Raw genomic sequence first — 72,089 nt, 5'->3', positions numbered from 1 at the left:
ACCTTGTAGATATCGTTGAGACCGTTCTTTCGTTGTCGATCGTTTCGAAGATTCAACGAATCGATGATTCGGAAGCTACCGGTTGAGAGCCCTTGGTAATAGGTAATGGGATTGTTCGGGTAAGAAGAGCGTTGTCGGATGGAGGGAAGGTCAATAGGGCATGAGTAGATGGCAATCTTCGATGTGGTAAGGTAACCGAGATCTGAAACGAACTCTAAAGAGGGCGAACTTTCCACGACGTCGATCGTCAGCGGTCTCCTCTTTTTTTATGGTCCTTGTTTTTTCTATTGCCCTTTTTTGGTAATGTTATAAGACGTGGCCAATAGATGAATTTCGGTTGTAAGTTTCTGGTGTCACTTTTTATAGGAAGTGAATCCGGTGAACGATACAATGAAATCCTTCCATCTTTTTATTAACTATTGGAAAAAAGTATAGAATTTTCTGTGTGTTTTTACTGTCTACGCATCTAGTTGTGACAGTAAAAACAAACAGATAAAATAAGACACGGTTTCAAAATATGCAAGAATTTTCTTTTCATATGATATAAAAATCTAAGCATTATTTTTTATATGAAATGTGTAAGAGTTTTATAGTTAACTTAAATTCCACTTAATCAAAATATATTAAAATATTCGATAAAGTCAGTGAGATCCGAATAGCCCCCGTTTTATTTTAAATAATTTAATAATAATGTCAAAATTTAGTCATAAAATATTCTTTCATGGAAAAATATGGAAAAATAACGTTTTCTAGTGTGAGAATACGGACGAGGGTCCAGGCCCTCTAATCGTCAGATCTGTTAGACCTGCTCACCTTGTCACCGGATGGCTTAATTTTTAATCAGAACCCGAGTGGTAAGATTCTGTGTGGGTTGTGCATAAGTAACAAATACCAGACTACGAAGGTTATATAATATAAAATCAACAATTTAATTATAGCAGAACAAAATAACAAATACTAATAATATAACAACAAAACATAAAACATAAGTCTAACCTAAGTCTAATATTAGTAATACCGATGAACATAGAGGATTGAGATATTTCCTATCTCTATTCTCTGGTCTATCTTAATCTAACATGAGAGAGAGAGTTTTACGATAATCATATTACCTCGTTGTTCATGTTGGAGGTCTTTCTCTCGTTGGTTTCTTCCTGGACAGTGGAGCAGGGAGGACAGGATAAGCTGGTGGATGAGGAGCACTCACTCTAGCAATAATCTGAACGAACTCCCATCATATGGATCCCTATGGCGAGTCCCTAAGTTATCAATGAAGTACCTTCACAAAAATAAGAAGACGACACTGCCAAGTAAACAGGTCGTATGTTTAAGACTAAATTGTGAGCTCTCTCTCTCGTAAATGTATAGATTGAGAATACTACTCTCTCGACTCGGTTATAGACTAAGAATAGATTTCCTCCTGTCGCGATTGATTGATTATTCGTTCTTTGATTGACCGTTTTGAATTAATTGATTATTTCTTATTTTGTATTAATATTGTTTATTTGTTTATTAAATTCTATATACTTGTTAAGAGATGTCTCTGTATTATTGTTTCCTGAATCAAATCTATGATATAAATTTCACGCGTGTTTATCCGCGTTACGCAAGTAGATAAACTGGTGTCGGGACCCTGACATAAGGAAGAAGGTGAATTTGCCATCACCAACTTCCGCTTAAAATATTAACTGAAAGACCCTCCACAGTCGTTTCCCTAAGTTTGGGAAAGGCCGTTCTTGTAGACGACGGAGACTAGTTTCACGAACTAGATCGCCTAATAAGTGATACAGGCGTAACAAATTACCCTGTATCCCAGGAAGAATCTCACATTATTGAAGTTCAGCATTTTTAGATGGATTTATAATTAATAATAATGATTCTAACAGTTATGACAGGCAACGAAAAAAAAAAAATGCACACGATTCATAACGAAACAAAAATATTCAAATTTAATCAGCAAAATATAAAAAAAAGTTGCGAGTTTCTAGAAAAACAATGGATGAAAAATGAAATTACATTAAATCAAGTTTAGGCTTCTATCCTGTACATAAGTTATAATTTCTGTAACTTACAGATACCATTCATTTTTCGTGAAATAAACATAGTAAATGAATGAGTTTATTAAAAGATTATGGCCTGGAATTTACTGCAAAGCAAAATTTTCGCCACGACAGTATTACTGTCGCTCTCTCCCACTTGCTTAGCTCTTGGATTGTATTCGGTAACTATATAAAAATTTTACTTGACTCTAAACCCACAATATTATTTCACATTACATGACTTGTGCCATTTATATTTTTAGTAAATATAAATATATATAATAGGCTATTGCTTGATTTTGATGATAGCTGTACTATGTACTTTTACATAGGCCTATAATAAAAGCATTTACACGCCCAGTGTTCCTTTTTAATTGATAGCAGATATGTTTACTGAGAATTTTTAAAGTAATGCATAGGAACTGAGATGTTATAGAAAATAAACGTTTGTTTGATATAATTTTTTAAAGAAAAATTACTTCGTGAATGATAAATTTTAATGCACGAAAGAAAAGAAATATGTAGAAAAATGAAAAAATAGTGATAGCAACACTCGTTATTTCCAGGTCGTCTTCCTTCAGATGCTGCTAGGCACAGGGAATTGGACAAGAACAAGTATTAAAAAAAAAAAAAAAATTGTGTTGTCGAAGCGGAAACTGGAGTAAGTACCGAACACAACTTAAGAGAAACATCCGATGATGAGAGTTGGAATCAATCTTGTAAAGAGAAAAGGTCTTATAAAAGAATTCGAACGTTCATTCTAGAACAAAATATAGATTTAGGATTTCACCATCCATTCTCGAGGCAGTACGTAAAGGATATCAAGTGTACGGTACTGTACATTTTACAGAGAATAAATATAGTGTTTAACAGGGCTGTGGAGTCGGAGTCGGAATCGTGGAGTTTTGGTGTTTTAGGCGGAGTCGGAGTCGGAGTCGTCAAAAATCCGCCGACTCCGACTCCTTTTTACTTACCAACTTGTTACGTATATAAAACGAAAAAGTACTGGAATCGTGTCAAATTTGACCCTCGAATTTTTTTTTTTTGCAAATCTACACGTTTGGAGACCTCCCCAACCCCTCAAAAAAGTTAGTAAAGGGGAAAAATGTGTGTTGGCATCTAATTTGTTTAATTTCTTTATTTTCTGTTCTGAGATATTAAACAATATCTCAGAATGGGTAAAGTTTAAGAAACGAAATGTGGCACTGTAGCTCGCGTATAAAGGGGCATGAATACTATTAAATTTTGGTTCTTAATTAAAGGTCGACGGGGTGAAGACATAAAAGTGGTCACGTGTCATATCTCTTAATGAATATTTTACTCGTTATTAGCGTTCAAAATTAGAAAAAATAAAATAAAACTCGTCTCTATCCTCAAAGTAAGCTTTTTAACCATTTTATAATAGTACAGTAAAACCCGTTAAGATGTTCTCGCCTAAGATGTTACAATGTATATGGGGACACGATTTAGTTCAACCATTTTAACGCTTAATAACTAAGTCCTGTGTTAAACCATCGGACTCGTATTCTGACCACTCTGACCACAGAAATTATTAGGCTTCAAACAGGGTGAACGAAATCATGCACCCCCCACACAGTCTAACATCCACACATATAGAGAAAACCTCGAATCTTTTGCGTATCTCGAAATTTTACGGTGTCCCGAATCCAAAAATGCAAACATTCAGGAGGGGTCATTTTTTGAGCGAGCGCTACACTTTCTCTCTGTTATATATAACAGCCGGAAAAGTAAATATTATCGAATACACATTTATATATTACTTAGAGAAGTCTTTTAGCTTTGGAATAAAAAGTTTCCACGCTCTATCTTTAATAGAACTCTATTTATTGAATATTTTATTCTGTGGTCACGTGATGACATCAGAATTTCCGGGTCTCTTTCGGTAACAAGTCCGCCACTGGTCGGAGTCGGAGTCGGAGTCAGTAGATTTTTACGCGACTCCACAGCCGTGGTGTTTAATAATAAAAACAATAAAAAAATTATTATAAAAAATAAATGAAAATTCAATATGGAATTTCCCAAGAAGGAGCTAAAAGCGAGGGAAAGCAATGGAGTTGGGTGTATTAAAAACCTCAACATCAATCCAGCGAGATTTTACCGGAAGTGACGCAAGTGCTTCTAGAAAACACAAACGCTGACTCCCAAGAAATTTCGGAAGAGAAAAACAATAAAAATGGCGAATGATGCGAATTTCCACGTTACGTAAAATGATTTTTGAACTTATTTAATTAATGAAAACAGCTTAAAAAATGAATATTTCCAAAAGAGCAATATAGACGAAGATTTTTAAATTTCCGTAGGAGTTTTAAATCATTAAATCAATCCTAAGATTACACTTTAGCAACTAAAAAAAATTATGTGATGTCTTAGGTAAATATACCAGTATATTTAAAATATTCTATTAACGTACTAACCTAATGTTAATTTATTCGGGGTTTATTTATCGACAAATAAATTTAATTCAAAATCGTCAACGCAAAATACAGCTGTTACGAGCCTCACGGTGGTTGCCATCTCGTTTGTTGGTGTATCGAGCACCGAAAAAGACGCTGGCAGCAACTGAAAGTCATCCGAGATTTTGAACAGAGGTGCTAAGAGGTGCTGGCTGTACACTGAGATTTTGAATACGCCCGTTGTTTGGCTAGACAAGCGGGGTAATGTTCACACGACGAAAAACAACGACACACCGAACAAGAAAACGCGTGGTTTCGCAAAATTAGCAACGAGGTCACGTGGACGCGCCGACGGAATTCCAGGCAAATTTTTCAAGAAAAAATCGACGAAAACCGAAGTATCACCGTATACATTATAGTTAAATTTTAATACGAATGGTTTATATCACACTAAAGTTGATTAATAAACACCTAACAGAAACAAATCTTTTTGAATTTGCTTATGTAAATGCTTGATTTTAATATCGGGGGAAAGCTTGACTTCAGCATGGGGTGTCTAAAAATTGATGAGAAAATGTAGCGGAGAGGGGTAGGTAGTCAAAAAGCACTTAAAGCATGCACTTAAAACTAAAAGCACTTAAAACGCAAAGTCTTAAAACATGCGACGTGATATTTGAATGTCCTGTAAGAAAATAAAATTTCTAGTTTACGCCAGTGAATCTGAATACGGTCATTTTTCTGGTAATGTAATTATATGAAATCTTTTAAAATTTAATATTAAATTTCATTCACTGAATATGATACGTGAATACGAAAGAATTTTTTACTTTTTATTAAAGGGTTTAGCGCAGGGCTGTCCAACCCGCCGCCCACTTTATATTTTTATGCGGCCCACTGCACCCTAAATATTTTTAGGTATCTTTTACTTATTCTCGTTTCACTGGATACACTTTGATGTCATAATGACGTAATTAAAGTTAGAAAAACTGTTTATCTACAGCAGTGATCTCCAAACTGTTTTTATGGCGTACCCCTAAGACGAAAATAATTATGAGTTGTGCCCCTATAATATAATATAATATATATGTGTCTGTAGTCAAAAATCAAATTATTTATTATTTATTTATTTTAAACAATATATATACGTTTAAATTAAACTACAAATTTACATTTTGAATTAGAATTATACTATTATGACTGTATAGGACACACATACAGTATTTTGAAGGGAAACTTGACGTACCCACGAGTATCACTTTGTGTACCTCCGAGGTACGCGTACTCCACTTTGGAGACCACCGATCTAGAGAACTGCTATGCATTGGGGTAGTATTAATACATTAGTACATAAACTGTTGTGAACAATTCTTTTCCCGCATGTAAAACATCAAAACCGCTGAAAGAAATATGTCGAGTGATTCCCATTTTTACTATTGAGACTAGTACCATAAAAGCAGATATCGACATTATTATAAAAGAAAGGCAATGTCAAAAATCGCATTGAATTTATTTTTATTTTGTGTGAGTATAATTTCTGTTTTTACTGGCAACAATACGGTATTCTCTGTAATAATATTTATTTGTAATTAAAATTTGACATTCATATTTTGAAACTTTTTAAAATGTATTTAAATTTCTAATTTGGCCCATTACGAAAAAAGGTTGGACAACCCTGGTTTAACCCAATGGAAATGTAAATTATTTTGATTAAGTTATGTAAGAAAGGTATGCGTGACGTGTTTCCGAAATAAAAAACTTATTACAACACGGCATAAGATGCGGAATGCGTGTTTTTATACGGTATGCTCGTAAAACATTTAGAAAATGAGAGAGCTTCCATGCACCCGTCCATCCTATTTACGTCGATAATCAAATATGATTAACTGTTTTATTCAATTACGTAAACGGACTGTAAATTATATTTAATAAGTTTGCGTTCATCCTCGTTGTTGAATCGATTTTTAAGACACGAAATTTAATAAAGAATTTTATAATTAGTTATTCTCCGCATAACTGAGAATGGCATCAGTTTGAAGAAATTTAATCGAGCTGATAGAAAATTACTAAAATTCCTACTCGATTTCCAAGTCTTTCGTCTCTTGTTTAGTCAATCGATATCAATTTATATACAAGTAAATTGCCATTGCTTTATTGAAACAAGTTATTTTATAGTTTAATTTAAAATGGACATATATTTACTTTTAAATAATTAAATTGATTTAAATCTAAATTTAGAAGCGATTAAGCAAAATCATTTCTGAATTCAGATTTAATTAATCCGTGTCGAGTAACGTAGAAAAACTTACATTCTTTGTATACTACCGGGTGTCTGAATCCAGACAGAATTCTCACGTAATTGGGCCGCAACTTCCAAAACTGTAGACCTCTAAATTCCCACTATCGTCCGTCCGTCCGTTTGTCCGTCCTTAATCTCGAGAACGAAGTTAGAAACAGAAAAGTCGAGAGGAGAAGTAGAAACTATGGGGACAGGACGTCCGAGTAACTATACCCTATAAGAACTAGTGATGTGCCGGATCGTTAAAAATGTATATCCGCGGATACGGATACGGATACGGATCTCTACTTTCGTACTCAGTCGGCGCCGGTGCGTGTGACCTTGGACCGATTGTTGACGCTTTGCGTTAATAACGCGACGTGTTTTGACTTGCACTGCGCGTGTTTTTGTTTATAGTGTGAAAGTCAGACAGGATAAAGTAACAAAAGTTGATATAATTTTCCAATTAAGCTATTTCGCGTCTTTATACAGATTCTATTTCGGGGGATTCCAACTTCACGGTGCAAACAGTAGCACGCGAAATTACAGCGATAATAATAATTCGCTGTATTCATAGCATGTGTACAATACAGATCGCGACAACATAACTGGCCAATTCTCTTTTACAATAATTAGGATTTTTTCCTTCCACAGTCGTCATTACGACCTTAAAACATGATCTTTTTTCTGAACTTATTTCTGAACTATCCGGTCATTGAGAATACGACTCCCAGTATTTTCACCTCGTCCGTACACTCTGCCGTCCGGTTTACGAATGACCCGCTACGTCACTTCTCTTTTTTCTCCGGCTCCTGCTTACACCTTTGCTCCTCAAATTTCTAGGAACTGCTCATCCCACCCAAGGGACAGGGAATAGATAAGAAAATTCTAGAAGAAAATAGAATAGAACATAGGGTAGAAAGAAGAAACGAAACTAAACTAAAATTAATATTTACAAAAATATAGCGTATCGCCACAATAATTTAGTGTAGTGTTTCCCAACCTTTTTTGTGCTATGCCCCACCTAAGCCTTTCTAAAATTCTTATGTTTCCCTAACATATACAGCGGCTATACGATTAACTTAAACTCTGGACAAGTCCATTTTCGAATTGCCCTCCTTAGCAATCCAATTGCCCCCTGTGGGGCGTGGGCCCCACGTTGGGAAACACTGGTTTGTGGCTAGTGTGACACGAGATAGCGTAGATTACGTTTGTGTTTTTGGAGAGTGTTGACTTAAATTAAAATAAAAACAATGTCGACAAAAAAGTTTAGTAGTGTAATATGGAAATATTTTATGATAGTAAATGATGATTGTGCTATTGCTACCTATCTTTAAAATTTCATATAAGTAATGAAATTCATTAAGATAAAAGATCCGTTAAAGATCCGCTAAAAAGTAACGGATACGGATACGGATCTCTTTTTCCCTCGGATATCCGCGGATACGGATACGGATACGGATATCCGGCACATCACTAATAAGAACTTCCGATGCAAATTGAGAGTCACAAAGAGAGCGGCTAGTAGATGACTGGATCGACTTATTGTTAAAGGAAAAGCATGATGTACAGTACGGGGCGAGCCACTTCTAATTTGAGGTGGAGAGCGTATAATTTAAATTAAATAAATTAAAAATATTATTAACAACAGTCCGACACTGCGACCGTGTCACAATAAATAATTGCTCGTTCGTATTGGTATTGTTTACTTTTAACATTTTTATTTACAACTATTTATAATCATAATAACTACTCGTCAATTGGTTATCAAATGTTATTTCAAATGAATTTCAAAATCGTAACGTGTATTTATTTGATCTACCGAAATAATTCATATAGAAATGTTATTTATTTACGTTCACAATCCTTACAGATGATTTGATTGTTATATATTTTCCGCTCACTTGCCAAATCGATTAACTCCATAAAACAAAAAGTGGAGAAAATTGACAAAGTAATATAATATACTTTTTTGTTTGTTTTTTAATTCCTTGTAAAATATAAATTCAAATAAACATCGTAGAATGTATTACTGTAGATGTAGCTTTTATTTAGCGACATATAAAATGTACAAGATAGCATAAGTTCCATTATTAAAACTTAATAACCGAAGCCATTTACAAATGAGATAAGGCCGGGGAGACTATTATTGTTTGCTTCGAGTAAAGACTAACGGATCAATTTTAATTGTTAATTGAGTAGCCGCTTGTATTGCCTATACGTCCGGTGGCTTTCTAATAAACATCTCTCACCGTATTTTATTCATACATATTTGCGGTTTCCATGTTTTGGTTAGTTTAAACATTTTTATCTGAAATTAGTTAAATTGTTCTTACGCGAGCCGCTTCGTTTCTTATAAAACTTTCATTTTGACATGTTTACGACAAGCGTGTCGTTTTGTAATAAATATCGCATCCAACTGTGCGATGCTATTAAATATCTTAATGCACGTTCGTTGATTCGATCCCGGTTGTCACGTGGGAAATGACGACGCATTAGCCACGACGTAATTATCATTGATGCCGACGAAAGAACTTAAAATAGCGCAGTAGAGAATAGTTAAAAAACGTCCGAAAAAGGTACGTGTCTCTTTTGTAAGAATGAAAAAGCGCGGTAGTAACCTTGCTTGGCTGGCCGCGACGTCACACCGTCTCTTCACCTAAATAATCTTGTATGGCGCAACACGATTGAGTCTGCACAGGTTATTACCAACCGCGTCTTTTATAACTAACAAATACATTTTTAAGCAACGGCTCGAGTTTCCGATGCTTTGTTTTTCGTTAGGATAAATTTATTCGTCGCGCGCTACTCGCTTTTAAATCCGATTTCACCGTCAAAACAAAAGTAATAATTTGTGCATAATTAATCCGTTTGATGGCGTCTGACATTAAACAATAGATGCACTTTCCAGCTTGGATAAAAGGAGTTGGTGTAAAACGTGTGTCTGTCATACGCGTGCGGATAACGCCATCGAGTGGATTTAATACTTACCTTGTTAGTTGCTTGTGTGAGGGTCGGAACCCGTCAAAAGTTAGATTACGTTAAGTTAGGGTAGGATTCTGTCACCGGGTGTATTTTGTCGGATGCACCGCCGATTTTGACAGAAACAGATAGTTAAGAAGCGAGGGTAACGGTCACTCCGAAGTCCGGGAAAGAGCCTCTCGGGAGGATGAATGCGGAGTCAAATACAAATAACAAGAGTTTATCATCGAAAATTAAGTTCTGGATAACATTTTTATAATCCGATTCAAGAAATCTGCCTATTTCTATTTATAAAACGAGGGTGCTGCCTAACAGGAAGGTATCCGAAGTACAACATACCAGGAAAAAAAGAACCGTCTTCTCTCGTAAGGCTGGTGAGTCTCTTGATCTAGTTCCTTCTTCCCTTTTGCTTGGTCCTTCACCGATTTCCGCCGGTAAATTGCGGAAATTTCCTCGCGATTATAGGCGGGACGGGTACACTTGTGTCTACTGTTGATGCCCGCCGTTGATGCTTTCCTTGTTTGGGATGGTTCGTTGGGAGACTTGCCAGGCCGGTTCTTTCTACCGTTGTCTGCCGAGGAGCTCTCTGATGCCTGGATTTTGGCCTCTTTTATATATCTTTCAGCGCAGGAGAGTGATCGTCTGATTTACAATTATTATTGGTTCGACTTTCGGGCTGAGTCATTGCCGTAGCAAAATCGTTTTAACTCTTCGTTGACTTTAGACTGTGATAACGCCGAATACCGCAAACGTAATCACTAATAGTTCCCATCATTATTCATCGATTCTTTTGTTAACTTTCGTTTGTTCTTTTCTGTCAACAAAACGAACGAAGAATGGCAGCCGAGTAAGATAAACGGGAGAAATATGAACACTTTAACTGTAACGTCGGTTTTCTCCAAAATTAAACGTATGTAACAGAATCTTTTGGCACAGTTAACTTTTTCATAGACTTACCTTCATACTGCAAATACTTGATTATCGTGTTCCACTTCGTTTCCGAACTGCAGCAATTTTTCAAAAGGATATTTATTTTGCATATTACCCCATGAAACTAAGAATTTCATAATAATTTTTTTTTTCAGAAATGGAAACGTGAAAACAACAGGAACACAACTGAACTAAAGGCGTTATCTCGCCTATATCAAGATTATACACTAATCTTATAATATAGGGTAGTTATTATGCACAGTACTTATAAATTGCAAAGTTTGTATGAGTTTTTCGCAAACATAATGTATTTGGGTTGGAGAAATATCAGCGCACTCTTCGTGTGCTTGTTAGCTCATTTTTGTATCTTATCCAGTTTCCTGCTGTTCTTGAAAATAATTCGTTACAGTAGCGTATAAACATTCAGCTTCTTTAGTATCGTTTTTGTCGTCGTAAAATTATTTCTCTTCTTGTGTTACGAAGTTTTCACTTTGAAACTGACTTTTTAGGCTTATTTCTATAAACTACGAATATTTTGCTTCTTCTAGCTGCTTTTTATATGAATAAGCAGCAATTACTTCTGCTTGCTGAAGTGTTCTCTTTTTCACTGGTTTGGTGGGTATTCTAGGACTTGTGTTTTGTTCTATTATTTTAAATTTTTGTTTGGTATTTTCTCATCTTAGTACCAATATCCGCAGTTTAAACCAGTGGTTTCCAAACTTCTTTGATTCTAGGCGCCCTTGTTAAATGCAGATTTTCTTAAGAGGCCATATGTCAAATTCTAACAAGTACAGTAGATCACCCTATAAGACGGGTTCGTATAATTACGATTCCTATAAGACGGCGAAAAAATTCTGGCGGTATCCGTAAACAAGAGTAAAAAACTCCTATAATTACGTAAAACGTCATCAAGCAGCCAAACTACTTTCCGCCGACCGGCGCCACGCTACAGACAGTTTAGGCGGGTAAATTGAGTTTAGTATCGTCTGTACATATAATTATATATAAATTATATATAAATTAGGTACTGTATATATAATTATATATGAACTTAATTTATTGTAACTTTATTATAATTATATATCTACTTTCCGCCGTCTAGCGCCACGCTGCGGAGAGTTTAGGAGAGCTATCGTCTGTACAGTATGTAAATTAGGTAACTTAAGTCTAATACAGTACTGTAATTTTATACATTTCTTGTGAAAGAAACATTTCTTATTCAACGNGAGACACCGTAAGTCTAATACAGCACTAATTTTATACATTTCTTGTGAAAGAAACACTTCTTATTCAACGGCCATAAAAATTATTTATATTAATGATGTCTCCAAAGTTCAACGAAGTTTTCGCAGAAAAATAACATCAAAAATCGCGGCCGCGGTTTGCTGCGCTGTTCCGCGACGAAAACAAGCTTGAGCAACGGCGGTGTCGAATGGTGCACGCTCGGTAAGTAATCCTACAATTTTTTGTTTATAGCGTAGTTTATACGGATTATTTCCAAAAAGTATATGTATTTTGGAAATGTTGAGTCGGATTAGTCTAGAATCGATTAATTTTATGGAAGAAAACCTTTCGAACAGCCTTAGTCCGTAAAGTTCACACCTATCGGGCTGCGATTGGCTCATGTATTTAATCATTCCTACAACGTAAAATTCGATTAGCGTGGAACGTATCTAAGCGTTATAGGGGGTNAAACCTTTCGAACAGCCTTAGTCCGTAAAGTTCACACCTATCGGGCTGCGATTGGCTCATGTATTTAATCATTCCTACAACGTAAAATTCGATTAGCGTGGAACGTATCTAAGCGTTATAGGGGGTCTACTGTATTTTACGTATCTCGACAGATTTCAACATATTATTGTTGCAAAGGTTTTTCTTCTGATAAATGCCATCACGTTGTTAAAAACGACACATTCGAAGAGTATTATTCAACTCTCAGACAAAAAATTAGAATATTCACCTAACTGAAAGTTAAGAGTAGATTTTCTCACGAAGAGCGCAGACTACGAAAGTTTTTTCGACACTATATAGAGAGTGCTTATGTACATCTATTATATCCATTAATCAGACAGATTAACGTAAACTTCTAGTCAAATTCAAAACGAGACGAGACTTTGTTGAATTTCCATAAAACGTTTATAACACGAGTAAACCGTTTATACAGTTACTTAAGTTTACAAACAAAACAATTACAATACTTCAGGTGTAACAAAGTTCAAATACTTTTAAGCCACGACAACAGGTCCGTCGAAAAGGACACCTTGCGACGAACTTCTTCAAACGTTAGTTACCGCGCCGCGAGACAAAACAATATTCTAGGCAAGCTTAGGAGAAGCTAGACGAACGCGAGTTCCCTTGATTTGTCGGAAACTCAATCCTCTTATACGGATTGAGACAAATGGAATTCCACCAATCAGCGCTTAGTAGCGCTATCGAACGTCCGCTGGTCGTATGATGTCTTGCAGCCAATCCACGGTCGAGTTTCCAAAGTCGTTCCAACGGCGACTTTGTGATCCAAAGTGATCGGCGTTCCAACGGTGACAACCGTCGTTCGTTCGAAAATACGGAAAAGCGCGGGAAATCGTATGTCGGACGATTTTATCCCGACACTTCTTTTTGTTACAAACGGAAACGAAATGACAAAAAATAGAATAACAATTTGACCATAACAAAAAATTAAAATATTAGCGAAAACAGCCAGACAAACAGCCATAAAAGAACTAAATTGTAGTGCAAATTTGCGTATTGCTGGGCAGAGCAGTATAACAGTACAACATCGGCCTTAACGCGACATCAGTGACAGAACTAAAGATACTATCATAGCCTTGCACAAAGCAAGAAGAACACAAAAAGAAAGTTGCGAATTACGTAAAGTGCTCGCAGTCAATAGTCTCTAAAGTATCGAAACAATAGAACAGTGTTCGAGTTTTAAGTAACAAACGTCAGACAGGTGGAGGTAAAGGGGCAACGATTGCGAGGGATGAGAGAAACGTGAGAAGGATTGTCGTAATCCGCAACATGCCCGCAGATTGCGAGCAGTAATTATGGCAAACGACGACGACACAAAATATTAAGATTATTTTGTTGTACAGTATTTCTTATATTTAACCCACATTTAGCTAATATACTATTTTTTATTTCATCTCCATTTGTAACTAAAAAAAGGTTTGACTTAATTTGTAAAATTAATGGATATAATAGATATACATAAGCACTGTCTATGTAGTGTCGAAAAAAGTTTCGTACTCTGTGCTGTTCGTGAGAAAATCTACACTAAACTTTCAGTTAGGTGAATATTCTAATTTTTTGTCTGAGAGTTGAATATGGCACTTCTCATTCACACTGTAGTTACAGAGTTACGAACACTTATTCCAAGTACGCTTATATTTTCCCTGTCTACATATTTACTGGACTGCGAAGTTGATATTTCAATATAATTAAAATGCCTCAATGTCCTTTTTTCTTACTAAAATGTAATTTTTCGACTAAAAATTCGTATTTTCTATTATCAGGACTTATTATACTGGCTTTACAGATAATGCTACAATGTTTAACAGAAAACAATTTTTATTTTATTCCATATACCTTTATTCCATATACCTGTATATGGAATAAAATAAAAATTGTTTTCTGTTAAACATTGTAGCATTATCTGTAAAGCCAGTATAATAAGTCCTGATAATAGAAAATACGAATTTTTAGTCGAAAAATTACATTTTAGTAAGAAAAAAGGACATTGAGGCATTTTTAATTATATTGAAATATCAACTTCGCAGTCCAGTAAATATGTAGACAGGGAAAATATAAGCGTATTTGGAATAAGTGTTCGTAACTCTGTAACAACAGTGTGAATGAGAAGTGCCATATTCAACTCTCAGACAAAAAATTAGAATATTCACCTAACTGAAAGTTTAGTGTAGATTTTCTCACGAACAGCACAGAGTACGAAACTTTTTTCGACACTACATAGACAGTGCTTATGTATATCTATTATATCCATTAATTTTACAAATTAAGTCAAACCTTTTTTCTTTTGATCTTTTGATCTTTGATCTTTGTCTTTCAATTGAATAAAGAAATGAACTACCATTAACCACAGAAACGATTCCAAGAAAATCTTATATACTTTATATAATTTAGCTTTACAGCTACTCGCTTTGCCATTTGGCAAACAGTGGCAGAGTGAAATGAAATCTAGTCCAATTACGTAAATCGACGATAATATGGGCCGAAGTAAACAGAGGAAACACAAACTGGAACTTTTTTCCATTTCTATAAAACAAGTAATAAAATATTAATAATATTCGTGGAAACAACGCAAGTATTTCATCGAAAGTATAACAATTCGGAAGGTTAATTTATAAAAGAACTTAACTATTTTCAATGTGTAATTTTGATTTCAGATTATATTTGGTATAAAAGTATTTTAATAATGCATAGACTATGCGGATGTTAATTAAGGTAATATATATTTCATTTTTCTATATGCAGTATATTTATTACTTTAATTAACTATTTTTCCGAGACGAAAATATACACTTATTGCTCTTGTCTACTTTCTAAAAGACCGGTTATTTTAACGAGAAATAGAATTCCAGTCTCCTCAGAAACATAAGAAACAATTGAAATATCATGTAAATTTTCGACTAAAAATTCGTATTTTCTATTATCAGGACTTATTATACTGGCTTTACAGATAATGCTACAATGTTTAACAGAAAACAATTTTTATTTTATTCCATATACCTTTATTCCATATACCTGTATATGGAATAAAATAAAAATTGTTTTCTGTTAAACATTGTAGCATTATCTGTAAAGCCAGTATAATAAGTCCTGATAATAGAAAATACGAATTTTTAGTCGAAAATTTACATGATATTTCAATTGTTTCTTATGTTTCTGAGGAGACTGGAATTCTATTTCTCGTTAAAATAACCGGTCTTTTAGAAAGTAGACAAGAGCAATAAGTGTATATTTTCGTCTCGGAAAAATAGTTAATTAAAATAATAAATATACTGCATATAGAAAAATAAAATACATATTACCTTAATTAACATCCGCATAGTCTATGCATTATTAAAATACTTTTATACCAAATATAATCTGAAATCAAAATTACACATTGAAAATAGTTAAGTTCTTTTATAAATTAACCTTCCGAATTGTTATACTTTCGATGAAATACTTGCGTTGTTTCCACGAATATTATTAATATTTTATTTCTTGTTTTATAGAAATGGAAAAAAGTTCCAGTTTGTGTTTCCTCTGCTTACTTCGGCCCATATTATCGTCGATTTACGTAATTGGACTAGATTTCATTTCCCCCTGCCACTGTTTGCCAAATGGCAAAGCGAGTAGCTTTAAAACTAAATTATATAAAGTATATAAGATTTTCTTGGAATCGTTTCTGTGGTTAATGGTAGTTCATTTCTTTATTCAATTGAAAGACAAAGATCAAATGTGCGTGCGCTGGATAAATCTGTACGGAAACGATGCCAATTCCGTAACCATCGTATACATTACTTTGGCCGGATACTTAGCCTCGCAATACAGCATTCTGAGACGTAAAAAATTTGCATTTCGTCAACGCAGGGTGGTTTACAGGGAAGAAAACAATGTATGTAAACTGATTGATCTGGCTTCGCTGGGAATTATTTCCTTAATTTTCATTCTATTGATGGCTGTATCAATTTCTACGATATTTACCTACGAAGGTCTGAAGAACCAGGGAAGCGCGGACACGGAAGCTTTCATCTGCACCACAATTTTGTCTGTTTGGTTTCTGTTACTGGTTGCGCAGGCATTTTCTGTCTTATTCATTTTCGCTCTTATTGTATTTACCATAACTTTCCGTTTCTTTCGTTTATCGAAAGAGTTAATATATCTGCAGAAAAAGTCTACGATTTGCGAAGAAAATATAAACAGATTTATCGTGGAAAATTTCGGGTTATGGGAAATAATCAAAGATGCGAACGCAACGTGGGAACATACGCTTCCTTTAATATATTCTCATTACTTGTATCTGACGTGTTTCTTTGTGTACGGAGCGCTCTTTGTACAAATGCACGAATCCATCCGAATCGTCGTCGTCTTCGTTACCATTTTCATCGTAAACGCCATTTTAATAGTATCGCTCGTTTTATCTCGAGTATCTTCTACGGTAAGCGATTTTTATTTTCTTTCTGTTTAATTAAAAATCTATACGTATTGTATCGTAGTATTTAAATTTCGAGTGAATAATTAAATGTTTAATAAATGTTTTCTTAGATATACGATAACTTTATTGGCATCGGAGTATTTTCTGCTTCAAATCTTCCTGTGCTGAATAAAATGAAAGTAAGCGATTTATTATTTTTAATTTTAATCACAAATCGTGAAATGAGAAAATCGGATATCGACACATTTCGTAAAATAAAAAAACATGTGAAGAAATTGCGCTAGGTGTAATGATTTCTACAATGTCATGTCCGGAGATTGCGTATTATTCTGTGTGACAATTTCGTTGATGCATTGTAAATATTCAAAAATATAATGGCGGCAATATATTCAACTCCCAAAACTGTCATTTAGTAACTTTATATCATTTGCTTGTTTTAGACCTTAATAAAATCTATCCTGTGTTAGGCGTGACGTCAAGATTACGAGTTAAAGCTTAAATTCATATCAATACCCTTAAATGATAACAGCATTCGTCTTATTATTTTTCCACATTTTTCCACGTTTGGATCGAATGATAAACCGTTTTTATCTTCAGCATTTTTACGAAATCTTCAAGCGCAAATATTTCGGAAATTTTTAATTTAAAATGTATTTAAAATTTGCAATTGTTGAAAATATTCCAATAGTCAAGAAACAGATGCTTTTAATAGAAATAATAATAAATAGAGAAGAGAAAGTGCGCACATGCTGGAGTTTCTTGCTTAAATCGTAATTTAAAGCGATATAAAATTCAATTATTTCTGCCTTATTCTTTCTCTTATTACTGTAAACTTTTTCAAGTATCCCATTCTTCTTAAAGGGATCCTGTTTTTTGAAAATATATCGAAAATATTTTAGCTATTCTGCGAACAGACATGCCTGACTTGATCTGACTGATTGGGATACACTAATACACTAAACATATGGATTTGTCTTTTGCCTTGTACGGTATAATACAAAGCTGGTTTAAGCATTGGGCAAATAGTAAATTGCCATTTTTGTCTATGAACAATATATTTTCGTAATAACTCTATTTAATTTTATCGTAAATATCTTTAATATTTTGGAGGTTGTAAATCGTTCAACTTTTAACATTTTCGTATTTTGTATTGCAGATTTTAAACTTTATGAATAGATACACTGGAATAATTAAAGGTGTTTCGATCGGAGGTTACATTACTATTAAAAAGACATTCGTTATTAGAGTAAGTATGCTGAACTTTTTCTAATACGTTTGATTTTATATTAAATTTTTAATCTTAATCTTTCAAATTAACATATCAAACCAAAAATGATAAACAACTAAATTAATCTTTCTTAAGTTAGTTAAAGTTCTTGCGCAAGAAGGGCAGTAGTTTCTCTCTTTATCAAAAGTTATACCAGAGTCGATTGATTTACTGGTTCTTGAGCAATAGCTCTAATGCTATGATACTGGCGTAATAAATATTTCTGCCACTTCGAGCGCTTCAATCGCTTTCACTGGGTAAGTGAACTTGAGCATTAAGAGAATCAACTGCAAACATTCGAAATTCTTTTAATACATGAAATTTTTTTGATTTTAACAGAGATATTGCTTTTGTCTTTTTTAACGGATTGCTTATAAATACTATTTTATGAACATTGTTTATTCGTAAATGGCGTTAATATTTATATTTCTATTAACTGTTTTCACGATTTTAGACTTTAAATTGATTAAATTGTTTGTTTTTTGCTTACGATTTGTATTCATTTAAAAATATTTCTGGGCGTTTCCGTTAAGGAAAGAAATCGTAGTTTAATAATTTATAGTTAAGCCTGTATATACAGTACAGTGGTATGTCTTCGGGATTCCCGAGAACTCTGAATCAAGAAGAAAAGAGAATGAAGAGAATTATATACATTTAATTATGGAAATGTATAAAAATGTGAAACCATGTGTTAACATAGGCTAGATTTAAAGTGTTACAAAAAAAGGTTTAGGATTTCGGGTGGCTTTGGAGTTTATCACGGTTAAGCCACTATCTCGTTTTATTTATTAATATTGGGTGAATTATTACAGTTTGCAGTGGGAAAGAAACCATGATATATGTTATTCACAGTTTATACTGTGTTTTTACTGTCACAATTACGTGCATAGACAAGCGTTGGGCATTTCTGACATCACACTTTATTCGGGAATATCTTGTTGGCCGAAATGCCTTTCGGGCGTTACAGTGGCGTACCGTAGTGGGGGCGGCAGGGGCGGCACTTTTTAGGAGGCGGCAAAGTTACCTTTTAGGGGGCGGCAAAATTTCACAATAAATAATAATAATATCTTGTAAAAATTCGAAACATCCTAATCTATACTTGCATCGCGCCTACAATAGTGCTATCGTCCGGACAGTCCGGAAATCGGCTCGCCGGGTAAACTAGTAACTTTTTCGACCGAGTTAAACCTGTCGACCTTTGTTTCTTTTTCTTGCTTGTACGATTCATTCGCGTTCATATACACTACTAATATCCTATATAACTATTTTAAACAGGTCGCTGCACTACCACCGAATTTTTCATTGCTTGTTTTGTGACAAAACTGAATTTTGGGCTTTTAAATTGAAATACCTAAATAAGGGGGGGCCGAAATTTTTCTCCTCCCCGGGCGGCTGACACCCACGGTAAGCCACTGGGGCATTAGTCCCTCTTCTGTCGGCATTTCATTTGTGCCTACAGAAGAGCTTATGCACCTAGTTGTGACAGTAAAAACAGGAAAATAGACACGGTTTCAGAATACGCAATTTATATTATGTTTACTAATGAGAGAGAGAGAGATTAAAGTTGAGCCGAAAAACGTTAGAAATAGGTTAGAAAAGGAAATTAAAAGTTAGTAGTTTTAGATCTTGGATTTGAAACATAGGTTGATAGAGGAAAATGAGGAAATTTAAAGTATTTAGACAACGTATTCAATATATTTACAGGTACATAATAACTTACAAAAAATTAGAGGATTGCAAGAGTTCAGATACACTAAGAGTTCAGACAGCATTTATTACATGTTGATAGTGATCAGTGATCTGATCACTATCAATGTTATTCAGATATTGACAGTGATAGTGATCAGATCATTGATCATTGTTACTGTCAATATCTGAATCAATACACAAAATTTGATTTCAAATTGGAAAATTATTATGAATACCGATCATTTAGATAGAATATAAAGATTTCTATCTGAAATAGTTTTTAACCCCAAACATTTGCTCGAATAATGAAGTATAGTTGTCTATTGATAGTGTTTTAATTTACTGTCTACTATACACTTTTTATTAACTTACTTTGTCCAGATAAAGAAATTGAAGTTTTATTACCTTCCAATTTCCCATCTACGTGCATTGTGCATTATGTGTACAAACTGCGCATACATGTGTATTCCCAACAACAACACACCTTTTTAGATTTTGCAAACAAATTTAGCAATTAGGAAAAAATTAGCAAAAAATTAAAATTTGTATTAAAATCTGATAACAGATGACATGGAGTCTAAAAGAAAGACATGCTAGTGATATTTTAGGCCTATACAAACAAAGGACAGGTGTAGTAAGCCATCAATAAATTTTCATTCCTATTCTACTTTTGATAGTACAAAATATTATATAAATTGCCAAAATATGTAGAGCCAATGTGAGAGTTATAAGAAATGTATTTTCCCACGTCAAAAATACAAAACTATTTACCGCTGAGAATAATGAGAATGGCCGAGAATCAAACGAACTATTTTCAATTTGATCAATTTTCTGGAACGTTTACAATGGTTCTATAATTGAACCAATATGCAATAACAAATTCAAATTTAAAACGGTTCGAACATTTTTTAAATCGAAATAGATAAAAATATTTATAACAATGACTGAATAGTTGTCAATTTAATAGACCTAAGTACCAATGAAGACTAAACGTAGTTGTAAACAAAAAATCGCATCTAAAATAGTACAGTAGAAGCCAAACGGCTTCTACTGTACTATTTTAGATGCGATTTTTTGATTCCTGATAAGCTTTAATGCTCTCACTCTTCCCCCGAAGGAGAATTTCGAAAAAATCCCTTCTTAGTGTATATTCCCATGGCATACTCTACTAAAACACAGATAAAAACAAAAAATCGCATCTAAAATAGAACAGTAGAAGCCGTTCTTTCGTTTAAGCCTTAATCCTCTCCCTCTTCCCCTCGCGGGGGAATTTCGAAAAATAACTTCTTAGTGCGCGTTTTCATGACGTACCCTAACTGTGTACCAAATTTCATTTCTTTAGATTCAGCGGTTTGCTCTGGGCGATGATGAATCAGTNAGCCGTTCTTTCGGTTAAGCCTTAATCCTCTCCCTCTTCCCCTCGCGGGGGAATTTCGAAAAATAACTTCTTAGTGCGCGTTTTCATGACGTACCCTAACTGTGTACCAAATTTCATTTCTTTAGATTCAGCGGTTTGCTCTGGGCGATGATGAATCAGTCAGTCATTCAGTAGTCAATCAGTCAGGACAAGTAATTTTATATATTTAGGTAAAAAATAATAAAAAATGAAATTACAAATAAGTTTTTTTTGACAAAACAGTAAAAAAATGTTACAAAAATGCTTGAAAACGGTACTTACCAAATAGATAAACCAAAGTGCAACTCTAACGCCGGATATCGGCACCACGACACATTAACTTGAGAATATAGCGGAAGAATTTCTGTAGTTTTTATAGAGACTTTTGAAATATTAAAAATAATTTTCTTACATTGAAATACGATTTTCAGATGGTGAATGGGTTATATTCCGTGCTTTCGTCCTTAGTGCAATTAAGAACGTCGAAAGTGAAGAAATCGAATTGCGCAGAAAGAAGTTACTCTTTCAACACTACTTCAAACTACGCAAATTATTAACTGCAATATTAACCGTCAGTTTCTGTAATTTATTTCTCATAAACCGATATACGAACGTGTGAATGAGCTTGTTGTAATTAGGTTCTTTCAATTCAGTCAGTTTTAAAATTAAACAGCCGTTCTTCAAAAGACATTTATTTCAAAAATTTGAAAGTACGGCGAGTTGTATATTTAGGAGAAAGAGAATAATTGTTTCAAGAACGTTTAACTGATGGAAAGCATCCAAGAGGTGCCACATATGATCTAGCCGCAATCTTTAAATGTACAGCAAATATGTGGAACCTATGTATGGAAAATATCATAGGTTTATTCTTGTGTGTTCAATATTGATCTCTTCATTGCTAGATTTATTACACCTTTTTTTGACTTAAGATCAGCCTTAAAAGATCAATTTATTTTCCAAAAAGAAAGTTTGCATTTCGGACCTACAGTTCCTCGTCAGCTTCATTACAAGTACATTTTAACAATAAAGCGTGTAAGTTACACTGTATTAACATTAAAAATTTAGGTCGTAATATAACTTATATATTTATGAAATTGATACATCCATGTACAATGAAATCTCAACATTTGACAAACTATCGATTACAGATCCAATCATTATGTATATACTATAATATTAGCAAAATGTTAACAATTTGAGTACACAAATAATATAAAAAGTATAACTGTGAACTTACGTTAAAAGTGATAATACGATGTTTAGAGCAATATAATTATCTACACTTTCGAAATGTAAAGAATTGAGATTTCATTGTACATTTTGTACATATGGATGTGTCAATTTCTATGAAAACAGTTAAAGGAGATTCAAGATCAAAAGATGTGGACATTATGTGAATTGCTTGGTGATAAAAGAGCGATAAAAACTAAATGGGTTTTTAAAAACAAGGAATTAGAAGGGAAAAGTAAATTCAAAGCTAGGTTAGTAGCTAAAGGCTGCACTCGGGTTAGTGAAGTAGATTTCGGGGGAAAATATGCATCGACCGCTAGGAGCGCAATCATTCGGATTAGCCGCAATGAATAACTTATAACTCACGCAGTTTGATTTTGAAACAGCTTTTCTTAATGAAGAGCTGCGTGAGGAAATCTATGTAACTCAGCCAGAGGGTTTCGGTATAGAAGAAAAAGAAAACTGGGTTTATAACAGTGGCGTGCCGTGACATTTAATAATAGGGAAGCTGTGTTTCTGTAAGAAGCCCACTTACAGGGGCAATCAGTTAATTGCGCGTCAGGGTCCATTAGTATTCGTTTGTTCGATAAGCCAGTAAAAACCGTAGACTTCTCTAAATGTATTTTTAATTAATAGATTACCTAACGCACTTAATATATAAGCAAGTTCAATATAATTAACTCTGTTATATTAGATTTAATAGATTCTCTACGCCCTCTAAATGCCAATTCTTGATTTGATAAAAAAACATATAACATCTATTAATTTAAATTTATCTATTAGCCGTAACTATCTCGTTATAATTTTCAATATTTATTTTATATCATTTACTAATGTTAAATTATATTCCGCTTTTTATTTTTAAATTGCTGCAATTTTACGAAAGAATCGACATGACATTTACGATTTTCGTGTCTTTTGCCAGCTTTACCGAAATTATTTAAATGCTCAAAGCCATTATTCTTCCACACATTAATTTTATTTGAAAATAATAGGCGAGGCCGACAAAACAATTCTTGCATTTTTATGCATTCACAAAGCCATTTTACGTCTTCATAAATTTTATCGCGAAAATGCCAACAAATTTTTTAATTGAAGTATTTATATTTGATTTAGGCATTGGTCTTTCTCTTTTAATAATGTTTTCTTTTTCATTATATGGTCTCGAGCCAAAACTTTTTAAAAATATTTTTAATATAACAATTACATTTTGAATCACTAACCACGATATAAGGGCTAAAATTAAAAATAAAATTGTAAAAACTTACATGGTAAAATAAAATGTGTGGTGGATATACATACCTGGTACAAAATATTCTTGAATTGTATTAATATACTTTTAAAGAAAATTATAATTAAATACAGTAGACCTATAGTATACCCCCTATAGCACGGGTTCATATAATTCGGATTCGTATGTAACGGCGAAAAAATTGCGATCGTATTCGTATAAACACGCTAAAAGAGACTCGTATAATACAGTAAAACGTCATCGCCGACTCGTGTCACGACAAGATTGGTCGAACCTAGACCAATAGTGGATATTGCGCAAACTGTCGAGTTTAAACGAGCGGCGGACCTACTAAAAACCCTTTTATTATTTAACGGTCATAAAATTTATATTTATATTAATGATGTCTCCAAAGTTCAGCGAATTTTTCGCAAAAAAAATAATTTATCAGGAAGCACGCTAACGCCATTCGATGACAAGCTTCACGATGAAAACGAGCTTAAGCAACGACGTAGCCGAACGGTGCACACCCGGTAAGTAATCCTACAATTTTTTGTTTATAGCATAGTTTATATGAATTATTCCAAAAAATTATACGTGTTTTGGAAATGCTGAGTCAAATTAGCCTAGAATCGATTAATTTTATGGAAGGAAACCTTTCAAACAGCCTTAGTCCCTAAACTGCACACGTGCCGAGCTGTGATTGGCTTACGTACTTAAGTGACTCGTAAAACACGGAATTCATATAAAACGGAATGTATCTACCGTGTTAATTTGTAACTAATAAAATATTGAATAAATAATGAAACCATAGTAAAACTCCACTTAGGGATTTCCATCGGATTTAGCGGATAAAATTTCCGGTGTGTATGTCATATTTAGGCTACATATAACATACACACCGGATATACTGTATATGAAAATTATCACGTTGTTCACTTTAAAGTGCTTTTTATGTGTAACTAGATTAACAAAGTGTTGTTATCGTTACTATTATTATTATTTCATATTCGAAGATCGCCGATTATATGATGTAATTTTCAAAAAAATTTTTTCTGTGAATTTGAGCTTCTATTACCTAATTTTAATTTCACAAACGTATTTACGTATGTAAAAACAGATAAACTAAATAATTTGTCAATGTTTCAACACGCGCATTGAGTAAATGTACTTTATTATATAACTATTTCGGCTTTAAGTAACGCCGCAACTCCCCAATTAGTCTGTTACATCGAAGTTTTACTGTATTAATTAAAATTTTCACTATAACTTTGGCGCATTATAACTTGTACGTTGGCATTGCTGATTTGTTACATAATCATACACGTATAATCATTTAAGAGAGAGACGGTTAAAAAAGTGATCCGAAAATGATTTTAAAACAAAAAGGTATAATTACACAATATTAAAATAAACAAAAAACACAATTTTAATATATTTATTAATTTTATTTTGTAATTAACAAACACGTAACGTATAAAATTGACATATATTTTGTGAAATTCAATAAATTCACATTATACGAAATACTACGATATAACTAACAGCCACGTAAAATGATAAGTGGCCAAATTATGCAAAGATTACTACCGTCGACTCAATCCTCCCACCGTTTCTATCAAACCTTACAATATTCGTTACATCCAGGTACTAAAATATTATATAAATTTCTTTGAATAGCACTGTAGACTGAAAATTCCTATATATCAATACATTTTTCGCATAACACATGGTATTTCTAATTTAATTAATTTCTAATATAATTAAAAAATAACGTTAAATTATATGTTTTTCTAGAACGAAAGGGACCGAAGTTCTCATTGTACCCGGTTTAAAGATTGCTTAAAGCTTAATATTATGAAGATTTTGTACGAGATAAGAAAGCGACCATTTATGTTACCTTGAGGAAACATTCTCTTTCCCATAGTTTATAACTTCTAACTCACACCTGATAAGTCTTAGCTGTATATAGGCCTATATTTATATATGTGTGATTTATCAATATTTACAAAACTCAAAAATGCGAAAATTTTTAAGTTTCTGTCACCCACTTGACTATCGGCCTTTGTGAATGGACCAGATGATAAAAGACACTTGTTGAAAAAACTGTTCTTAAACGGTCGATGACTGCAACTTCATAAGTTACTCGTCCAACAAATAATATTTTGTTTAAAATTTTTGATCGTTGATGCGAGGAATGCAATGAAAGAGTCGTTTCCCACGCCCTCCGTGTAGGTCTAAATTTGAAATTTTGCTTAAATTATAAAATAACTAATGTAAAAATTTAGAATTCGAAGTGTTTAGTCAGTGTGACACGTCAATTTTATGTTCTTAATTTAATTTCAATCGAATCATATATTTTAATTATCGTCTGTAATAATATTACACAGAATTGTTATATTCGTCATTTGATCGTATAGAGTTTAATTTTTATTTCTTGGCACATTTTAACTTCGAATAGATTACAATATTTTCGAAACTACAAAGCATTTAGTAATTATTTTTTGTGTAAATAATTAAAACATTTTAGTCTAAAGATCGTAGACGTTATTTATATACGTTCTTATATGCTGAAGTGGCATGACGACGAGAAATTTTTTTTCGTCTTCATGCTACTTTGTCATATAAGAAACTTCAAACAATACTAAAAATTACACGAGTTTAAAAGTAGCAAAATGCATTTCGTGTTATATTTTGCTTCGGTTCTCGTTATATTCCCATTCGTCCAGGCCAATCTGGATTACACAACGTGCGGTAAGTGACGCCTACTGGTACTTCACGCATCTAAGTGTTTTTATTATTACGATTTTGTTACTATCTGGTGTTTCCACTTTGTAAAATGTTACGCAAAACAAAAAAAAAAAAAACTTTCGTCTCGGTAATTTTACAAATACAATTATAGAAATTTTTCTGTTTCCGTTTGCAGATTCTCCTAAAGGGAAAGTAGAAAACGTGTATGAAGAGAGCTGTCGCGAGGCGAATTTAAATCGACATTGTCCGAGTGTTTCGGCAGACACCATATATTTTTACGTAAAGTTCACTTCTTGTATGTAAACTTTTATAAATACAGTAGAGCCTCGATTATCCGACTCAATTGGGGACTGGGGTTGGTCGGATAACCGAAAAGTATGAAAAAATCCATTATTAGTGTAGTATATTATTATATCCCATGCAATTAGTATATTAGTATATCGCTATTAACCTATTAACCTACTTCGCGTTGAATTTTCCTCCATGTTAAGCCTATCAATTTTTTTTAAAATAATAATTGTCGCTATTGTATCGTTAAAAATTAGAAAATTAAGCCTCGTTTAAATACTGGCTCCCTTTCATGGTCGATCCAGTGTTGCCAGCTAAAACACGTAAAAATAATATTAAAGTAGCCAAGACATAGCCAAATATTGTAGCCCCACATCACTAGCGGACATTTGAATTTGCCGACTAGAACGCGGTCGGTTAACCGAAGTGACGGTTAATCGGGGGTCGGATAATCGATGCTCTACTGTAGTATGTTTTATTTAATATGGCATACATATAGGCCTAATAATTTTAACGTTTTTGCAGTCGAAGATATTCCATCGCCTTATGTATTGTCTCGAATTACCGATATTTACACAAACAGATCAGAAACGTTCTATCTACCTAAAACAGATCTTTGCACCGGTTTTAATATAAAATGTTCATTAAAAGCTGGGATCTATAATAAATTGCACACATTTTTCGATTTACCGGATTCCAAGGTAAAACTCTTATAATAATTTGCTTTATAATTTGTACTGTAAATTAATATTGCTATTTTCATTTTTGTTTACAGCCCGACATAATAAAAACAGAGATATATCTGGAGATGAAAGACGGGAGAGATGACCAATCCATTGTTTGCCTTTCACTCGAAAAGCACATGAAAAAGTTGAATTTCATTTTCCACTCGGCAATGACACGTCGTATGATCTAAGAATTTCTGTAATTTTTTAATATTAGAAAAGTTTCTCCTACGAGAAAATATAAAGTATTAGTAATTTTATTAGTATTTTACAGAGTAATAATACACTTTATTCGGTTATTACTAGGTATTTAATTTCTACTTTAATCCGTTATTGTATTGTAAGTTTTAAAAATGCTAGAACTAAAGTAGAAACCCGCAGTATGAAGGTGTGTCGAAAACATCATAATAAATTGTTTATTGTTTATTAAGTACTGTCTAAATATCTACTCGTTTTCCTTTCCTTCCTTTCATTTCCCTTATAAATTTATTCTATTGACAAATATAACTAAAAATTAAATGTATAGAATCTTAAAATCGACGATATAATGTACATTTAAACGAATAGAACCGCATTATATTTATTACGTATATCTTCCTGTCCTATAGGAAGTTTACAATGAAAGCAATTCTTGCTTAAACGTACATTATTTCTCAACTTTAAACTTACTTTTTAACGCCGTAGTTTAAAAATGCATTATCTAAACCTCCTTTTCAGTTGCATACATTCATACGATTATATAGAATTTTATATAACGGACTCGAAGCGGTTGTAATAAAGATAAGGTGAAGAATTTTCATCATTTCGAATGTCCGACCCTTAAACTCCTTATTCAAACGACGTAGTGGAATTATTGAAAATTGAAAATATCTGATGAGACGATAGACAAAACCACGAAATATAATAAGAGGTTTAGAGGTAAGTTTACAATAGACCTATTGCCAAAAATAATTAAATTATTTGAAAATGAAATAACTTAAATATTTCGACTGGAAATGGAACACACCGACCGAAACTATGCTTATTAAATACAGTATTTTAAGCCTTTTATTGAGTACGAATGGAATAAACTTTAACGAGTAATTTTAATTGGATTTAGTGAATGTAGGAACAATCTAGCTACACGAACTTCCCAAATTATACTGGCTAACTTTTTCAATGATAATATTAAGTTATAAAATATCGAAGAATTATAATGGAAACATTACGATTTAGTTATTTTTATTAAATTGTCTAACTAGAAATTTGATTTAAAGTCGGCAATACTAAGTTCCTCTGTTGGCAGTAGAGGTGGCTGAGCTTAGCCAATATTTTAATTGAATCTTGATGGATTTAATGTTACAAAACGTTGAGTTATAACGGAAATAAACCGAGTAATATTTATTGTAAAATATTAAAAATTCATATCTTATAATATAATCGAGATGGATTGACAATAATAATAATACGCGCAGAACCCAAACGGTTAGGAGTTGAAAATTGAAATTTAGTACACAGTTTGGGTACGTCACGAGAATATAGACAAAGAAGGAATTTTCCGAAATTCTCCCGCGGGGGAGAGGGAGGGGGTAAAGAATTACCCCGAATTCGGATTTTACTGTACTCTTTTAGATGCGGCACGGACGTTAAATTTAATCTATTTAATTATAAATTTTGTTCCGTATCATTAAGTTTTTAGTTACGTATACGATCAATTGTTAACGGAAGTGAAAGAAAGAGAAATAAACGAATATTTATACGGAAAACAATTAAACAATTAAATACACTTATGATTCTACAGTACGCTACCAATTGGTTGCCGTTAGATGCAAATTTCATCTCTAGAAAACTGGCTGATCTATTTTCTTAGATTCATTTAATTATAAAATGCTTAATGGGTGGATAATAAATTCATATAAATAATATAAAAATTCGCGTTGTAGATATTGGAAATTTTTCTTTAATTCATATTATTCCGTTTCACTTATCTTTAATCAGACGACCAGTTTTTATTTATTTAATGCCTCAACGACAAGATGGTGTGGTTGAGAATGAAAGTAGGGTGTACGAGGTTTCTGTGTTTTGACGTGTATGCTCCAGTTGAGTTTTGTATGATTGAAGAGAAGAATAAATTCTAGTATTTCGCTGGATGTCTTGAATGAATGAAAGGCGAATGAAAGGGTTGTGTTGCTGGATGATATGAATGTGCATGTATTGTATAGTGGGTAATTGGATAACGTTACAACTATTGGAAATTCTTAAACTTTTATTGGTTCTTCTCGTAATTGATCCTTAAGTTTTATTTTTTCGCAGTACAGTGACTTGGGTTGACGTCATATTTTNTATAATACCAGGCAGAAAACAACTAAATAAAATTACGTTGATACTGTCGTGGGGGTCGAGGATGACTCGTTGACAGCTACAGACAGACATTCCACTATCTATTATTAAATACTTGTTACTAAATAAATAATACGAATGTGAGATAAGCAGGGGGTCGAGGGGATGATATGAATGTGCATGTATTGTATAGTGGGTAATTGGATAACGTTACAACTACTGGAAATTCTTAAACTTTTATTGGTTCTTCTTGTAATTGATCCTTAAGTTTTATTTTTTCGCAGTACAGTGACTTGGGTTGACGTCATATTTTAGTTTATACATGACCTACTCTTAAAGATGGTGCTGCAAAATTCAGAAAAAACCAATACAAATTAATTAATTAATCATTCAAGCTATAATTTTTAATTTTAACGGTTCCTTTTAATATTTAACATATCTAGAGCTTATTTAAATCCATAACGATATCTGAAAATTGTTACCATCATGGGGCAAATGTTCAGGCATAACACGACAGCTTGAAGAACCTATTTACCTGAAGATGATAACGATGATAATTATAATTTTATGTTAATACTTTGGCCATTTTGTGCTAAACTCTCTTCCTTAAATTTAATTGAAACAGAAATCGCAAGAATGAAGAAAGTTTACGAAGAAGGCTGAAAGCTGATGCCAATTATTTTCTTAAAGACAGATGTATTTTTTCTATAGGTTTATTAAAAATGACCGAAACCAAACGAACATAAAAAATTTAGCATTCAACACGATAGGAAGGAACTTCAAAGAATTTAATTTTCAACTTTGCACGGGCAATATTTTGATCGTCTCTTCTGTCCTTGATTTCAAAAACTATCTCCTCAGTTTTAAAATACCGAAGCTACAAACAAAATAAAATATTAACAATCAAAATTACATAAAAATCAGTTATAAGAAAATTATTTGTAAACATACCAGGCGAGGAAGTGTGATATTGATATGTAGAAGCAATTCATAAGATTTTCCAGCTTTTAAAGGACATTTTATGTTATAATCTATGCAAAGATCATCCATGGGTACGTAGGCTTTGTGTCTGTATAGATTGAGATAACTGAGTATTCGCGATGACCGGTAAGGAGCTGAAATATCTACATCTGCAGTATATTAATACGCCATTTACACGATTTATTATACTAAAAATTGTAACTATAGAGTTGACACACGTGGAATAAATTTCACATTTAATTTTGTCGGACTTCCGGGAACAATCGAGCAATAAAAGGAAATTGGTTCTCCACCGAAGCAAATGCAGTTGGCTATTTGTATATTACAAGCTCTCCTTTAAGCGAACCCGCAGTTAGTAGAATCGAAAAACCTTTAAAGTCACTTACATACGTGAAGACGAACATGACTAACCACAACTTTTGTAATGAAATGAATGTCACGTGAATTAATTGAAATATAATAAAAGTTGAGGTGAAATATGATAAATTGCATTTTACTGCTTCTAAGACTACGTCATATATGTATGATATTTGCTTCTTATTTATATTGATTACGTGGAATTATAATAAAATGAAAGCAGTAAATTTGTCGGTTCGTATATATTGTTGTTTATTCAAATTTAAGTTGTTTCGTGGAATAAAAATTGCAAATTATAAATTTTTAAATTAAAAACATATGATAGTAATTAAAGTTATTATAGGATGATCATAACTCAGAACTGTCTGTAGAAGTAACTATCGAGTAAATCTCAACGACATTTAGTAATCATATTATTATGAGTATCGGTTTCGATTTTCGGATAAAATTTTACTTCAAACTTCAGCCACTAGGAAAAAGTTTGCGCAGATGTTTCCTTGGTGTGAATACTAAGTACGTTATCTTATAAATTTCGGAATAAAATAAATCGAAAAACCTTCTTTACAATTCATTAACAGATGAACAACCATTGCCTGATCTCGCGTTAATCGTCAATTCCACATTCCACATCTGCAATTAAAATAGAATTATTGCACAAGATACTTTTTTTCTTGACTACCGAGATTCGAGATAATAAATTCATAAACTGCCGTTCGATTAGGCCGGATTATTAATGAAATATATGGAAATACTAACTTAAACATTGATAAGACTTTTGAATATAAATGATTTTTTTGATGTTATACGTATTTAAACATAAAATAAATTTAATATTTTAAGTTTTTTTTAAATGAAAAGCTCTGTGACAACGTGTTAGTTGATTAAGTAAACGATTTCTACACTGCAGATCAGCCACGAGCATCCTTTTCTGGATGAGGGCATGTAAATGAATTTCACAGGCTTTTAGCAAACCGCCTGCATTTTCTCTTACGATATTGCATACTTCCAATACACTAAGTACTAAAGTTACTTACGCTAATTTTATGCAAACTAGCAATATAGAGTTCGTTGATCAAGTTTAGTTCAGTGTTCTTCGTCACGAATATCAGCTTAATTAGGATTGCGTATAATACCAGGCAGAAAACAACTAAATAAAATTACGTTGATACTGTCGTGGGGGTCGAGGATGACTCGTTGACAGCTACAGACAGACATTCCACTATCTATTATTAAATACTTGTTACTAAATAAATAATACGAATGTGAGATAAGCAGGGGTTCGAGGATGAATCCTAACGACCACTTAATCTGCACAAGATCTGTGAGATCCGATCTCTACGTCAAAGGATGGCTAAATCGAGTGAAAGTGAAGATCGAGATCGTGTGTTCTCGATTACATCAAGATGCTGACACTAGTTAATCTCTTTTTAGCGGATTAACGCGCATTTAAATAGGAGGGCTATTCCTATTAGCGGAGCGTTGTGTAGGCAAGCAATAAGATCAAATCAAGAGGTAAACCCATATTAAAATAATATAACAAGATTTAATAAGATAACAAACGAATACAACAATTGATATATCTTAAATATCTAAATCCCTAATCTACACGTGAGAGACAGAGTTTAAAAACGATATTATATTACCTCTGTAATAATTTGACTTTTCCCATTCTATTTGATAGAAGGAAGTTCCGATCCCCGGGAGTATGGCGCACAAATTCATAATAAGAGGATATTGGACGATGTGCAATGTGCACGGATTTTGGCGCGTATCCTGTATTTATACTCTTTTTCTCATCCAATGGATGTTAAAATTTAACATCATCTGACTGGGTGTCATGATGAGTCTTTTTGGTTTAGTCATGAGAGATAAACATCTCTCGGGAACCGACTGTCATAACAGGATACATTTGTTTCTTGTTCTCTTTGATTTTTAGTTTTGATAAAAATTTATCGAAATATAATATTTAATTTTTAAATAATTTTCAGTAAATATCTAGAATATTTCAGCTTAAAATATTTGGATTCTCACACAAATATACATAGCAATAAATATAAAATGGCTTCAGAGTATATTTATTCCATACGTTATTTAGATAGAAGCATGTTTTAAATGTTATAACGAAGTATAAATGGAAAGCGAATAGATGGATTTAAAATAAAAACACGTCATACCGTTAACTTTTTTAATATTTCAAAAATATATTTATTATTGAAGCAAAAAGTTAAATTTGCTGACAGTATTTAACGATAAATAACTCAGAAATTAAATATCAGCTTAAACGATACACAACAATAACAAGCAAGAATTATTGCGACATCGTCACAATATCGGGCTGCAATTTTTAATCATATTTTTCATATTCTTATTTAATTTCTCCATTCTCGAGATTAAGGAAGGACAGACAGTGCAAAGACAGACAAAAACGGAATTTGTAGGTTTACAATTTTTTTCAAACTAGCTATCCTATAAACAGAACAGTAATAAATTTCCTATTAATCATAGGAAATTTATTACTGTTCTGTTTATAGAATCGTTTTATTGCTTATAAGGTGATAAAAATCGATAAAAATGTTACATATTACATCAGAGGTTATATAATTTTCTAAAAGATATTTTTTTTCATTAAAAATAAATTTTCGAAAGAACTAATTTAAGAAAATTCAATTCAATTTCAGTTAAAACTGAACAAGATCTCTGGAACTTTGCTCTCGTAGCTTTATGATCGAGATATTCATCCGTAACATTATCCTCAGAGAAAAGTTATGTTGCCAGTGTCAATAAGGCACTTTTGATTTCGTAATTATGATGGATGCGCCGGTAGTATATGATCATTGTTTTCCCTGTGTAGATCCTGTATATTCTGTATAATCTAGAGGGAGTGTTGATCCACGAAGTCTTTTCTACGAATCAACATTCTCCTTAGTATTGCAGTAGTTCTGTCAAGAATTAAACTTTGATGTCTCCATTTCTCCAAAGGATTGCTTGTAGAACGCATACATTAATTTTTTCGAATGAATCTGCAGATTCAGATTCAATATCTGCGTTTAAGAGAATTCAAATGCTTTTTCAGAGTTGTCAATAGTGCGGTCCACCGAAGCACTGTCCTCATCAGAAGAACTTTTCTACGAGTGGATTTCTGCGCTGTTGTCAGCAGAATGTTACGAAATTAGAAAAAAATAATTTATCAATCTCCTGCATAGTGTCGAGATGCACTATTGTATAGAAGTTATTCAATTTTTCCTGAATTAAACCATAAAACTTTCGCCAGTTTGCATTTTTTAAGCAAAAAGAATTGCTTTTATTGAGGCAACTGCTCAACGCAAAAGATGACTCTGTGGTCAGACAAAATCTTCTGCTCCCTCCACCATGTGATTTTTGTAGTGAGTGAGGAGCCAGTAATGATAGATTCAATCCAACTTTTGCCCAGAGTTGAATCGTAAATTGGTTCACTGAATTTATTTATTATTTTAAAATTATGTTTTCTAAGAACTCTTCAAAAAGAGCATCTCTGTTGTTTTTTATAAATTCCTGTCAAAGTTGGCTTCTTGTATTAAAGTCAACTCTAAACGACTGTCACGCTTTTCAATGTGTTCAATACGTAAATAAGACTCGACTTCGTTCAGGAGTAAACTGGGATAACAGTATTCTATGAAAAAAGCAGCTTCTAAGATTATACAGACATCAAACTACATTTTTTATATTGGATGGTCATCATTTTCCCTTGCAGGCATCAGAGTCACCCTTGCTCCACCTAAGTACCACAAAGGAAACGGTTACTTTATTCATTTTGCTTTGAAATCTTTTCGTCTTTTGGTACATACAACATGTTAAAATAGATACATTAAAACTTTGGCATCTTGCCTTACAAATATTAAAAATATTAAGTTGTAACCCAAGAGTCGATTCATCTGCAAATGATCCACAAATTTACAACTAACTTTAAATAAAGTAATATTTATTAAATTACTTAATATTTTTCTTAAATTGCTTAAAACAAATATAAAAAATTTGCAATAAAATTAAAAAGATTATTTATTGTTTGTTATATATAAATGTGAATAGAAGATATATACTTAATGATTCATTAACACTTATGATGAGTAATGTTAGATATAGGAATTAAATAGAAAAAACAAAGAAAACCTATAAATATAGTTACGTTTGCAAATCTGTTCATATTACTTTTGTTTTCCATCAACAAAATGCATTATACAATTACTTCCATTTTATTTTTATTTTCTGTTCTAGGAATCGTCAATTCAGTCGATTTCACTCGATGTGGTAAGTAATGGCATTTACAATTCCAGCGTAGACTTACCATTTTTCTAAATTAATAAATCAATTATAAACTTTTAGATTCTCCCGGAGGAGAGGTTCTTAGTCTGAGTATTGAAGGATGTGTGAATGACGAGGCGGATAAGTGTAGTATTTTTCCTGGCAGCTTGGTTTCAATTTCTGTCTCAATTAAAGCTCGTTAGTATCTTATATATTCGAACTTTTTAATACTATTTGGTATGGAAAAGTAATATAAAATCTAATTTTAAATTACAGTCATACCGTTTGAAAGTGCATACGCCCAGGCTCTTCTGACTGATACGGTAAAAGGGACAAAAATACCTTTCATTTACCCTGTAGGGAACATCTGCCATCTTGGTATTCGTTGTCCCGTTCAGGCTGGTGACATCATTCAATATTCTGAGCAGTATAAAATAAATAATGGTTATGTTTTTAGCGTAAGTATTACTTGATCTACTTTCATTATTACTTATGTATACAGCAAAACGAATTTATTCTTCAATTTTTTCTTAGATGCTAAATTTAGGAAAGTTTCAAGTTTTGGTTCGAGATTCGAAAGACGATACCGTTATTGCTTGCGTTGAATTACAAATATCTTTTAATAGCTCCAATTAAATATACTTTTAAATATTTCACGTTATTAATGTAAACTCTTATAAAATTTATAAATTACGAAATGTAAGTACAAAAAAACGTTTAATCTGAAAACATTTTTCTTTCTCCAATCCTCATTAAGTCGAAGAGGATTGTCGGTTGGGCCAACACCCTGTACAATATCAAACTGTATTAAAGCCTCTTTACCAGGCAATGCGTCCTCTGTTAGTGACTGGATTTGTCAATTTAGTACAATATTCGCCAATAGTGTGAATATCGAAGTTTGATGTAATGCATTACGCGAAATTAGATTTTCGAATAAATTCAGTGTATCGTAGAAAGATAATTTAATGGTATTTGATTGTATAATATTAATTCGTGATATTTATTAAAATCATTATCATAGCATCGTATTATTCTACGAATGATTCAGATAAATGCCATTAATTGGGTTATTCCACTGCTGTTTACTTTGAATCTGAATAAAAAGTAGATTACTGTATTTTTATTTTTTATGTATAGTACAGTTGTACATATACAGCAAGTATACGCGTGATTTATTGTATGAGAAATTGTTGTGACAAGTAAAATTTTCCATTTTCTGTCGTTTTTATTGAAACTTCACGGAGTAAGAGATTATTCGAGAGTGTATTATGTACTGTACTGTACAGTAAACCCCGGTAACTCGGACCCTGTCAGCTCGGCTTGGCATAACTCATACAAACTATTTTAAAAAGTTGTACAGTAATTTAAAATTTATTCACAATCGAAAGATTGTAATAAACGAGTAACTATAATTATAACAAAATTGTTATTATCCAGTGTTTTTAAATACGGAAATGTGTGATACCGTGAATTATATTACTGTATTTGGTGAATTAGTAACGCATCAGAGAAAACACCTCGCTATCTCGGACAATCTTCACTCTTTATTAGTCCGAGTGAGCGGAAATTTCTTGCTTTTCCGTTTTCAGTCTAGAATTTTATTTATCCGTTTAATTGTCGGTTAATTTTGAATATCGGGTTTCAGCCCCCTCTGCAGACGAACTCGCTATATTACTTAGTACTTAGATATTACATAGATATTAGCTATTATTAGATATTAGATAGCACTTAGATATTACTTAGATATTAGCTATATTATATAGCACTTAGATATTACAGCTCCGTGTGTGAATACACACGGAGCTGTAATATCTAAGTGGAGGAACAGCGCTCTGTTGTTACTAGCAGCACACTCTAAGCCGGAAGGGGCTTCACCGTAGAAGTAACGGCCACATTGTGAGGAAAAGAAAGTTTGTTTTGCTCTTGAATTCGACGTCGGAAAAGAAAAGGCCACGATAAAGAATAACATAAGAACGATAAAGAAAACACTCTGTTAGGTTTATTTATCGTAGGCAGTGCAGCCGCATTTCTTAATAAAATGCTTCCTCCGCGTATCCTTCGCTTTTCATTTTTCTCAATTTCTACTTAGTCAATTTCTATTAAAATTTTTATTTGATGCGGAACACGATTGTAACAAAAAACTAGTCAGCAACGTACTTAGCGAAACAAAACTATGCAAATATTAAATGGCTAGTGAGAAACTTTTATATAAAGTCAAAAATAACGAATTTTTATGTGAATTTTTGTTGTATTTTCAGATATAACCAGTGATGATATTCGAAATATTTAACAAAGGGTTCGCTAATAGAAAATTTTTCTTAACAATTTTTTTTTTTCGCTCAAATGGTGCATTAGCAACATTAGCGCAAAAACTGGCCTTAAGATACCCATATAAATAAAAAAGATGCGTTAGCAAAATTAAGTCAGTTAAAATTTAACATTTTTTATGCCAGAACTATATTTTTTTGATAAATAATAAAAAGAGTGTTCAAAATGGTTTATTTTGTACATATTTTAATTGTTTTTCATTCAAAATATTTTATAAACATAAAAATTCGCATTTTTTAATCAGAAAAAGTCATAGGGAAAGCAGTTAAACAAGAAAAACTTTTCTAAATCATTTATTTTATCGTTAGGTATTATTATAATAATAGACAGATGTCATCGTCTCTCGAAATGCAATATCTTTCTTATTTCGCTGTCGATAGCCCGACCAGTGTTCCGCAGCCATCTTGTATTTTCTCGCGCGCGTGGGATTGTCGGATCTCTCTTATGACTGGATCTAGTTTCGAGAACTCTCTCGAGTCGATCGCGATTGAACCTCGTTTTAGTCGAGATTGAAACGGTCGATGGAGGTTGCACCAGGCGAACGGGGTATAAGGCTCTAGTTTAGTAGTGTTACAGAGTATAATACGTATATTTTAATATATTTTTTAAAAGAAAGAAAACCACTGAGAAATGTTACGTGTGTTTAACAACGGGTTCGGAAAACTTTGAAAATGTTAACAACGGGTTCGGCCGAACCTGTGCGAACCCGCTGAATATCACCACAGGATATAACACTCAGTATACGGTAAAACCCCGCTTAACGCTGCCTCGATTCACACTGATTCGATATAGCGCGGTTTGCTCGAAGCCTAAAAATAATCAAATTATCACGGCATTTCGTTCATTTTTATATAATATGATTATTCCCAAACACCAACCAATCAGCAAAAGCTGGCAATTCGTCGTAGCGCTGTACGTCCCTTAAATCTGTGTGAGATTGTGGGTAATTTTGCGTAAAAAATAACCTTCTAAACCTAATTCTCGATGGGAGACGTGGTAGTAGCCCCGAGTCTCCTATAGTGCACTATGGTAGTTGCGTCTCGATAGCTATAAGGGTGTGAGAGATATGGGAGTTGAAAGTAGTCTACTTCGAAAATGTTTAACAATGAAAGTGTCAATAATGGAAGTGTAAGGGTCAGAAATTTCGTGTTAAAAACTTTAATCTTTTATAATTTTTAATTAAACTTTAAATGCAACTTTATAAAGATGGAACGAGTTATAAAAGAATTAAAAGAGAGGAGGAAACATAAAATCAATAAAATTTGGTTAACCCTCGATTCCCACGAGTTGGGTTCTTTGTTGACATGAGTACATCTCTGTGTCACGATTGTGTCACCCGTCACCTCATTGGTCCAGGGATATCGTCATCCCTGACGAAATCGGGGAAAGACCCGAAAAGAGGACTTCGTATAAAAAGGACAGGCACGATGAGTAAGGGTGTGGAAATTATGAATTCATTGTGTGTGTACGCCTGGCCGAGATTTTCTTCGAGAGACTGTTCCTGTTCGTCAACCAACACCTCCTCCTCACCTACTAAACTCGAAGATATCAACAATTCACCTATTTAACTTCGAAGAGAACTGTGGGACTTTATTGCTATTACTCGAACAACAGAATAATATAAGGTATTTATCTTGCCCGCGCACTATTGTACGCTCTCTCTCTCTCCGCGTAAACCAATCGCGAACTTGATAGGAACTAGACATTGAACTAGAATAAACACGATTAACGTAACTGATATGTAGTCAATAATAACGTTGTAACCTTAAATTCTGATGTATAACTAACGTAGGTTTGATATAAATAAACGGTTGTTTATGTTTAAACATCTTTGAGTGCAGTTTCTTCCGTTCTTCTCTCTTTTCACTGCATTCCGGGTCTAAACCTCGTACGTCACCGCTCGCGCGAACGTGTGGTCTCTGTATCGACCTAAGATACAGTGGTGTCATCCTCACGTGGTATCGAAGAGATACCGACCCAACGGTTACAGAAGTGTTAACAATGGAATTGTTCAGTAACAAAGGAAGTGTTAAGATAAAGCGGCATGCAAGATTTACAGGCGCAGGTTTTTTGCGTTTTTGCAGGAATTCGAACATATTTTTAGACCCATGTAAAAATTCTCTAATTAATTAATTAATCTGGAAACGGGAACGTAATTCTTTCATTCTGTGAAAACGGGTAAGTTTGACTATAATTTAATCTTAAATGTTTTCGAATAGTCGAAGATGTTTTAGAATAGTCGAGGACCGTTATGTGTGAATAGTGGAGATGGCTTTTGGAGACGTGTGACGCACACACTTCAGTTGATTTTTCATAAGTAAAAGTTTACGAATAACAAAAAAAAAAAGTAGAAAGCGAAAAGTGAATAGTGAAGTGTGGAAAGTAAACATATAAAAAACAATGCCAAAGCGTAAGAAAGAATTTTTGCGGTCTCGAATCATATCGAAACAGAAATGATCAGACAGAAGAGCAACTTGAAAATTATAGGGAAACGCATCGAATCAGAGAGAGATTATGTAGAGAGAAAAAAACAGTCTTTTATATATAAAAAGTCTATATTACATATAAATGTACGAACAAATAAAAACCCAGCGAAGCGGGTACAAATAAATACCCAGCTAGTCTAAATATATAAAATTACTTGTCCTGACTGACTAACTGACTGAATGACTGATTCATCATCGCCCAGAGCAAAACGCTGAACTTAAAAAGAGGTGAAATTTGGTACGCAGTTAGGGTACGTCATGAAAGCGTGCACTAAGAAGGGATTTTTCGAAATTCCCCCGCGGGGGGAGAGAGATAGGATTAGGGCTTAACCGGAAGAACGGCTTCTACTGTACTCTTTAAATGCGATTTTTCGTTTTCAACTACGTTTAGTCTTCATTGAGTACTTAGGTGTATTAAATTGATAACATTTCAGACATTGTTATAAATATTTTTATCTATTTCGATATTAAAAATGTTCGAACCGTTTTAGATTCGAATTTGTTATTGCGTATTGGTTCGATTATAGAACGATTGTAAACGTTCCAGAAAATTGATCAAATTGAAAACAGTTCGTTTGATTCTGAGCAATTCTCTTCAGCGGTAGGTGTTATATAACAATTACTATGGTTATTGAAATTTTGAATGTAAATGGGGTTTGCTTGCAAAACCTCCGCGGACGAAGTCGCTGGTAACAGCTAGTAACTTAATATAAACAAGGTTATAAATAACACCATCGTTGCTAATTTACTGTTCTAATTAAAATTTTTCAAAGAGATTTACATTAAAAACTATACTTTTATGGCATAATGATAAATTATATCAATCTAATTCCACAAAAAATCTTGAATAAACGTATCTTTTACACATTTGATTGGATTCAAAATTATTTATTCGCGATTTTCTCTGGTTTATAATTTTAGAAAAAGTCTTCATTTTAAAAACAGATTCAAATTATACAAGGTTATCTAAAATCGACAATACAGAAATTGAATAATAGACCAACGTAACAATAAACCGTTATTGTTAAGATGTATTCTTTACAAAGAAAGATTTCGCTAGCAATGATTTGCATTTATATTTCAATTTTGATTTTATCCTCTCTATTGATTTTGTCAAAGGCTTCACCCATTCCAGGTAGACATTTGGATTCTGTCGACCACAGAACAGAAGACGAAAGTTACGTTAGTATGTTCCGTGAGAAACGGTATCCACAAGAATCTCGAAAATTACCCAAAAATACTCAGAACTACAACTACATAAGATATTTGTATCGACTCTTGTCTCGTTCTACCACCAAAGCCCATATTAGAAATATAACACCAGAAAGAGAATTTCCGATGACTGCAACTAATTATCCATCAGCGAGGCTATTAAAGACAGAAAGTGATTGGCTGAAACTCGCATTAGAAAGGTTGAGAAATAATAAACTCAAAGAATTACGAAATCGCATCGACAGCATGGACGAGTTCGTGTTAACTAAACCCAGCGCTGGAATAGATATCGATGCGAATAGATCAAAACTTTCGTCTATTCAAACTTATCAGATTCTATATTATTTTTTAATTATCTATATTATAATAATATGTGCAGCATTCATCCAACTGAGTAGAATGAATTCCCGTCTGACACCTGATTTATTCGCCGAGTCCAATCAGAAAATCCATCGAATGTAAACAGTAACAGTTTCTTCAAACTGAGAAAACGAGTTTTCAAAAGAAAGACCTTAATAAGTTTATTGTAATTTCTTTCACAAAATTGTAAACGTTCGTCTTTAATGAAAGTTCAACGAATTATGCAAGATTTAGACAAAGAAATCGAACTGTTCACTTCCCTCCTTATTACTGAACATAAACAGAAACCATGAATAATTTTTAATAATCAATAACGATTTATCAAAAATTTGAGAAAAATTATTCTGAAGACTAATACAAGTATTTCAGAAGAGTTTATAATGAGAATATTCTCCTCCTCAACTCGATATTATGGAAATCTGAATTATCTATAATTGATTGCTTTCACTCCTTCCTTTTCCACAATGGCTCTTTACTGGATTGAGTTTTCATTAGCTATCTCTGAATGTTTCGAAAAGTGCGTTTTGTTATAAGACATACCGTATTTCTGTATACATAACGAAGTCTGCTTTCACTGAAAATAGGACTACACCACAATGTTATCTACCCTGCTTCTTAAGTTATCATCCTGAAAATCCAAGAGCATCAGATGAAATGTGAGATTCATCAAAAACTAAAAGAATCATACTAATAATAGAACTGTGCGATCCTCGGGAATGAAAAAAAAAATCGCAAGTTAAATCTCCACAAGATAAATAAAAAAGAAATAAGACAAAGAAAAATGTACTAGCTACAGAGATAGTGGATTGTAACTGTATTACTATTATTTTAGTTAATAAATGTATTTATTCACTAATCAACGCGGTGTTTTCCTTGACTCTCACGACCGGTAACGCCTGTTGTTCCTTAACTCTTTCGACACGCGATCTTCCTGTGACGTCATTAATTCATTCCTAGAAGCTTCTGCCCTTTTCCCGTTCACAGCTGAGGCACTTTACCATCGCGCTGTATAAACATAACATGTATAACCGTTACACACATAGTTATGTGCAAATGAAGATGAAAACTTACAAAATATTAAGTTGGTAACAGAATTCTTCTATTATATGTAATTGTGACATTGTTTCTGTGAAATGTTACCCTCTAGAATACACAATCGATTGAATCAATTTACAAACGGCAACGTTTTAAAATCCCTACAGCGTGCATTGAAAGATTCGTCTGCAGCAGTTCTTGTTGCGTATAATTCTAGTAGATTATACGGACGAATAATAAAAGATCTAATCGAAAGAAAGAGAAAAGCAGAGTGGATTCAGAACAGTAACATCATTCATGGACAGTATTTTCTGTAAGAAACAGATTATGAACAAAAGATTAGCAACAGGACAAGAAACTCATTTGTTGTTTATAGACTTAACGAAAGCATACGATAATGTCTCAACATCAAAATTATGGGAGACATTAAAAGAGATAAATATTAATAACACGTTTATTAAAGCAGTTAAAGAATTATATAGAGAATCCATAACGAAAATAAAAATTGAAAAAATATCAGAAGGATTTATGGTATCAAAAGGATTAAGACAGGAATGTTGTATTTCGCCAACTTTATCTAAAATCTACGAAGAAGGAGTATTGAAATATGGAAAAGGAAATGTTGTAATATGGTAATAGACATGAACGTTAAACTAACGTTTGTATTGCAATTTGCAGATGATCGGGTGATAATGGCAGAAGATAAGGATGATCTAAAATACACGAAAAAAATAAAAGATGAATATTTTAAAGGAGGTTTTTATATAAACACGAGTAAAACAAAATATTTATGCATAGGAGGGGCTAAAACAGACACGCAACTGGAAGAAGGAAAAAAGATTGAGAGATGTGAACAATTATCTTGGAATACAAATTCATCAAGATGGAAGAGATACACTAGAAATTAATGAAAGATTAGCGCGAGATAAGAGAGCAGTTAAAAGATTAAATGGAATATGGTAGAATGAAGAATTAACTAGATCAAGAAAAATAAGAATAAATAATGCTATTGTTAAAAGCATTCTGTTATACGGGGCGGAGGCATAGAGAATGACTGGGGAAGAGAAGAGAAAAATAACAACGGTTGAAATGGATGCGTTGAGAAGATCTTCGCAAAAAGAGAAAGAATAACTAATGAGAGAATCAAAGACGTAATGAGTGAAGGAGACGGTTTTGGAAGAAATAAAGAAGAAACAACTTATTTGGATTGGACATGTGAAAAGAATGTGTGACGAGAGACTCCCGGAAATGTCAATGAAATACACTCCACAAAAAAGGAAAAAGAGAGGGAGATCTAGCCAAACTCGATACGACGGAGTAAAGTTAGCNAAAGATTTAAAAAAAACTGTAAGATAGGAAAGGAATTAAAATGGTCGATGCTTTGACAGAAGAGCGTATCTCCGAATTCAAGGAAGCCTTTGCGCTATTTGATAGAGAAGGAAAAGGCCACATTCCGGTGTCAGAACTGGGAAAGTTGATGAGATCCTTGGGCTATAGTCCAACGGAAGCGGAGATTCAAGAAATAAAAGAAGAAATCGACCCGGACGGGAACGGAATCCTGGAATTTACCGACTTTCTAGTTCTGATGACGAAAATGATGAGAGACGAAGACGACGAGGAAGAGATAGTCGAGGCTTTCAAAGTCTTCGACAAGGAAGGACGAGGTTTCATTAATGCCGCCGAGCTTCGACACATCATGACAAATTTGGGCGAAAAGCTGACAGACGACGAAGTGGAAGAGATGATCCGAGAAGCGAATCCCGACGAGAAGAGTCGCATTAATTACGTGGAATTTGTGCGAAGAATGGGGAGAAAAGAATTTCAATTTTGAATCGCAGAAAAATATTTGTGACCAAATTCTAAAAATTTTTGATTAATCATTTCGTTAAAATAAAATTACTTTGTGATATTTTTTCCCAGTTTCTTTTCAAAACTAAACATTAAATTACTTGTCTTAAGCAAATAAACGCATTTTTGTAAAGAAGAATATGGAAAAAAGTGTTGTAATAAACAAATTCTCCAAGAACAGAAAATTAAAACAATGTCTTCATAAAAATAAAATTCCACTTAAAACGTAAAAAAATATATAATCGATTAAAAACTAAAAATATCTTCACAAAATCGGAGCAAATATAAACAGACTTCTTTCCATCCACATGTCATTGCTATTTCCCAAACAACACGTTGAGAGGCACACTGTATTGATAAATAGATTTCGAGCTAACAACGTGTAAAATATTATAAAATTTGTAAAATTAATATAAGTGATAATCTATTTAATTTCTTGATTATCTTCATTTTTAATTAATGAGTACAAAAGTTATCGTCCGTGTGAATGTTACAAAATTGACAATGTTTTCGTTTATAGACAATTAAATACGTGTTTAAAGCTCTGTGTGCAAATAATTATTAGATAAACTGCAACCAACTTCGGTGTACAGTACAGTACATACATTTATTACCTTGGGTTTCCTTATACGCACGAACATTACTGGGGAATGATTATTCTTTATGGGAAAATGAGAAGTAAAGTAGGTAGCATATAGATACCACGAACACTTTTCAGCTGGTGGAATCTACGAGACCTCCATATACGACGATTCAGAACACTTCGTGATGCAAAACGGTAACACAGTAAGAAGGTATTATTGACCGGGTCTCTCTCGTTTTCCCGATTTCGGAATATTAGCATACTTATAAGAATATCTACATTCGATCATACATGAAATAGGGGACAAATTGGACTACTACAAACACAAATACACCAAGATTTATGTCTCCGTAGCACGCACCCTTTCAACTTCTAGCTGTAACCGGCACAGAATATAATGGATCACTCGTGCGCCACCACGAATATACAAGAAATACACGAGACCAAGTACTGTACACTAAACGTCTGGTGTGTCATCTGGATAAGCAGTTTCCACACTTCTCGTATTCATCAATAACTGGTATTCGTTGTTTAAACTAATTAAATACGGACGCAGTTTTTTAGGAAATAAACTTTCTAGTGTTTTATATATTGTATCACTCATTTAAATTCGTTGCCTCATATTTATAATAATTATGATTTAGACACGTCTACATACTAATTCTCATTAGAATAATAGCAATTATTAGTAATTTTAACATCATAAAAATTGGTGTTAAATAATATAAATTAAAAGTGAGACATCAATTTTAAGAAAATTACTTAATTACAGTTCAAAAACATTGTGTTTTACATAAATACACTCAATTAAGTTTACTCGTTAATTTTCGAAAAATGTAGAAGTAGGGATATTTAAGCCATTTAAAATATCTAAATGATTTTGTTGTTAGATTAGAAAATATTGATTTTTTTTAAAGTAAACAAAGAAACGTAAAATTGCCAACACAATAAAACAAAATGAAAACGACGATAATATACCAAAAAATGTAGAATACTTTCGAAAGCAGTTGAAAATCACTGTGAGACCGCGGATTTTAGAGCGAAAATTTTGTAAATGAAAGGAAACTTTCCCTTTTTTTTTCGTTGATTGAAATTTTGTAAACACCCCCTAGAAAAACTCTGCGCGTAGTATCGGAGCACAGGGCTCCTCCAACTATCAAAGGAAAGTTAGGTGGGAAAGTTGACACTTAGCTGTCAGGAAATGCGAGTCATCNGAGAAGTAAAGTAGGTAGCATACAGATACCACGAACACTTTTCAGCTGGTGGAATCTACGAGACCTTCACATACGACGATTCAGAACACTTCGTGATGCAAAACGGTAACACAGTAAGAAGGTATTATTGACAGGGTCTCTCTCGTTTTCCCGATTTCGGAATATTAGCATACTTATAAGAATATCTACATTCGATCATACATGAAATAGGGGACAAATTGGACTACTACAAACACAAATACACCAAGATTTATGTCTCCGTAGCACGCACCCTTTCAACTTCTAGCTGTAACCGGCACAGAATATAATGGATCACTCGTGCGCCACCACGAATATACAAGAAATACACGAGACCAAGTACTGTACACTAAACGTCTGGTGTGTCATCTGGATAAGCAGTTTCCACACTTCTCGTATTCATCAATAACTGGTATTCGTTGTTTAAACTAATTAAATACGGACGCAGTTTTTTAGGAAATAAACTTTCTAGTGTTTTATATATTGTATCACTCATTTAAATTCGTTGCCTCATATTTATAATAATTATGATTTAGACACGTCTACATACTAATTCTCATTAGAATAATAGCAATTATTAGTAATTTTAACATCATAAAAATTGGTGTTAAATAATATAAATTAAAAGTGAGACATCAATTTTAAGAAAATTACTTAATTACAGTTCAAAAACATTGTGTTTTACATAAATACACTCAATTAAGTTTACTCGTTAATTTTCGAAAAATGTAGAAGTAGGGATATTTAAGCCATTTAAAATATCTAAATGATTTTGTTGTTAGATTAGAAAATATTGATTTTTTTTAAAGTAAACAAAGAAACGTAAAATTGCCAACACAATAAAACAAAATGAAAACGACGATAATATACCAAAAAATGTAGAATACTTTCGAAAGCAGTTGAAAATCACTGTGAGACCGCGGATTTTAGAGCGAAAATTTTGTAAATGAAAGGAAACTTTCCCTTTTTTTTTCGTTGATTGAAATTTTGTAAACACCCCCTAGAAAAACTCTTCGCGTAGTATCGGAGCACAGGGCTCCTCCAACTATCAAAGGAAAGTTAGGTGGGAAAGTTGACACTTAGCTGTCAGGAAATGCGAGTCATCCTCAACAAACGGACCTCACATTAACGCTATAAAAGCTCGCGCTACCGGAAACATAGGCGGATCAACCCAAGGAAGTTATAGCCGTTTCTATAATTGAAATTTTTTATGTTGTTTTCGAAACCGTGTTTTGCGAATACATTGGACTTCGAACTCACATTTGAGTTATAAATAAACACTTGACTTTATTTCCCTCATTTTAGTTGATACGTGACAACAGCACGTTTCGGGCGTAAAGCCCCTCATCAGTCAACTAAAAAATATATATACAATTTTTAAAACATTACATAAATATTTTACAAAACAGTATTAAAATAACGTTTCTTACCATATTCATTTTTAATCTGTTATACATACAAGGTCTTAATTGGTGTACACAACTTATTTTACAATAAGTGAAGTAATTTCATTAAAAATTTTTTATAAATGATTTTCTTATATTTTTTGACAGTATCCAGGGGTCATAGACATAATTACGTACATATCTTAAAATACGTTTGTTACATTACTCTTTTTTAACCGTACCTGCGTTACATACTGCATTGCAGTGTTGTACTGATTTGCATATTACAAAGACAGTTATTATTAATATTAAAAATAGGGTAACTTTTATAATAATTACAATTTTTTAGATTTTTTAGATTTTTTTCAATATTATTTATGTCTGTTACCATGAAATTAAATTCAATTGTCGAGGGAATCGAGAGTATATAAAGGCTTTGCTGAAAGTGCTGTATTGATGAGCTTGCCTAAATCATTAGGAAAAGACTTACGTGAGCGTTTCATCGCTCACAGAGAAAAAAGGAAAACTATTGCGGATATCGCACGGTGCCTGAGGATATCATCACGATCAGTGTCCAGAATACTGAAACAAGGTCGGGACACCGCCTCTGTGTCCCCAGGGCGATCGTCCGGTTTCCCGCTCAAGATGAGCAACTTAGTGCAGGCTAGTCCGTTTGCTACCGCCTCATCGCATAGATCGGTGATGGGGTTGGATGTGTCTATAAACACAGTAAAGAGAAGGTATGTAACATTTGTAGTATAATATTTCAATTTTCCAATGAAATGTATTTCTTTCGCTATGTTGAACCGCCAGACATTTTTATTAACGTGCTCTTGCGTATACAGAAATGTAGGAAGCAGGATAATACATATGTTTTTTATTCATAAGTTGCGAGAGGGCGAGCTGTTTGGACGAAAGGCAGCCCAAAAACAAAATCTCACCGTAGGCAACCAAATGGACAGGTTGGGGTTCGCGGTGGGCTGCCGAAGATTGGCAAAACGTAATCTTTTCCGACGAGAAGATTTTTTCTTCTTCGAACACCGGGCCTGTGTGGGTGCGTCGCCCACCCTGTACCAGATATGATCCTGAGTACGTGTGGCGCATCCAAAGAAGCGGGCGTTTTTCAATAGGTGAGTATTTTAATGTTGTGTATTTGTATCATTAAATCTTTTGAACATGACAACTTATCTGCTTGTGCATTTTATAAATCACAACTTTATTGACTTTTTCTGTTTACAGGTCTATGGGGATGGATGTCCTCCGCTGGTCCTGGGGAGTTGGTCTGCATAGACGGTCACCTCACCGCCGTGCAATACATCGAAATCCTCGAGCAGATGTTATTGCCGACGGTGAGGGCCGTCTACGGAGAAGAACGTTTCTTCTTCGTCCATGACCGCTCCCCGGTGCACACAGCTGGCATCGTGAAAAGATGGCTAGAACAACAGCCGCAAGTTGCGGACATGGGATGGCCGGGGAGAGGGGCGGACCTCAACCCAATTGAACATGTTTGGTCTGAGCTCGCCCGCGGCCCCATTAACGCAGCCAATCCCAACGAACTTTGGGACATCGTCTCTGTTCGTTGGGAAAAGCTGCGCGAGGGCATGCTTTGTCAAAATCTTGTGGCAAGCATGCCCGCGCGTCTTAATGCGGTCGGGGACGAAGTAGGGTATTGGACGAGGTTCTAACCTCTCCCTCCATCTGCGTTTTTTTTTTTTTTTCCGTTATGTTCTGTTAATGAGTCATCGATGTATTGATTAATTGCTATGTTCTGTTGATGAATTGTTTGTAACTTGAGTTAATAAATGTATTTACTCATTTCTAATCTGTGTGTTTCTCAAACTAGTCATAAAATCGTTGGACAATTAAATGTTATAACAGTTATAATAACTGTTACTTGACATTAATGTGTATTGCTTGCAAATTGATCGCTTAGATATATTTTGTTATCTTTGATTCGCGATTCTGATATAGATGGGTAACGAGTCACGGCCAATACGCTTTATGCAGGGCGTGACCAACAAAAATGGCCAATCAAGCAAGTAGAACAAGGTGTGGCTAACACCTTTTAACGAATCATGTTCAAGGAAATTTCCCAATGTTTTATTGGATAATAAGAAACCAATACATTTCGTGTTTTGTCTGTCAACTTGCAAAACGTAATCAGTAAACAATAAAGTGGAGAGTTTGCGAAAAGAAGAGGGGAAAGCAAATTCAGAAGAAAAACTGTTGAGGAAAGAAACGTAAGTTTAGAAAAAACTGAGGTGTGTCACTTTTGCAGTTGAACTTGTTTACTTAGAAAAACAAATTGGAGTCTCAAAGAATGAATCTCCGAAGTAACATATTAGTTTCAATTTCCTGTCCTATTGATTTCTATGTCCAAGTAACGGGAAATCAGACCAGTTCCAGAGAAAGACCAATTTTCGATATTCATCGACCGAAATGTAAGAATGAAGCTTTCATTACTTGGTTTGACATTCGTGAACGTTACAAATCGTGTGATTTTCGAGTCTAATCAAAACCCGAAAGTAGTTGATGGCGATAACGCAATGTATCGCTCTTAATTATGCCCTGTAAACTATTTTAATTCTATTTCAAAACATCATCAGATTGTTTCCAATAGTCCCTTCATTAGAAACCTTCTTTCGAAATTTTAATTCATAAACTTTATACAAGTATAATTTATAACAAATCGATTTAAAACATGATAAAAACAATTTTATAACCGAAGCGGAAATGAATTATAAAAAATGTATTAAAAGTAAACAGTTCTGACAAAACTGATTCTTAAATATCAAGGACAACATTCTGTTCAATAGAATTAAACAGTAACCTTGACATCTGACCCACCTCCAACAAGGAAGGGAGTTTTTGTTTACAGAGTAACGTAATACTTCGCGCGTTGTTGTCGTTAACGGTGGGTGTGGTGGCGGCTCACTTGACACCCTGTTGTGAAAGTAATAAACTTTAACGGACCTTGACAGACGTCTCTAGTTACTAAGAATAACAAGTGGGGAGAAGTTGTTTAAACAGTAATAAAACACTTCGCGGTTCATTAAGGGACTCTCCCGCTCTACTCGTATTACCGCAAAAGCAATAAACACTTAACACTGGACTTTGAAACACGGTCAATTCCTATCCGATTACAAAGGCATCGGTGAAAGTTGAGATAATCTACTGGCAAGAGAAATCTGATCTGTTTATTTTAAAGCCGTATTGTCTCTAATTACAGGAAAATAAAATAAATAAAACATTATAAAGAAAGAAAAGTATCAAAATAAGAGATAGAATCATAATTTCTGATAATCAGTGGCGGTGACTTTACGATTTTAAAATAAAAACGGCCGACGCTAAGCAAGCAGTGATGAGCGACTAGTAATGTCTACCCGTATCACGCTTGACTGCACACTGAAGTCCCCCGGCTCGATTTCTTTACCCCTATTACTGCGCAAATCGGACCAGTCCACTCTAAAGGCCTTTGATAACAGGTAGGATGTCCTGGCGTATCAAGTGATTGACTTCCGCCCATGCGCAATGGATCGACTGTTAGACAAGAATTTTGATCGGATCCTGTACAGTACATATAATGCATTATCTATATACCATGTATACCAGAAGAAATAAGTACCGCATAGAAAAGTGTTAAGTGAGTAAACCCACGCAGATACTACACTGCAGGATGAGAGTATACCACATTATACCAACAATTAGAGATGCGGTAACACCAATTGGCTGAGCAGTAGGGCCCTAGGAGAGGTTCAATCGAGGATTTTTATATCCAATGAGAATTTTTTAAGAGCTTTGTATATTTTGCTGTTACTTATCAGAGTATTCTTATGGCACGGCCATAGTTCGTTTTGTTTTTGGATTTCGCTGATTAGTTCTTTCTTCTGTAATTCATAGATGGCAGTTCCAGATGATGTGCTCTGGGTTTTCGTCTTCGTTGAGTGCACATGGACACTTACCATCGGTCTTTCGCAAAAACCTCCTAAGGCAACTGCGAAAGTTGCCGTGCCCGGTCGTAATTTGAGTTGTTTGATAAGCAGGGACTATATGCTTGTATTTACTACGCTGGAGGATGTCAAGTATGAAACTATACGTTAACCTACTTGTTGAGCTGATGTTCCATCTTGCCTGCCACTCTTTCAATGTATGATAGCGGATGTTTTCCTTTAACCATATGAACGGAGTTTTGCCGTAGGAGCAACTTTGTACCCATACAGATGCTGTGCGGGCCTCTCATTACCAATAACACCAGAGTGCCCTTTTACCCAGATAAACTTGATGGTAATCCTGTTCCGTAAGGTAAGTAGTAGGCCTATACTTTCTTGGATTATTGTCAGTTTGGTGTTAATGTTCTTGAGCTGCAACAAGGCAACTGGACTGTCGCTCAGAATTGTAACCCTAGAACCCTATTGTTCATGTTATTATTAACCCAGAGTAGCGCCTTATTGATGGCCAGAGATTCTGCCTGGTTGACCGTGCAATAACTGGCCAACCTGAACCGAGCCTGGTGGATGTTTATGCTATTATTTGCCACAACGATGGAACATCCCACTCCCTTGTCGGACTTTGAATCATCCGTGTAGATACAGAGGCCGGTAGTGACCTCTGCACCCTCCATGGTGAAAAGATCATCGAAGGAGGTTCTGGGTGATAGTTAAGGTACTGAGGGTTGTAATCCAATTTATATTGTGACAGATGTTCAGAGAGACTCGTGGCTGCCGAGCCAACATCTATGTGACTTGTGACCCTATTGAAACTGTTGATAGTAGTCCCGATGGCCAGCTTACGATGGTGAAAGATCCATACTTTTTCCTTTATAACCAGATCTATGGGAATTAGATTTGCTATCGGTAGTAGGGCATCCGTTGGGGCTGTCTTGTATGCCTTGGTGATCGAGATGAGAGCAAGCCTTTGAGCAGAGAGGAGCTTTCTTTTTATGTGTGTTCTTGTAATCGACGTCCTCCAAATCTCTGAACCGTATGTCAGAATTGTCTCAATAGCTGCAATATACACGAGGCGGCATGCCTCACTGCCGTACCCCCAATGGTTCCGAGCTATAGAGGACAAAGAGTGCATAACCGTCACTGCCTTCTCATAGATGTAGTGGGCTTGATGCTTCCATGTTAACCTGTTGTCTAATATCACTCCTACGTATTTTACTGTTTCACTGTTCTTTATTTGGTGACCATCCATATTGATGATTGGCCCCTTGTGTAGGGGCGTGGTCCTTGGGAAGACCACGCAATGACATTTGTCATAATCTATTATGAGTTTCTTGTTGTGACACCACTGTGATATTGCCTGCAAAATGCTGTTGGCCCGAGCCTGAAGTATCGCCTGAGTCCTGTGGGTGATGGCTACAATCGTATCATCAGCGTATCCCTGTAACCTACAGTTGTAGTTGGCAGGGAATGTGGAACCCAGGAGCAGAAGGCTGTCATACATAATGTTCCACAGGAATGGCCCGGACCTGGAGCCCTGAGGGCAGCCCCTGTTGATTTCCTTTTGCAGATAGATATGGCCGTTGTTAATTACTATTGTTTTCCTCTTACTTAATTAATTAAGTAACTCTTGACCAGTGCAAACATGTTCTTGGAGCACCCCGTACCTTTGATAGCAGTGAGGATAACGGGCGACCAAGCGTGGTCGAAGGCTCCCTTGAAGTCAATGGTGACCACCATGGTGTGCTCGCCCCTTTCCTTTGCATCCTGAATGAAATTTACTATTGAGTCCAATGTTTCTACCCTTTCTAAATCCATACTGGTTGTTGAGCAAACATTTACCATTAGACCGTCTAATACTTTCCTGATGATTGGGAGAAGGGAGATTGGTCTATAGTCTGACGATTTCGATGGGTTGTTATTCTTGGGGATTAGTTTAATGGAGGCAGTTTTCCATACGGAGAGGAAGTGGCCTAGTTGCAGGCATTTGTTGAAAATGACAGGGAAAGTAGTTGGGATGGTCTCGAAGGCCATTTTCGCCATCCTGGGGGTAATAAGATCTGGTCCGGGCACCTTGCAAAGCTTAAGCCTGGAGAACTCCCTAACAATCTCTTGGCAGGAGAACATTCTGTCTTTATTAGTGGTGATGCTAGTCAGACTGTTATTCGTGATCATGGTGTGAGTATTAATGTCAGTTTCTGGGTCATCACCAGGAAAGAGATCCCTTATGATTTGAGCATAGGTGTCCTCTCCTTAAGCCCCAAGCCCGAGATATCTCGGTCAAGTTACATAGTGTTACGAAAAACTCGAAATTTTTTTGAATCTGTAATGTTCTTTAGGTCTCCAAATGTTTTCAAATTTTTTTGCCCGCGCGAAAAAAATTTTATCGCGATTTTAATGCGATCAACCTTTAATGACGCGCGATTAACGCTTAATTGTTTTTTAATGGGATTTTAAAATCAAATTTANTATATATTATAATATAATTATATCTATAATGAATAATTTTAATGTTTATTTGATATGGAAGTTACCTTAATCAGAAACAGAAAATTATATTTTCTACTTTAAAAATTTATTTAACAATAATTCATTGTTAACAATTCTATCATTGTTAAAGAGGCCCAAATAAGTTATTCTTAAAGAATTAAAAAAAAAACTGTAAGATAGGAAAGGAATTAAGATGGTCGATGCTTTGACAGAAGAGCGTATCTCCGAATTCAAGGAAGCCTTTGCGCTATTTGATAGAGAAGGAAAAGGCCACATTCCGGTGTCAGAACTGGGAAAGTTGATGAGATCCTTGGGCTATAGTCCAACGGAAGCGGAGATTCAAGAAATAAAAGAAGAAATCGACCCGGACGGGAACGGAATCCTGGAATTTACCGACTTTCTAGTGCTGATGACGAAAATGATGAGAGACGAAGACGACGAGGAAGAGATAGTCGAGGCTTTCAAAGTCTTCGACAAGGAAGGACGAGGTTTCATTAATGCCGCCGAGCTTCGACACATCATGACAAATTTGGGCGAAAAGCTGACAGACGACGAAGTGGAAGAGATGATCCGAGAAGCGAATCCCGACGAGAAGAGTCGCATTAATTACGTGGAATTTGTGCGAAGAATGGGGAGAAAAGAATTTCAATTTTGAATCGCAGAAAAATATTTGTAACCAAATTCTAAAAATTTTTGATTAATCATTTCGTTAAAATAAAATTACTTTGTGATATTTTTTCCCAGTTTCTTTTCAAAACTAAACATTAAATTACTTGTCTTAAGCAAATAAACGCATTTTTGTAAAGAAGAATATGGAAAAAAGTGTTGTAATAAACAAATTCTCCAAGAACAGAAAATTAAAACAATGTCTTCATAAAAATAAAATTCCACTTAAAACGTAAAAAAATGTATAATCGATTAAAAACTAAAAATATCTTCACAAAATCGGAGCAAATATAAACAGACTTCTTTCCATCCACATGTCATTACTATTTCCCAAACAATACGTTGAGAGGCACACTGTATTGATAAATAGATTTCGAGCTAACAACGTGTAAAATATTATAAAATTTGTAAAATTAATACAAATGATAATCTTCTATTTAATTTCTTGATTATCTTCATTTTTTAATTAATGAGTACAAAAGTTATCGTCCGTGTGAATGTTACAAAATTGACAATGTTTTCGTTTATACACAATTAAATACGTGTTTAAAGCTCTGTGTGCAAATAATTATTAGATAAACTGCAACCAACTTCGGTGTACAGTACAGTACATACATTTATTACCTTGGGTTTCCTTATACGCACGAACATTACTGGGGAATGATTATTCTTTATGGGAAAATGAGAAGTAAAGTAGGTAGCATACAGATACCACGAACACTTTTCAGCTGGTGGAATCTACGAGACCTTCACATACGACGATTCAGAACACTTCGTGATGCAAAACGGTAACACAGTAAGAAGGTATTATTGACAGGGTCTCTCTCGTTTTCCCGATTTCGGAATATTAGCATACTTATAAGAATATCTACATTCGATCATACATGAAATAGGGGACAAATTGGACTACTACAAACACAAATACACCAAGATTTATGTCTCCGTAGCACGCACCCTTTCAACTTCTAGCTGTAACCGGCACAGAATATAATGGATCACTCGTGCGCCACCACGAATATACAAGAAATACACGAGACCAAGTACTGTACACTAAACGTCTGGTGTGTCATCTGGATAAGCAGTTTCCACACTTCTCGTATTCATCAATAACTGGTATTCGTTGTTTAAACTAATTAAATACGGACGCAGTTTTTTAGGAAATAAACTTTCTAGTGTTTTATATATTGTATCACTCATTTAAATTCGTTGCCTCATATTTATAATAATTATGATTTAGACACGTCTACATACTAATTCTCATTAGAATAATAGCAATTATTAGTAATTTTAACATCATAAAAATTGGTGTTAAATAATATAAATTAAAAGTGAGACATCAATTTTAAGAAAATTACTTAATTACAGTTCAAAAACATTGTGTTTTACATAAATACACTCAATTAAGTTTACTCGTTAATTTTCGAAAAATGTAGAAGTAGGGATATTTAAGCCATTTAAAATATCTAAATGATTTTGTTGTTAGATTAGAAAATATTGATTTTTTTTAAAGTAAACAAAGAAACGTAAAATTGCCAACACAATAAAACAAAATGAAAACGACGATAATATACCAAAAAATGTAGAATACTTTCGAAAGCAGTTGAAAATCACTGTGAGACCGCGGATTTTAGAGCGAAAATTTTGTAAATGAAAGGAAACTTTCCCTTTTTTTTTCGTTGATTGAAATTTTGTAAACACCCCCTAGAAAAACTCTTCGCGTAGTATCGGAGCACAGGGCTCCTCCAACTATCAAAGGAAAGTTAGGTGGGAAAGTTGACACTTAGCTGTCAGGAAATGCGAGTCATCCTCAACAAACGGACCTCACATTAACGCTATAAAAGCTCGCGCTACCGGAAACATAGGGGGATCAACCCAAGGAAGTTATAGCCGTTTCTATAATTGAAATTTTTTATGTTGTTTTCGAAACCGTGTTTTGCGAATACATTGGACTTCGAACTCACATTTGAGTTATAAATAAACACTTGACTTTATTTCCCTCATTTTAGTTGATACGTGACAACAGCACGTTTCGGGCGTAAAGCCCCTCATCAGTCAACTAAAAAATATATATACAATTTTTAAAACATTACATAAATATTTTACAAAACAGTATTAAAATAACGTTTCTTACCATATTCATTTTTAATCTGTTATACATACAAGGTCTTAATTGGTGTACACAACTTATTTTACAATAAGTGAAGTAATTTCATTAAAAATTTTTTATAAATGATTTTCTTATATTTTTTGACAGTATCCAGGGGTCATAGACATAATTACGTACATATCTTAAAATACGTTTGTTACATTACTCTTTTTTAACCGTACCTGCGTTACATACTGCATTGCAGTGTTGTACTGATTTGCATATTACAAAGACAGTTATTATTAATATTAAAAATAGGGTAACTTTTATAATAATTACAATTTTTTAGATTTTTTAGATTTTTTTCAATATTATTTATGTCTGTTACCATGAAATTAAATTCAATTGTCGAGGGAATCGAGAGTATATAAAGGCTTTGCTGAAAGTGCTGTATTGATGAGCTTGCCTAAATCATTAGGAAAAGACTTACGTGAGCGTTTCATCGCTCACAGAGAAAAAAGGAAAACTATTGCGGATATCGCACGGTGCCTGAGGATATCATCACGATCAGTGTCCAGAATACTGAAACAAGGTCGGGACACCGCCTCTGTGTCCCCAGGGCGATCGTCCGGTTTCCCGCTCAAGATGAGCAACTTAGTGCAGGCTAGTCCGTTTGCTACCGCCTCATCGCATAGATCGGTGATGGGGTTGGATGTGTCTATAAACACAGTAAAGAGAAGGTATGTAACATTTGTAGTATAATATTTCAATTTTCCAATGAAATGTATTTCTTTCGCTATGTTGAACCGCCAGACATTTTTATTAACGTGCTCTTGCGTATACAGAAATGTAGGAAGCAGGATAATACATATGTTTTTTATTTATAGGTTGCGAGAGGGCGAGCTGTTTGGACGAAAGGCAGCCCAAAAACAAAATCTCACCGTAGGCAACCAAATGGACAGGTTGGGGTTCGCGGTGGGCTGCCGAAGATTGGCAAAACGTAATCTTTTCCGACGAGAAGATTTTTTCATCTTCGAACACCGGGCCTGTGTGGGTGCGTCGCCCACCCTGTACCAGATATGATCCTGAGTACGTGTGGCGCATCCAAAGAAGCGGGCGTTTTTCAATAGGTGAGTATTTTAATGTTGTGTATTTGTATCATTAAATCTTTTGAACATGACAACTTATCTGCTTGTGCATTTTATAAATCACAACTTTATTGACTTTTTCTGTTTACAGGTCTATGGGGATGGATGTCCTCCGCTGGTCCCGGGGAGTTGGTCTGCATAGACGGTCACCTCACCGCCGTGCAATACATCGAAATCCTCGAGCAGATGTTATTGCCGACGGTGAGGGCCGTCTACGGAGAAGAACGTTTCTTCTTCGTCCATGACCGCTCCCCGGTGCACACAGCTGGCATCGTGAAAAGATGGCTAGAACAACAGCCGCAAGTTGCGGACATGGGATGGCCGGGGAGAGGGGCGGACCTCAACCCAATTGAACATGTTTGGTCTGAGCTCGCCCGCGGCCCCATTAACGCAGCCAATCCCAACGAACTTTGGGACATCGTCTCTGTTCGTTGGGAAAAGCTGCGCGAGGGCATGCTTTGTCAAAATCTTGTGGCAAGCATGCCCGCGCGTCTTAATGCGGTCGGGGACGAAGTAGGGTATTGGACGAGGTTCTAACCTCTCCCTCCATCTGCGTTTTTTTTTTTTTTTCCGTTATGTTCTGTTAATGAGTCATCGATGTATTGATTAATTGCTATGTTCTGTTGATGAATTGTTTGTAACTTGAGTTAATAAATGTATTTACTCATTTCTAATCTGTGTGTTTCTCAAACTAGTCATAAAATCGTTGGACAATTAAATGTTATAACAGTTATTATAACTGTTACTTGACATTAATGTGTATTGCTTGCAAATTGATCGCTTAGATATATTTTGTTATCTTTGATTCGCGATTCTGATATAGATGGGTAACGAGTCACGGCCAATACGCTTTATGCAGGGCGTGACCAACAAAAATGGCCAATCAAGCAAGTAGAACAAGGTGTGGCTAACACCTTTTAACGAATCATGTTCAAGGAAATTTCCCAATGTTTTATTGGATAATAAGAAACCAATACATCTCGTGTTTTGTCTGTCAACTTGCAAAACGTAATCAGTAAACAATAAAGTGGAGAGTTTGCGAAAAGAAGAGGGGAAAGCAAATTCAGAAGAAAAACTGTTGAGGAAAGAAACGTAAGTTTAGAAAAAACTGAGGTGTGTCACTTTTGCAGTTGAACTTGTTTACTTAGAAAAACAAATTGGAGTCTCAAAGAATGAATCTCCGAAGTAACATATTAGTTTCAATTTCCTGTCCTATTGATTTCTATGTCCAAGTAACGGGAAATCAGACCAGTTCCAGAGAAAGACCAATTTTCGATATTCATCGACCGAAATGTAAGAATGAAGCTTTCATTACTTGGTTTGACATTCGTGAACGTTACAAATCGTGTGATTTTCGAGTCTAATCAAAACCCGAAAGTAGTTGATGGCGATAACGCAATGTATCGCTCTTAATTATGCCATGTAAACTATTTTAATTCTATTTCAAAACATCATCAGATTGTTTCCAATAGTCCCTTCATTAGAAACCTTCTTTCGAAATTTTAATTCATAAACTTTATACAAGTATAATTTATAACAAATCGATTTAAAACATGATAAAAACAATTTTATAACCGAAGCGGAAATAAATTATAAAAAATGTATTAAAAGTAAACAGTTCTGACAAAACTGATTCTTAAATATCAAGGACAACATTCTGTTCAATAGAATTAAACAGTAACCTTGACATCTGACCCACCTCCAACAAGGAAGGGAGTTTTTGTTTACAGAGTAACGTAATACTTCGCGCGTTGTTGTCGTTAACGGTGGGTGTGGTGGCGGCTCACTTGACACCCTGTTGTGAAAGTAATAAACTTTAACGGACCTTGACAGACGTCTCTAGTTACTAAGAATAACAAGTGGGGAGAAGTTGTTTAAACAGTAATAAAACACTTCGCGGTTCATTAAGGGACTCTCCCGCTCTACTCGTATTACCGCAAAAGCAATAAACACTTAACACTGGACTTTGAAACACGGTCAATTCCTATCCGATTACAAAGGCATCGGTGAAAGTTGAGATAATCTACTGGCAAGAGAAATCTGATCTGTTTATTTTAAAGCCGTATTGTCTCTAATTACAGGAAAATAAAATAAATAAAACATTATAAAGAAAGAAAAGTATCAAAATAAGAGATAGAATCATAATTTCTGATAATCAGTGGCGGTGACTTTACGATTTTAAAATAAAAACGGCCGACGCTAAGCAAGCAGTGATGAGCGACTAGTAATGTCAACCCGTATCACGCTTGACTGCACACTGAAGTCCCCCGGCTCGATTTCTTTACCCCTATTACTGCGCAAATCGGACCAGTCCACTCTAAAGGCCTTTGATAACAGGTAGGATGTCCTGGCGTATCAAGTGATTGACTTCCGCCCATGCGCAATGGATCGACTGTTAGACAAGAATTTTGATCGGATCCTGTACAGTACATATAATGCATTATCTATATACCATGTATACCAGAAGAAATAAGTACCGCATAGAAAAGTGTTAAGTGAGTAAACCCACGCAGATACTACACTGCAGGATGAGAGTATACCACATTATACCAACAATTAGAGATGCGGTAACACCAATTGGCTGAGCAGTAGGGCCCTAGGAGAGGTTCAATCGAGGATTTTTATATCCAATGAGAATTTTTTAAGAGCTTTGTATATTTTGCTGTTACTTATCAGAGTATTCTTATGGCACGGCCATAGTTCGTTTTGTTTTTGGATTTCGCTGATTAGTTCTTTCTTCTGTAATTCATAGATGGCAGTTCCAGATGATGTGCTCTGGGTTTTCGTCTTCGTTGAGTGCACATGGACACTTACCATCGGTCTTTCGCAAAAACCTCCTAAGGCAACTGCGAAAGTTGCCGTGCCCGGTCGTAATTTGAGTTGTTTGATAAGCAGGGACTATATGCTTGTATTTACTACGCTGGAGGATGTCAAGTATGAAACTATACGTTAACCTACTTGTTGAGCTGATGTCCCATCTTGCCTGCCACTCTTTCAATGTATGATAGCGGATGTTTTCCTTTAACCATATGAACGGAGTTTTGCCGTAGGAGCAACTTTGTACCCATACAGATGCTGTGTGGGCCTCTCATTACCAATAACACCAGAGTGCCCTTTTACCCAGATAAACTTGATGGTAATCCTGTTCCGTAAGGTAAGTAGTAGGCCTATACTTTCTTGGATTATTGTCAGTTTGGTGTTAATGTTCTTGAGCTGCAACAAGGCAACTCGACTGTCGCTCAGAATTGTAACCCTAGAACCCTATTGTTCATGTTATTATTAACCCAGAGTAGCGCCTTATTGATGGCCAGAGATTCTGCCTGGTTGACCGTGCAATAACTGGCCAACCTGAACCGAGCCTGGTGGATGTTTATGCTATTATTTGCCACAACGATGGAACATCCCACTCCCTTGTCGAACTTTGAATCATCCGTGTAGATACAGAGGCCGGTAGTGACCTCTGCACCCTCCATGGTGAAAAGATCATCGAAGGAGGTTCTGGGTGATAGTTAAGGTACTGAGGGTTGTAATCCAATTTATATTGTGACAGATGTTCAGAGAGACTCGTGGCTGCCGAGCCAACATCTATGTGACTTGTGACCCTATTGAAACTGTTGATAGTAGTCCCGATGGCCAGCTTACGATGGTGAAAGATCCATACTTTTTCCTTTATAACCAGATCTATGGGAATTAGATTTGCTATCGGTAGTAGGGCATCCGTTGGGGCTGTCTTGTATGCCTTGGTGATCGAGATGAGAGCAAGCCTTTGAGCAGAGAGGAGCTTTCTTTTTATGTGTGTTCTTGTAATCGACGTCCTCCAAATCTCTGAACCGTATGTCAGAATTGTCTCAATAGCTGCAATATACACGAGGCGGCATGCCTCACTGCCGTACCCCCAATGGTTCCGAGCTATAGAGGACAAAGAGTGCATAACCGTCACTGCCTTCTCATAGATGTAGTGGGCTTGATGCTTCCATGTTAACCTGTTGTCTAATATCACTCCTACGTATTTTACTGTTTCACTGTTCTTTATTTGGTGACCATCCATATTGATGATTGGCCCCTTGTGTAGGGGCGTGGTCCTTGGGAAGACCACGCAATGACATTTGTCATAATCTATTATGAGTTTCTTGTTGTGACACCACTGTGATATTGCCTGCAAAATGCTGTTGGCCCGAGCCTGAAGTATCGCCTGAGTCCTGTGGGTGATGGCTACAATCGTATCATCAGCGTATCCCTGTAACCTACAGTTGTAGTTGGCAGGGAATGTGGAACCCAGGAGCAGAAGGCTGTCATACATAATGTTCCACAGGAATGGCCCGGACCTGGAGCCCTGAGGGCAGCCCCTGTTGATTTCCTTTTGCAGATAGATATGGCCGTTGTTAATTACTATTGTTTTCCTCTTACTTAATTAATTAAGTAACTCTTGACCAGTGCAAACATGTTCTTGGAGCACCCCGTACCTTTGATAGCAGTGAGGATAACGGGCGACCAAGCGTGGTCGAAGGCTCCCTTGAAGTCAATGGTGACCACCATGGTGTGCTCGCCCCTTTCCTTTGCATCCTGAATGAAATTTACTATTGAGTCCAATGTTTCTACCCTTTCTAAATCCATACTGGTTGTTGAGCAAACATTTACCATTAGACCGTCTAATACTTTCCTGATGATTGGGAGAAGGGAGATTGGTCTATAGTCTGACGATTTCGATGGGTTGTTATTCTTGGGGATTAGTTTAATGGAGGCAGTTTTCCATACGGAGAGGAAGTGGCCTAGTTGCAGGCATTTGTTGAAAATGACAGGGAAAGTAGTTGGGATGGTCTCGAAGGCCATTTTCGCCATCCTGGGGGTAATAAGATCTGGTCCAGGCACCTTGCAAAGCTTAAGCCTGGAGAACTCCCTAACAATCTCTTGGCAGGAGAACATTCTGTCTTTATTAGTGGTGATGCTAGTCAGACTGTTATTCGTGATCATGGTGTGAGTATTAATGTCAGTTTCTGGGTCATCACCAGGAAAGAGATCCCTTATGATTTGAGCATAGGTGTCCTCCCCTTAAGCCCCAATCCCGAGATATCTCGGTCAAGTTACATAGTGTTACGAAAAACTCGAAATTTTTTTGAATCTGTAATGTTCTTTAGGTCTCCAAATGTTTTCAAATTTTTTTGCCCGCGCGAAAAAAATTTTATCGCGATTTTAATGCGATCAACCTTTAATGACGCGCGATTAACGCTTAATTGTTTTTTAATGGGATTTTAAAATCAAATTTAATTAATCGTTCTAAAGTTGTAGTGCACGGATTTTACTTCGGTAAAGTTATTTAAAGCTACTTTCTGATATCAAAAACGACCTCCAATAGTTTTTTAATTTTTTAATTAATAGATTTTATTATATATAGTTTAATTAAGTCGGGGGTCGGAAATCGCAATAAAAATGTTAATTTTTTAAAAATATTTAAAAATATACGGCCAACTAGTATTCACCCTACTTTAAACCCATCGCCTCCCGAGACTTCTATGAGAATCCAACTCCAGCTGTTCTCAAGGTCATCCAGCTGTGTAAACAATGACTCATCAGTGTCAAATTTCACAGAAAGACAAGACAAAGGAAAATAAAATTTGAAGCTTTTTCTTCAAAATTAACGCATTTCTTTCGTTTATTTCCCTTATTTCGTTTATTTCGTTTATTTTAAGTATTTTTTATGTTTAATTACATTAATATCAAAAATTGATCGGGGCTTAAGGAGTTAAGGTGTTAGGATTGCAGGCAGAGTCATCAAAGTTATTGGGGATCCTATTGTTTTTAACCTTGCCCCTTGCGATATAATAAGGGGCAGACCATCTCGTGAAGACACCTGTCCACGTGCTCGCGACCTCCCCACTCACATTTTGCCCTCCTAAGCCATTCACCGACGCAGAGATCAGGTTTTAACAACCTGCGCAGTGTAAGTGGTCACTAGGGATCGTTCCTCTGGCCCTCTGCTTATGTCACATTAGTGTAATTTTTAATAAAGAAATAAAAAGCAGTTTAAATAAATTAGGCCTTCCTTCTGATTGTACCTTTTCCCAAAACATATATTACTATAGCTGTAATTACATTACAGTATTTACAAACAAGTTATGTATGCGCTCCATTCGCTGCTATTATAGTTTTCTTTATATTACGAACTGTACAAGTGATAACGATTTTCATCATTTTTCTTATAAGTAGCTGCAGTATAATAAATTTTTGTAATGTACTCATTAAAAAATTAATTACTTAAGAAATTTTGCAATGTAAATTGTTTAATAATACGATTTAATTTTATTTTGATCACATTTTTACACTAAAATAAAAATAATAAATCTGATACTTATGAGCATTATGTTGGCCTCTTTATTGTTAGATTTATTATATTGTCTCTAAACACAAGATCAGCCTTAGAACACCAATTTATTTTCCAAAAGTAGAAAGTAGAAATTTCGGACTTACAGACCCTCTTCGGCTTCTTTACAACTATCTCTTAGCAATAAAACGTGTAATTTAAACTGTATTAACAGTTAAAGTTTAGGCCGTAATATGACTTATAGATTTATGAAATTCACACATCCGCATCTACAAAATGTACAACGAAATATCAACAATTCTGTACATTTCGAAAGTGTAGATAATTATATTGCTCTAAACATTGTATCAACACGTTTAATGTAAGTTCATAGTTATACTTTTTGTTATTTGTGCACTCAAATTGTTAACATTTTGTTAATATTATAGTATATACATAATGATTGAATCTGTAATCGATAGTTTGTCAAATGTTGAGATTTTATTCTACATTTGGTAAATGTGGATGTATCAATTTAATAACTATGTAAGTTATATTACAATATAAATTTCTAATGTTAATACAGTGTAACTTACGCGTTTTTTGTTAAAATGTACTTGTAAGAAGCTGATGAGGAACTGTAGGTCCGAAATAAAAACTTTTTTTTTGGAAAATGAATTGATGTTTTAAGGCTGATCTTGAGTCCAGAGAAGGTGTAATAAATCTAGCAATAAAGAGACAACATTGAACACACAAAAATAAACCTATGATATTTTCCATACATATTTGCTGTACATTTAAAGATTGCGGCTAGATCATATGTGGCACCTCTTGGATGCTTTCCATCAGTTAAACATTCTTGTAACAATTATTCAGTTTCTCCAAAATATACGACTCGTCGTACTTTCAAATTTTTGAAGTAAATCACTTTTGAAGAATGACATTTTAATTTGAATTGAAAGAACCTGATTATAACAAGTACATTCACCATATCAATTTACGAGAAATAAATTACAAAAACGTTTACGAGTGGTTTAAAACTGATACGGTTACAAACTGCGATAATATTGCAATTAATACAGTTAATAATTTGCATAGTTTGAAGTAGTGTTGAAAGAGTAACTTCTTTCTCCACAATTCAATTTCTTCACTTTCGACGTTCTTAATTGCACTAAGGACGAAAGCACGGAATATAATCCATTCACAATCTGAAAATCGTATTTCTATGTAAGAAAATTATTTGTAATATTTCAAAAGTCTCTATAAAAACTGCAGAAATATTTTGTAAATAATGGAAAAGTAAAAATACGAAACCTCAGCAGGTTGAACTTTCGAATAGGAGAGAACTGGTGCCTTTCTCGCGCGTAATGCGAGAGAACTTTAATTAACGTGAGAAAGTTTAATTTAATTATTTAATTATCATTTTCGGCTTGATATTTTAATTTGAAAGATTACAATAAAAAATTTAATATAAAACCAATATTAAAAATTAATATTTAATTTAATATTAATATTTAAAAGAGTTCAGCATACTTACTCTAATAACGAATGTCTTTTTAACAGTAATGTAACCTCCGATCGAAATACCTTTAATTATTCCAGTGTATCTATTCATAAAGTTTAAAATCTGCAATACAAAATACGAAAATGTTAAAAGTTGAACGTTTTACAACCCCCAAAATATTAAAGATATTTACGATAAAATTAAATAGAGTTATTACGAAAATATATTGTTCAGAGACAAGAATGGCAATTTACTATTTGCCCAATGTTTAAACCAGCTTTGTATTATACCGTACAAGGCAAAAGACAAATCCATATGTTTAGTGTATTAGTGTATCCCAATCAGTCTTAGATCAAGTCAGGCATGTCTGTTCGCAGAATAGCTAAAATATTTTAGATATATTTTCAAAAAACAGGATCCCTTTAAGAAGAATGGGATACTTGAAAAAGTTTACAGTAATAAGAGAAAGAATAAGGCAGAAATAATTGAATTTTATATCGCTTTAAGTTACGATTTAAGCAAGAAACTCCAGCTTGTGCGCACTTACTCTTCTCTATTTATTATTATTTCTATTAAAAGCATCTGTTTCTTGACTATTGGAATATTTTCAACAATTGCAAATTTTAAATACATTTTAAATTAAAAATTTCCGAAATAATTACGCTTGAAGATTTCGTAAAAATGCTGAAGATAAAAACGGTTTATCATTCGATCCAAACGTGGAAAAATAATAAGACTAATGCTGTTATCATTTAAGGGTATTGATATGAATTTAAGCTTTAACTCGTAATCTTGACGTCACGCCTAATACAGGATAGATTTTATTAAGGTCTAAAACAAGCAAATGATATAAAGTTACTAAATGACAGTTTTGGGAGTTGAATATATTGCCGCCATTATATTTTTGAACATTTACAATGCATCAACGAAATTGTCACACAGAATAATACGCAATCTCCGGACACGACATTGTAGAAATCATTACACCTAGCGCAATTTCTTCACATGTTTTTTTATTTTACGAAATGTCTCGATATCCGATTTTCTCATTTCACGATTTGTGATTAAAATTAAAAATAATAAATCGCTTACTTTCATTTTATTCAGCACAGGAAGATTTGAAGCAGAAAATACTCCGATGCCAATAAAGTTATCGTATATCTAAGAAAACATTTATTAAACATTTAATTATTCACTCGAAATTTAAATACTACGATACAATACGTATAGATTTTTAATTAAACAGAAAGAAAATAAAAATCGCTTACCGTAGAAGATACTCGAGATAAAACGAGCGATACTATTAAAATGGCGTTTACGATGAAAATGGTAACGATGACGACGACGATTCGGATGTATTCGTGCATTTGTACAAAGAGCGCTCCGTACACGAAGAAACACGTCAGATACAAGTAGTGAGAATATATTAAAGTAAGCGTATGTTCCCACGTTGCGTTCGCATCTTTGATTATTTCCCATAACCCGAAATTTTCCACGATAAATCTGTTTATATTTTCTTCGGAAATCGTAGACTTTTTCTGCAGATATATTAACTCTTTCGATAAACGAAAGAAACGGAAAGTTATGGTAAATACAATAAGAGCGAAAATGAATAAGACAGAAAATGCCTGCGCAACCAGTAACAGAAACCAAACAGACAAAATTGTGGTGCAGATGAAAGCTTCCGTGTCCGCGCTTCCCTGGTTCTTCAGACCTTCGTAGGTAAATATCGTAGAAATTGATACAGCCATCAATAGAATGAAAATTAAGGAAATAATTCCCAGCGAAGCCAGATCAATCAGTTTACATACATTGTTTTCTTCCCTGTAAACCACCCTGCGTTGACGAAATGCAAATTTTTTACGTCTCAGAATGCTGTATTGCGAGGCTAAGTATCCGGCCAAAGTAATGTATACGATGGTTACGGAATTGGCATCGTTTCCGTACAGATTTATCCAGCGCACGCACATTTGATCTTTGTCTTTCAATTGAATAAAGAAATGAACTACCATTAACCACAGAAACGATTCCAAGAAAATCTTATATACTTTATATAATTTAGTTTTAAAGCTACTCGCTTTGCCATTTGGCAAACAGTGGCAGGGGGAAATGAAATCTAGTCCAATTACGTAAATCGACGATAATATGGGCCGAAGTAAGCAGAGGAAACACAAACTGGAACTTTTTTCCATTTCTATAAAACAAGAAATAAAATATTAATAATATTCGTGGAAACAACGCAAGTATTTCATCGAAAGTATAACAATTCGGAAGGTTAATTTATAAAAGAACTTAACTATTTTCAATGTGTAATTTTGATTTCAGATTATATTTGGTATAAAAGTATTTTAATAATGCATAGACTATGCGGATGTTAATTAAGGTAATATATATTTCATTTTTCTATATGCAGTATATTTATTACTTTAATTAACTATTTTTCCGAGACGAAAATATACACTTATTGCTCTTGTCTACTTTCTAAAAGACCGGTTATTTTAACGAGAAATAGAATTCCAGTCTCCTCAGAAACATAAGAAACAATTGAAATATCATGTAAATTTTCGACTAAAAATTCGTANTCGATATATATATATATAATTTGTCTGATTAATAGATATATATTATATCTATTAATGAGACAAATTAACTCAAACTTTTTTTGTTTTTTGTTATATTGTTTCTCTACATTAGAGAATATTGACTGCTAGCACTTTACGTAATTCGCAATTTCCTTTTTGTGTTCTTCCTGCTTTGTGCAAGGCTATGATATTATCTTTAGTTCTCTTACTGATGTCGCGCTTACGCTCCATGTTGTACTGTTATACTGCTCTGCCCAGCAATACGCAAATTTAAATTACAATTTAGTTTTTTATGGCTGTTTGTCTGGCTGTTTTCGCTAATATTCTAATTTTTTTGTGATAGTCAAACTGTAATTCTATTTTTTTTTGTCATTTCGTTTCCATTTGTAACAAAAAGAGTTCGGGTTAATTTGTCTGATTAATGGATATAATACAAGTTGTAGATATATATAAGCACTGTCTATGTAGTGTCGAAAAAAGTTTCGTAGTCTGTGCTCTTCGTGAGAAAATCTACCCTAAACTTTCAGTTAGGTGAATATTCTAATTTTTTGTCTAAGAGTTGAATAATACTCTTCGAATTTGTCGTTTTTAACAACACGATGGCATACATTTGTCAGAAGAAAAAGCTTTGCAACAATAATATGTTGTAATCTGTCGAGATACGTAAATATATGGTTTGCTAATTATATTTGTAAACTTGAACTCTACTGTAGATTAGCTGTAGTATAATATTTTTGGAAAAACATGTTCATTTCGATTAAAAATAAATCGATACGAATCTTCACGAATTCTTATCTATTCCAATTGATAAAGCAATCTAAAATATTGCTCGCTACCCGTGCTCATGTCTTTCTTCAATATTAAAAATGAATGTTTATAACCATAATAAAATATTTTAGCTTTAGAGGATAGTTTTATTTCCATTTGTTGAAAAATTTATTTTAGGTATAAAAGTGAAATCAAGCTTTTACAGTATTATTTAGATAATCTTAATCATCTGATGCCCAGGAATTGCAAATTCAAAAACCTCAGAGGAAATTCGAACGAGGACAATTTGGTGTTGACCAACCTTATCGAAAACCTTCGCAATTTCGAGATAGAAATTACTATTTCGAGGATTAAAATTGACCAACAGGAATTTGATGAAAACTCAAACCCATTAGTCTAAACCAGCGGTTCCGAAAGTGTGTGCCGTGGTACTCTAGCGCGCCGCCGCTTCCTCACAGGGGCGTCACGAAATGTTAAAAAATTTGTATGTTAGAATTTACTGTACTTGTTAGAATTTGACATATGGCCCCCTTAAGAAAATCTGCATTTAGCAAGGACGCCTAGAATCAAACAAGTTTGGGAACCACTGGTTTAAATTATCCAACGACCCTGGATATTGGTACTAAGATAAAGAAATACCAAACAAAAATTTAAAATAATAGAACAAAACACAAGTCCTAGAATACCCACCAAACCAGTGAAAAAGAGAACACTTCAGCAAGCAGAAGTAATTGCTGCTTATTCATATAAAAAGCAGCTAGAAGAAACAAAATATTTGTAGTTTATAGAAATACAGTAAACCTAAAAAGTCAGTTTCAGAATGGAAAATTCGTAACACATGAAGAGAAATAATTTTACGACGACAAAAAGGATACTAAAGAAGCTGAATGTTTATAGGCTACTGTAACGAATTATTTTCAAGAACAGCAGGAAACTGGATAAGATACAAAAATGAGCTAAACAAGCACACGAAGAGTGCGCGGATATTTCTCCTGCCCATTATGTTTCCGAAAAATGCATACAAACTTTGCAATTTATAAGTACTGTGCATAATAACTACTCTATATTATAAGATTAGTGTATAATCTTATGATATAGGCGATATAATGCCTTTAGTTCATTGCCATCCCGTCTCTTTGACGATAATATTCTGTAGAAAGACTTTAGTTCAGTTGTATTCCTGTTGTTTTCACGTTTGCATTTCTGAAAAAAAAACTTTATTATGAAATTCTTACATTTCATGGGGTAATATGCAAAATAAACATCCTTTTGAAAAATTGCTGCAGTTCGGAAACGAAGTGGAATACGATACCCAAGTGTTTGCAGTATGAAGATAAGTCTATGAAAAAGTTAACTGTGCCAAAAGATTCTGTTACATACGTTTAATTTTGGAGAAAACCGACGTTACAGTTAACCCGTCGGCACGCGCGTGCTTCGTCAAATAAAAATTACGCGTGCTCGGTCAATTACGCACCAAATTAAAAAATTAATTAATAAAAATTTAGCGTCGAAAAACGGGTATTTTTACTTTAATCCAGTTTTACGATATGTTTGTAGTCGAATTTAGTCAAAAAACTTTAATTTTGTTATAATTTTGTTGATGATTTTAATTTTTAATACAGTATTAGAAGGTAATTAGCATAAATTACGAAGTGTCAAAGTGTCGTGTTTCATCTTCGCTCCCGTTCAAGTATATAGTCCCAGATACGCGCCGATGTTTGGATTTACTTCTATTGGTGTTTCCGCTTTTATTTCACCCTCCTCCGTTTTGGTTACAGACGATGGGGAGACGGGCGTCACGTGATCGCTTACCTCACTTTTTACCACAGAAATTACCGTACCTTGAAAGTTTTATTTTTTTTCTCGATTTTAGTTATTATTAGCTAACTTTTTTTGATAGATTCTGATATACATGTGTTTTCTGAACTTGCAGATATTTTTTTTATTAAGTTTCACAAATTTATGTTTTTTTATTCGCATTTTATATACAAAATATAAGGAAATTGAAAAATGAATTAAATGTTATCAGAAATGCTAAACTATAAGTACGATGTGTGTTAGAGTACTATTGCGAATAGATATAGTCAATTATTTTGTAAACACATTTGTTATTTTAATTTTTATAAATTATTTAATTTGATGCAACGCGACGCGCTCAGAATCGATCAATTACAGTCGCGCGTTATTTAAGATGGCGGCGGGACCCGATTTAATTACTTCTTCATTTCAGATGTTAATTAGAGAGTGCTATTTTAATGTAATTTTAGACATAGTGTATGTTTATTATAATTAATAAATTTATATAAGAATAATATATATTACTGACTGTAGTTTAATGCTTACTTGGCGCAATGTAACGGTAAAATATATAAAGCAAATTAATGCAATTTTTTTTATATTTACTAATATACAGTAAATGCTTGACTACGATTAAATCCTCGATTTATACGTTTTCTCTACTATCTAACAGTATAAAATACTTGTTGTAAAAATATAGAATTTTTATTTAAATAATAAAAATTTTATTTTTTTTAAATTTATTTAAATAAAAAAATTAATATTTTTTAAAATTTGATTTGTAAATGCAAAAACTATACTTATAAAATATCAACTCACTATAAATAATTTCAACTTTCGTTTATTGACATCAGATTTGTTAAATTTCACGGAATTGTGTTATTTTTCAACTCCATTATTTATTCTCTGAAAAATAATAGACTCTAATAAGTCTTACTAGAGTCTATTATATAGACTTATTAGTCCTCCACTGTGAAAAACAACAAACTGCTAATCGCTCTATTACTTTGTTTTCAAAAACTTCC

General features: G+C 34.1%; 3 protein-coding genes across 3 annotated transcripts; all 3 read left to right on the top strand.

The window, feature by feature from the left end:
* Window positions 1-26,265: 26,265 nt before the first annotated feature.
* LOC111637097 lies at window positions 26,266-28,072 on the top strand. Its single transcript, XM_023382507.1, has 4 exons — window positions 26,266-26,367; window positions 26,540-26,659; window positions 27,178-27,353; window positions 27,428-28,072. The coding sequence occupies exons 1-4, from the start codon at window positions 26,289-26,291 to the stop codon at window positions 27,566-27,568; spliced, it is 516 nt and encodes a 171-aa protein (XP_023238275.1). The 5' UTR covers window positions 26,266-26,288; the 3' UTR covers window positions 27,569-28,072.
* Window positions 28,073-35,213: 7,141 nt separating this feature from the next.
* LOC111637096 (epididymal secretory protein E1-like) lies at window positions 35,214-36,971 on the top strand. Its single transcript, XM_023382506.1, has 4 exons — window positions 35,214-35,318; window positions 35,394-35,510; window positions 35,589-35,770; window positions 35,847-36,971. Exons 1-4 carry the CDS (start codon window positions 35,240-35,242, stop codon window positions 35,946-35,948), a joined length of 480 nt encoding a protein of 159 aa, XP_023238274.1. The 5' UTR covers window positions 35,214-35,239; the 3' UTR covers window positions 35,949-36,971.
* Window positions 36,972-44,068: 7,097 nt separating this feature from the next.
* On the top strand, window positions 44,069-54,945 carry LOC111637078. Its single transcript, XM_023382487.1, has 3 exons — window positions 44,069-44,559; window positions 49,021-49,447; window positions 54,396-54,945. The coding sequence occupies exons 1-3, from the start codon at window positions 44,103-44,105 to the stop codon at window positions 54,868-54,870; spliced, it is 1,359 nt and encodes a 452-aa protein (XP_023238255.1). The 5' UTR covers window positions 44,069-44,102; the 3' UTR covers window positions 54,871-54,945.
* Window positions 54,946-72,089: the final 17,144 nt, after the last annotated feature.

The sequence above is a fragment of the Centruroides sculpturatus genome, unplaced genomic scaffold, assembly GCF_000671375.1.
Source record: "Centruroides sculpturatus isolate CEXI.00-Female unplaced genomic scaffold, Cexi_2.0 scaffold776, whole genome shotgun sequence".
NCBI classification, from domain to species: Eukaryota; Metazoa; Arthropoda; class Arachnida; order Scorpiones; family Buthidae; genus Centruroides; species Centruroides sculpturatus.
Note: the sequence above shows the minus strand (reverse complement) of the source record. Positions and strands in the feature narration are given on the sequence as shown.

What these genes read in the sequence shown, in the direction of transcription:
- LOC111637097 (XM_023382507.1), top strand. Translation starts at nt 26,289, where the DNA reads ATGCATTTCGTGTTATATTTTGCTTCGGTTCTCGTTATATTCCCATTC. An exon ending in TCTGGATTACACAACGTGCG is followed by an intron (nt 26,368 to 26,539) that starts GTAAGTGACGCC and finishes TTCCGTTTGCAG; the next exon opens with ATTCTCCTAAAGGGAAAGTA. An exon ending in TTACGTAAAGTTCACTTCTT is followed by an intron (nt 26,660 to 27,177) that starts GTATGTAAACTT and finishes ACGTTTTTGCAG; the next exon opens with TCGAAGATATTCCATCGCCT.
- LOC111637096 (XM_023382506.1), top strand. Translation starts at nt 35,240, where the DNA reads ATGCATTATACAATTACTTCCATTTTATTTTTATTTTCTGTTCTAGGA. An exon ending in AGTCGATTTCACTCGATGTG is followed by an intron (nt 35,319 to 35,393) that starts GTAAGTAATGGC and finishes ATAAACTTTTAG; the next exon opens with ATTCTCCCGGAGGAGAGGTT. An exon ending in TTCTGTCTCAATTAAAGCTC is followed by an intron (nt 35,511 to 35,588) that starts GTTAGTATCTTA and finishes TTTAAATTACAG; the next exon opens with TCATACCGTTTGAAAGTGCA.
- LOC111637078 (XM_023382487.1), top strand. Translation starts at nt 44,103, where the DNA reads ATGGTCGATGCTTTGACAGAAGAGCGTATCTCCGAATTCAAGGAAGCC. An exon ending in GGGGAGAAAAGAATTTCAAT is followed by an intron (nt 44,560 to 49,020) that starts TTTGAATCGCAG and finishes TTCTGTTTACAG; the next exon opens with GTCTATGGGGATGGATGTCC. An exon ending in GCGGTCGGGGACGAAGTAGG is followed by an intron (nt 49,448 to 54,395) that starts GTATTGGACGAG and finishes ACTGTAAGATAG; the next exon opens with GAAAGGAATTAAGATGGTCG.